This window comes from Vulpes vulpes, chromosome 5, assembly GCF_048418805.1.
Source record: "Vulpes vulpes isolate BD-2025 chromosome 5, VulVul3, whole genome shotgun sequence".
In the NCBI taxonomy this organism is placed as follows: domain Eukaryota; kingdom Metazoa; phylum Chordata; class Mammalia; order Carnivora; family Canidae; genus Vulpes; species Vulpes vulpes.
The window spans coordinates 75,748,243-75,820,331 of record NC_132784.1 but is presented as its reverse complement, the minus strand read 5'-3'; the positions used below and the strand labels follow the sequence as shown (position 1 = coordinate 75,820,331).

The 72,089-nt window shown below is 37.9% G+C and overlaps 4 protein-coding genes and 1 long non-coding RNA gene across 6 annotated transcripts in view; 1 reads left to right on the top strand and 4 right to left on the bottom strand.

Annotated features, from left to right (window-relative positions):
• Window positions 1-17,804: 17,804 nt before the first annotated feature.
• On the bottom strand, window positions 17,805-18,737 carry LOC112912532 (olfactory receptor 4C16-like). Its single transcript, XM_025989217.2, has one exon. The coding sequence runs from the start codon at window positions 18,735-18,737 to the stop codon at window positions 17,805-17,807; it is 933 nt and encodes a 310-aa protein (XP_025845002.2).
• An 18,751-nt stretch (window positions 18,738-37,488) lies between these two features.
• LOC140598909 (uncharacterized) lies at window positions 37,489-60,404 on the bottom strand. Its single transcript, XR_012001451.1, has 4 exons — window positions 60,306-60,404; window positions 50,023-50,253; window positions 48,465-48,546; window positions 37,489-37,645 (listed from the first exon to the last, which is right to left on the bottom strand). It is a non-coding gene; the product is annotated as an uncharacterized lncRNA (long non-coding RNA).
• Window positions 38,033-44,207, top strand: LOC112912533 (olfactory receptor 4C6-like). Of its 2 annotated transcripts, XM_072757348.1 has the most exons (2): window positions 38,033-38,942; window positions 44,173-44,207. In XM_072757348.1, exons 1-2 carry the CDS (start codon window positions 38,033-38,035, stop codon window positions 44,205-44,207), a joined length of 945 nt encoding a protein of 314 aa, XP_072613449.1. The 2 variants fall into 2 exon arrangements, with proteins under 2 accessions (XP_072613449.1, XP_025845003.2); XM_025989218.2 differs by lacking the exon at window positions 44,173-44,207 and having other exon boundaries at window positions 38,033-38,959.
• Window positions 46,248-47,183, bottom strand: LOC112912540 (olfactory receptor 4C11-like). Its single transcript, XM_025989224.2, has one exon. The coding sequence runs from the start codon at window positions 47,168-47,170 to the stop codon at window positions 46,256-46,258; it is 915 nt and encodes a 304-aa protein (XP_025845009.1). The 5' UTR covers window positions 47,171-47,183; the 3' UTR covers window positions 46,248-46,255.
• An 11,297-nt stretch (window positions 60,405-71,701) lies between the features above and the next one.
• LOC112912656 (olfactory receptor 4C11-like) overlaps window positions 71,702-72,089 on the bottom strand; it is a 915-nt gene continuing 527 nt past the window's right edge. Inside the window, exon 1 of the mRNA XM_025989309.2 lies at window positions 71,702-72,089. This exon is cut by the window's right edge and continues 527 nt beyond it. Within this exon, the coding sequence (XP_025845094.2) occupies window positions 71,702-72,089 (388 nt within the window).

Genomic DNA, 72,089 nt, shown 5'->3' with positions numbered 1-72,089 from the left:
AACACATAACGAATGAAATAGAGCAGAATAAAAAATAATTCAGTAAACTCAAATAACTTATCACTAATTACTACATTGTTTCCTCAAAGACTTTAGCATGTTTAGACATAGATGCTCTTCCTCAAGCATCATATGTCATCAATTGTCATTTTAAAATGTAAATATATTGGGCAGCCTGGGTGGCTCAGTGGTTTAATGATGCCTTCAACCCAGGGCATGATCCTGGAGACCCAGGATCGAGTCCCACGTCAGGCTTCCCTGCATGGAGCCTGCTTCTTCCTCTGCCTGTGTCTCTGCCTCTCTCTCTCTCTCATAAATAAAAAAAAATCTTTAAAAAATAAAAAATAAAAATAAAAATGTAAATATAACTATACTGACACAAAGGTACCCAATTTCCACACTCTTTCATGAGGAGATATTTGATATAAGGAAACAGGAAACACATTAATATCTGCATCTACCTTCGCACTAATATCTGTATGTCTTTTACACCTATATCTGGATTTGGTCTTTATATCAGTGCTAGCACATCTAGTTATACTCTTGCAATCCTAATAGGATTTAAAGAAATTTCAAGGTGATTTATCAAATCTCTAGCTCTTATTTTTGAGAACACAAGCTCATAATTTGCTCTTTTCATGGTTCCTTGTTTTGCTGAACTAACTTTATTTTTTTAAGATTTTATTTATTTATTTATTTATTTATTTATTTATTTATTTATGATAGACATAGAGAGAGAGAGAGGCAGAGACACAGGCAGAGGGAGAAGCAGGCTCCATGCACCGGGACCCCGACGTGGGACCCGATCACGGTGTTCCAGGATCTCGCCCTGGGCCAAAGGCCTGCGCTAAACCGCTGAGCCACCCAGGGATCCCCTGCTGAACTAACTTTAGCTCTTATTTTAGTTTTAACAGAAGGAAGCAGAAAATCTGCAACAGAGATTGATAAATAATCAAAATGTGCTACGTAAAATGTTAACAGCCTCTGATAGGTATGGACTTGTTTGGAATGTCACCATACTTAAAACTTCTGATTACCTAAAATTTTCATCTCTGCTGAAACATGTTCATGAAGAAAATCTACACCAGTCAGCACCCTAAAAGGGACAGTCAGGACATTGATGTTTGCTCTGCCTTACTACAACCTCTAAAAAGGCATTTAAAGGGGAGGAAAATACCCAACCCCTGATGTTCAGGATCATCTTGGTGTCCTTAGTCTCATAGAAAATATTTAATAGGGCACAAGACTGAATGGCTAATCTTCAGTTCCTAAAAAAAATTGGCGATTTTATTTTCAAAGGAGGCAGGTCATCCTGGTGGAAGAGAGTGCTGGAATTTGGCTGAATGCATTCCAGTATATGGTCCACTAAATTTAAATAATCTTAAGCAAGTTACAAAGCCTCTGAGCATTGTTTTTTTTTTTTTCAACTGCAAAACAGTGATAATAATAAGACCAACCACATAGGATTATTGGGAAAATCAGATTAAAATATTCCTATAAAACATTTAGGTATAGGGAACCCTGGGTGGCTTAGGGGTTTAGCACCTGCCGTCAGCCCAGGGCATGATCCTGGAGACCCGGAATCGAGTCTCACATTGGGCTCCCTGCGTAGAACCTGCTTCTTCCTCTGCCTGTGTCGCTGTCTCTCTGTGTGTAACTCTCATGAATAAATAAAATCTTAAAAAAAAAAATTAGGTGCAGATATGTGCATTTAATACATCATGAAAATTAGCTAAGTATTAACTCATTATAAACTCATTATAATTTACAAATGTCTAATATTCTATAAATGCTTCACCATTCATAGGACAAGGGGGGCTCTGGGAATAGTGAGTTTAACATGCCACTGAATATAAATTTCTACAGAAGTCATAAAGTATTTTGACAATTCACCACTATCGAAAATACCAGACTAATGACCAAGACTTGGGGTAGGTAATAGGATTTCCCCTTTCATAGATGGGAGAACTAAAACCAAAGTAAAAATTTATTCATGAAGACCTCCAATACCCTGCAAAATATAGTCTTTCTCTTACTGTTTAGAGTAAGTGAATCAAACACTTCAAACAAACAATTATTTCATGCCACTATTTTACTTAGGTCATTTTGTAGTTTTCTGCAGGTTTTTGAAATTTTAATATATATCTAATCTATCATTGTTAAATGAATAGTCGTCAATTACATAAATTAAACTTCTCTAACTGTGAACATTGAATTTTTCTTCCATACTATCCCTCTTCATTTCAAATACAGGGATTATTGTTCAGTAGAACAGACCTATGGCATAGTGAGGCAAGAAATAGAGGTTCTTGTCCTGATGTGCTACTTCCTGGACCGTGTGATTTAGGAAAAAGTTTCTCAGATTCTTTGGGTACCTATTTCTCCTTCAGAAAATTAGGAATTACACTTTTTGTGGATCCTTCCAGCTGCAAAGAACTAATTTTTTTAATCAAGTGATTTACTGACTCATTTACCAGCTTCTCAAAATTATCAATTAATTTTCAATCATTTTCCTACTATCTTTATGCACTTTATCATCTATTTTATTCAATTATTTGTTTTTTCTCAAACTTTTATGGTATTTTTTTTTATCATTGCTTTCCTATCTAAAGTAGAGTACACAACAGTTCACAATTTCTCTTAGCCTCCTGAGCTGGCAGCTAAACATTCTCAAGTTTGAAATCAGGATTTCAAAATAGTATTCCCACTTTTCATTTTTTATTACACAGACATTTTAAAGTTGTTTTGTCACCTATTAAAATGCTAAATTGTTACATGAATTAGAAGCCTAAAAGATTATAAAAGAAATCATTATCAAGGAGATATATTTCTATAATATGATTCATGCAAAAAATTACCTTAGAAAACAAGTGGATAAGGATAGATGATGATTCTATAGCTGCTCAGAGAGATAACACAGACTCAGGCATGCAAAAATAGAAAAGGTAAGAATAAAGAAAAGATAGAAAAGAAAAAACAATAAGAACTCACATTTTTAGTATCAGCCGATTCCAGTTAATATTTAAAGGAATATCATTGTCTTCTTGAACTCATGACAATAAATGAAAAAAAAATCTTCAAAATCAAAAGAATGAATAGATCTATTAGGACAAAAAAGTAATGAAAAAAGTCTCACACTTGGTAAGTAGTTTTCAAATTATATTTAAAATGTAATAAATCACTGAATTCTATTCATGTCAGTAATACTACATTATATGTTAACTAACTGGAATTTAAATAAAAACTTGAAACTACAAAATATATCTTAAAAACTAACTATCTATACTCAGAATAGGAAATGAGAAGTGTATCATAAAACTGGAAGGAAAATCACAATTGCGTTTCGGTCTTTCTTTCTTGCCTTTTTTCACTTTGGCGCAATAATGAGCAGAAAGGTCTATTTCCCTAAATGCTTGGAGTCTGGGGGCTGTTGGAGAAGCTGCAAGGGAACAGCCAGGAAGAGTATTTCAAGTCACTGCCAGCATGTGTGTGCCGTGTCATTGGCAATCCCTATAGGAATTCTTGGACAAGGCTAGTAAAAATAAACTCTGGTGATTTTAATTTGCTATTGCTTTTGTTTTTTCAAATGTGCTTTTTAAAATAGATTTGTTTTAGGGATCCCTGGGTGGCGCAGCGGTTTGGCGCCTGCCTTTGGCCCAGGGCGCGATCCTGGAGACCCGGGATCGAATCCCACGTCGGGCTCCCGGTGCATGGAGCCTGCTTCTCCCTCTGCCTGTGTCTCTGCCTCTCTCTCTATCTCTCTGTGACTATCATAAATAAATAAAAAAAAAAAAAAAATTTAAAAAAAAAAAAAAAAGAAAATAGATTTGTTTTAGATTGCTTCAAATATATGATACTAGGCAGCCCCGGTGGCGCAGCGGTTTAGTGCCGCCTACAGCCTAGGGTATGATCCTGGAGACCCAGGATCAAGTCCCACGTCAGTCTCTCTGCATGGTGCCTGCTTCTCCCTCTGCCTGTGTCTCTGCCTCTGTGTGTGTGTGTGTGTCTCTATGAATAAATATATTAAAAAATCTTTAAAATATATATATGATATTAAACATCAAGTGTAGGTTTTATGGTCAGTGACCAAAAAGTTTTTGAAATGTCTTATTACTTTCTACACAAGGAATAAACCCTAATGCATTTGTTATATTTATGAAGGGTCTTTCATTGCTTCCATTACCAAGGCTAATTATTTACTAATATTGAAGGTGTTGGGCTTTTGCTTAAAATACTTAAGGTCAAACTTAAATGTCCCCATTCCCACAAGGCTCATCTTCATTTTATCTCCTTTCTGAAACCTAATTCCATGCTCCAAGTCATCCCATTACATTCCCAATACCGGATTTCACCAGATTGTTTGAATCCCACTTCATAGATTGTCCAAGGGTTTTTGTTTTGTTTTGGGGGTTTTGTGTCTATTTTTTAAATATTGGTATTCTTCTCTCAACTTCTTAACAGACTAACTCAATGAAAATTAGGTCTATTGTTTCTCATTTAAATTTTAATGATGACCTGTGTAACAGAAGTCATTGGAAAGTCATTACAATGTGCCAGTAATTGTGCTAAGAACTTTAAAGGGAGTTTTAAAATGCAATGCACATAATGACCCCATGAGATGATATAATTAATATTTCCACAGAGACACAAAGAAAAAATTGACAAGACTAGGCAGCTAGTAACTACTACAGTAGAATTTGACCCTGGCTAAGATACTTTACTGATCCTACAATGACTGTGACAAGTACTATCACACTTCACACAGAGTAAGCATTTAAGAAGTATATCTAGATTTTTACTAAAATAATAATATAATGTACTAAATATTTCAAAATGACCCTTAAATTTTGAATTGTGGCTTTGGATACATTTTTTTCCCAGCCTATATATACATCCCATAGTAGAACCTCAAAAGCAACAAAATAAATTGCTAAGATATTTTTTATAGTTTTGATTAATTGATGATGGTGAAGTAACATAAAATTTAAAGGATTTGGTTTTCAGTTTTTATTGAATTACACTTATAGTTCTATTTCACTACCTAAGCAATTTAATTTTTGTGTTTTTGATGTCGGAAACACTGCAAGGAAGACTGATTATTTTTTGTGTGTGGGCATGCATGTGTGCATGTGAATGAAAACAGAGAGATGGCTGAAGGATGCACCATAACAACGGCATCAAAACCTAATTAGATATGCATCTTAAGTATTTAGAAGAAGAAGCAATTTTATATGACATACGTTTGCCAGATGTCCAGGATGATTTCATGTTTACCACCTCAGTCACTGAACCCAAAGGGTCTGAATTTGAATCCCAGGTGTACCTTTTACCAGCTTTGTGACTTTGAGTAAGACACTTAACGCACTGAAATTTAGATTCTTTACCTATAAGTACAATTATTTTGTACATCAGTAACACTTAGTCACTATTATTATTAGAATTAGGATTACTGCTATTATTTATTATTATTATTAGAAACTTTCTGATACAATTTACAAAGAAACTTGGAAATAGCTACAGGACAAAGCATTCAGATCACAATCTGTAGACAGAAGTCATTGACAATTAAGAACAAGATCAGACAATAGGTCACTGTGCAAAACTCTGTCATCCTGAAATGTCAGTTCCCCACTCCAGGCCCTCATCAATGGCATTGATATGTCCATTTATGTAGACAATTTTGTATAGCTGAGTTAATTGTATAAGATACGTGATGAAGATCATATATTTAGTTGGATTCAATGATTAAGTAAATATAAAATGTTACTTATACTTCCTCTAAGACTACTCCACACCTAAGGTAATGTCATATTTTCCTCATGGATAACATTTGGAATAGGATGCAAAGGTGGCATATTTAATAGAGATAAAGCTATCCTCATTTTAGAAACACTGAGTTGTACATTCTCCATTTTGGGGTTAAAGCCATAATTTTCAAAACTTCTTTAACACTGTGGTAGACATAATTCCAAAATGCCCCTCAGGATTTCCTGCCATAGCCCCTGGGACTGGAAATGTGATAATATATCATATGTTAAATGTTAAATGTAGGGGCACCTAGGTGGCTCAGGGGTTGAGCATCTGCCTTTGGCTCAGGGTGTGATCCCGTACTCCTGGAATCGAGTACTACATCGGGCTCCCTGCATCGAACTTGCTTCTCCCTCTGTCTATGTCTCTGCCTCTCTTTCTGTGTCTTTTATGAATAAATAATTAAATATTTTTTAAATGTTATATGTAGAATTACATGTCCAAAGGGATTTCTAAATGTAATTAAGATTACTGATATATGCTGACTTCTAGTTAAATGTTTGGAACGTATCTAATCCCACAATTGTTGAACACTACATCTGAGTCAAATGATGTACTGTATGTTGGCTAATAGAATTTAAATGAAAGAAAAGAAAGATAGAAAGAAAGAAAGAAAGAAAGAAAGAAAGAAAGAAAGAAAGAAAGAAGAAAGAAAGAAAGAAAGAAAGAAAGAAGAAAGAAAGAAGAAAGAAAGAAAGAAAGAAAGAGGAAAGAAAGAAAGAAGAAAGAGAAAGAAAGAAGAAAGAAAGAAAAGAAAGAAAGACAAAGAAAGAAAGAAAGAAAGAAAGAAAGAAAGAAAGAAAGAAAGAAAGAAAGAAATTTTTTTTCCTGACTGGTAACAGAAGAATAAGAAAGATTCAAAGTACAATTATAATAAAATTTCCCATTCCTAGCTTTGAAGACAAAGGAGCCACATGCAAAGACATCTGGGAGCTGAAAGTCAAACCTCTCTACCTGCCTTCCTGCTAATTGCCAGCTACAAAATTTCTGGAGACAAGAGACTCCATTTTGAAGCTCCATTTTCCTTTCTAATGCATGAATTCTTTAACTGGGCCAGAGCAGTGCTAATTTTTCAAGAAATTTCTCACAAAATCCAACAAAACAACTGTCATTAGGACCATAAAACTACTGATAAGAACTTTATGAGGACAGAAGAGTTAACTACTGCAAAGCAGGAATAGTTTTGCTTGACAGCATCAGTAGAATAATCAATTAGATGATAATCAAAAACAAATGCCTGGGTAGCTTAGTCAGTTAGGCATCAGACTCTTGATTTCTGCTCAGTCATGATCTCAAGGTCCTGAGATCCAGCCCTGCATTGGGTGTGGAGAATACTTAGGACTCCCTCTCTCTTCCTCTGATTGCCCCATTTCCAAACTCTGTCTCTTAAAAAAGAAAAAAGAAAAGATGGTAATCAACAGTGGCTTCATCTGTCAGTACCAAATTAAATTTTCTTCTCTTTTTCTTAATCTAAATCATCTGATTATACCTTTCTTCTTTCTCATAAAAAAACCCTTGCTTTCCCCACATGAGCAGGACACTTTTCTTGTTTACTCCAAAATTTGTGTGCCCCGAATTGCAATTCTGAGACCCCAAAGAAAGGCCTGTGTTCTTTTTCAGTTTCTCCTCCTTTTCTCAAGTGAAACAATTAGGTGAGCACTTTGACAAAACAAGGTTTATTATTCACAAGTCACAAAACGTACATGACACACCTGGGGCCACCCAGGTGGCCACAGTTAGAGACAGGGAGAGACAGAAAGAGCTTGCCATTCTGAGGTCTGCCTTTATTGAGGTCAAGAGTTGGGTACTGGGCAGCCTGATGGCTCAGGGGTTTAGCGCTGCTTTTGGTGCAGGGCATGATCCTACTAATGAATTTAAAACATAAGAGTGGGATTAAAGTATAGGAAGAAAAACAAAGGGTCACTCAAATAGTCCGTTATAGGTCAGCCAGAGCTTTCCAGAAAGGGGACTTCATGAGTGGGGCAGGCTGGCTCCTCATCTAGTTGTGTAGTTGGCATTGTGTTCACTACACAGGAGATGTCTTTGAAATGGATGTCTCAACCATCAGAACTTAATGTTAGTACATTACATTGGAATCAAAAGTCAATTGTCAGACACACTATTCCTAAATAAGGTCACGTTCTATAGTACTAAGGACTATTCTTTTCTTGGAGGACACAATTCAACTCCTTTTTTTTTTTTTTCTGGTTCTTTTTTTTTTTTTTAATTAATTTTTATTGGTGTTCAATTTACCAACATACAGAAAAACACCCAGTGCTCATCCCGTCAAGTGTCCACCTCAGTGCCCGTCACCCATTCCCCTCCAACACCCGCCCTCCTCCCCTTCCACCACCCCTAGTTCGTTTCCCCGAGTTAGGAGTCTTTATGTTCTGTCTCCCTTCCTGATATTTCCCAACATTTCTTCTCCCTTCCTTTATATTCCCTTTCACTATTATTCATATTCCCCAAATGAATGAGAACATACACTGTTTGTCCTTCTCCGATTGACTTATTTCACTCAGCATAATACCCTCCAGTTCCATCCACGTTGAAGCAAATGGTGGGTATTTGTCGTTTCTAATTGCTGAGTAATATTCCATTGTATACATAAACCACATCTTCTTTATCCATTCATCTTTTGATGGCCACCGAGGCTCCTTCCACAGTTTGGCTATTGTGGCCATTACTGATAGAAACATCGGGGTGCAGGTGTCCCGACGTTTCATTGCATCTGAATCTTTGGGGTAAATCCCCAGCAGTGCAATTGCTGGGTCGTAGGGCAGGTCTATTTTTAACTCTTTGAGGAACCTCCACACAGTTTTCCAGAGTGCCTGCACCAGTTCACATTCCCACCAACAGTGTAAGAGGGTTCCCTTTTCTCCGCATCCTCTCCAACATTTGTTGTTTCCTGCCTTGTTCATTTTCGCCATTCTCACTGGTGTGAGGTGGTATCTCATTGTGGTTTTGATTTGTATTTCCCTGATGGCAAGTGATGCAGAGCATTTTCTCATGTGCTTGTTGGCCATGTTTATGTCTTCCTCTGTGAGATTTCTCTTCATGTCTTTTGCCCATTTCATGATTGGATTGTTTGTTTCTTTGGTGTTGAGTTTAATAAGTTCTTTATAGATTTTGGAAACTAGCCCTTTATCTGATATGTCATTTGCAAATATCTTCTCCCATTCTGTAGGTTGTCTTTGAGTTTTTTTGACTGTATCCTTTGCTGTGCAAAAGCTTCTTATCTTGATGAAGTCCCAATAGTTCATTTTTGCTTTTGTTTCTTTTGCCTTTGTGGATGTATCTTGCAAGAAATTACTGTGGCCAAGTTCAAAAAGGGTGTTGCCTGTGTTCTCCTCTAGGATTTTGATGGAATCTTGTCTCACATTTAGATCTCTCATCCATTTTGAGTTTATCTTTGTGTATGGTGAAAGAGAGTGGTCCAGTTTCATTCTTCTGCATGTGGATGTCCAATTTTCCCAGCACCATTTATTGAAGAGACTGTCTTTCTTCCATTGGATAGTCTTTCCTCCTTTATCAAATATTAGATGACCGTACATTTCAGGGTCCACTTCTGGGTTCTCTATTCTGTCCCATTGATCTATGTGTCTGTTTTTGTGCCAGTACCACACTGTCTTGATGACCACAGCTTTGTAGTACAACCTGAAATCTGGCATTGTGATGCCCCCAGCTATGGTTTTCTTTTTTAAAATTCCCCTGGCTATTCGGGGTCTTTTCTGATTCCACACCAATCTTAAAATAATTTGTTCTAACTCTCTGAAGAAAGTCCATGGTATTTTGATAGGGATTGCATTAAACGTATAAATTGCCCTGGGTAACATTGACATTTTTACAATATTAATTCTGCCAATCCATGAGCATGGAATATTTTACCATCTCTTTGTGTCTTCCTTAATTTCTTTCAGAAGTGTTCTATAGTTTTTAGGGTATAGATCTTTTACCTCTTTGGTTAGGTTTATTCCTAGGTATCTTATGCTTTTGGGTGCAATTGTAAATGAGATTGACTCCTTAATTTCTCTTTCTTCAGTCTCATTGTTAGTGTATAGAAATGCCATTGATTTCTGGGCATTGATTTTGTATCCTGCCACACTACCAAATTGCTGTATGAGTTCTAGCAATCTTGGGGTGGAGGCTTTTGGGTTTTCCACGTAGAGTATCATGTCATCGGCGAAGAGGGAGAGTTTGACTTCTTTGCCAATTTCAATGCCTTTAATGTCTTTTTGTTGTTTGATTGCTGAGGCGAGGACTTCCAGAACTATGTTGAACAGCAGTGGTGAGAGTGGACATCCCTGTCTTGTTCCTGATCTTAGGGGAAAGGCTCCCAGTGCTTCCCCATTGAGAATGATATTTGCTGTGGGCTTTTCGTAGATGGCTTTTAAGATGTCGAGGAAAGTTCCCTCTATCCCAACACTCTGAAGGGTTTTGATCAGGAATGGATGCTGTATTTTGTCAAATGCTTTCTCTGCATCTACTGAGAGTATCATATGGTTCTTGGTTTTTCTCTTGCTGATATGATGAATCACATTGATGGTTTTACGAGTGTTGAACCAGCCTTCTGTCCCAGGGATAAATCCTACTTGGTCATGGTGAATAATTTTCTTAATGTGTTGTTGGATCCTATTGGCTAGTATCTTGTTGAGAATTTTTGCATCCATGTTCATCAGGGATATTGGTCTGTAATTCTCCTTTTTGGTGGGGTCTTTGTCTGGTTTCGGAATTAAGGTGATGCTGGCCTCGTAGAACGAATTTGGAAGTACTCCATCTCTTTCTATCTTTCCAAACAGCTTTAGTAGAATAGGTATGATTTCTTCTTTAAACGTTTGATAGAATTCCCCTGGGAAGCCATCTGGCCCTGGACTCTTGTGTCTTGGGAGGTTTTTGATGACTGCTTCAATTTCCTCCCTTGTATTGGCCTGTTCAGGTTTTCTATTTCTTCCTGCTCCAGTTTTGGTAGTTTGTGGCTTTCCAGGAATGCGTCCATTTCTTCTAGATGTCCTAATTTATTGGCGTACAGCTGTTCATAATATGTTTTTAAAATCGTTTGTATTTCCTTGGTGTTGGTAGTGATCTCTCCTTTCTCATTCATGATTTTATTAATTTGAGTCTCTCTCTCTTCTTTTTAATAAGGTTGGCTAATGGTTTATCTATCTTATTAATTCTTTCAAAGAACCAACTCCTGGTTCTGTTGATCTGTTCCACAGTTCTTTTGGTCTCGATATCATTTAGTTCTGCTGGAATTTTAATTAACTGTCTTCTTCTGCTGGGGGTGGGGTCTATTTGTTGCTTTTTCTCTAGTTCCTTTATGTGTAAGGTGAGCTTTTGAATTTGAGATCTTTCCAGTTTTTGAATGGATGCTTGTATTGCGATGTATTTCCCCCTCAGGACTGCTTTTGCTGCATCCCAAAGATTTTGAACGGTTGTATCTTCATTCTCATTAGTTTCCATGAATCTTTTTAATTCTTCCTTAATTTCCTGGTTGACCTTTTCACCTTTTAGCAGGATGGTCCTTAACCTCCACGTGTTTGTGGTCCTTCCGTACTTCTTGTTGTGATTAAGTTCTAATTTCAAGGCATTATGGTCTGAGAATATACAGGGGAGTATCCCGATCTTTTGGTATTGGTTCAGACCCGATTTGTGACCCAGTATGTGGTCTATTCTGGAGAAAGTTCCATGTGCACTTGAGAAGAATGTGTATTCAGTTGAGTTTGGATGTAAAGTTCTGTAGATATCTGTGAAATCCATCTGGTCCAGTGTATCATTTAAAGCCCTCGTTTCTTTGGAGATGTTGTGCTTAGAAGACCTATCCAGGGTAGAAAGAGCTAGATTGAAGTCACCAAGTATAAGTGTATTATTATGCAAGTATTTCTTGAGTTTGGTTATTAATTGGTTTAAATATTTGGCAGCTCCCACATTCGGGGCATATATATTGAGGATTGTTAAGTCCTCTTGTTGGATAGATCCTTTGAGTATGAGATAGTGTCCCTCTTCATCTCTCACTGTAGTCTTTGGGGTAAATTTTAATTTATCTGATATAAGGATGGCAACCCCTGCTTTCTTTTGAGGACTATTTGAATGGTAAATGGTTCTCCAACCTCTTATTTTCAGGTTGTAGGTGTCCTTCTGTCTAAAATGAGTCTCTTGTAGACAGCAAATAGATGGGTCCTGCTTTTTTATCCAGTCTGAAACCCTGCGCCTTTTGATGGGGTCATTAAGCCCGTTCACGTTCAGAGTTACTATTGATAGATATGAGTTTAGTGTCATCATATCTATTCAGTCCTTGTTTTTGTGGATTGTTCCACTGAACTTCTTCTTAAAGGGGAATTTTAAGAGTCCCCCTTAAAATTTCTTGCAGAGCTGGTTTGGAGGTTACATATTCTTTCAGTTGCTGCCTGTCTTGGAAGCTCTTTATCTCTCCTTCCATTTTGAATGAAAGCTTTGCTGGATAAAGTATTCTTGGTTGCATGTTCTTTTCATTTAGGACCCTGAATATATCCTGCCAGCCCTTTCTGGCCTGCCAGGTCTCTGTGGAGAGGTCTGCTGTTACCCTAATATTCCTCCCCATAAAAGTCAGGGACTTTTTTTCTCTTGCTGCTTTAAGGATCTTCTCCTTATCTTTGGAATTTGAAAGCTTCACTATTAAATGTCGAGGTGTTGAATGGTTTTTGTTGATTTTAGGGGGGGATCTCTCTATTTCCTGGATCTGAATGCCTGTTTCCCTTCCCAGATTCGGAAAGTTTTCAGCTAGGATTTGTTCAAATACATATTCTGGCCCTCTGGCCCTTTCGGCGCCCTCAGGAACCCCAATTAAACGTAGGTTTTTCTTCCTCAGGCTGTCATTTATTTCCCTTAATCTATCCTCATGGTCTTTTAATTGCTTGTCTCTTTTTTCCTCAGTTTCCCTCTTTGCCATCAACTTGTCTTCTATGTCACTCACTCGTTCTTCCACCTCGTTAACCCTCGTCGTTAGGACTTCTAGCTTGGATTGCATCTCATTTAATTGATTTTTAATTTCTGTCTGATTGGTTCTAAATTCTGCAGTCATGAAGTCTCTTGAGTCCTTTATGGTTTTTTCTAGAGCCACCAGTAGCTGTAAAATAGTGCTTCTGAATTGGCTTTCTGACAGTGAATTGTAATCCATATTTTGCAACTCTGTGGGAGAGAGGGCTGTTTCTGATTCTTTTTTTTGAGGTGAGGTTTTCCTTCTAGTCATTTTGCTCAGTGCAGAGTGGCCAAAAACAAGTTGTATTGGGAAAAGGAGAAAAAGAGAGAGAAGGAAAGAAAAGAGAAAAAGAAAAAAGAGAAAGAAAAAAAAGGGGAAAAGGAGAAGAAAAAGAGAAAGAAAAAGAAAGAAAGGAGAAAAAAAAGGGTGGGGTGGGGTGGGGTGGGGTGGGGGAAGCAATCCGAAATCAAGAAGAAAGAAAAAAAAGCACAAAACAAAACAAAAACAAAAACAAAAAAACAAAACACAAAAAACAAACAAACAAAAAAAACCACGGGGGAGTATCTTCCGATTCTGTATACTGTCAGTCCCTTGACTTCCCCTGGAACTGGTCCGTGTCGCTGGTCTTCTGGGGGAGGGGCCTGCTGTGCTGATTCTCAGGTGTTAGCACTTGGGGGAGCTGCTCTGCCCCTGCTTGGTGCAGGGCTCAGTGGGGGTGTTCAGCCGTGAGGCCCCCGGAGGAAGCCACAGTGGCGGGGGCAGCTCTGGGACCCTGGAGTCAGCCCCCGCAGTAGCTCCGGGGCTCTCCATCTATAGGGCCTGGGGGCTCCCGGGCGGGGCCGCTGATCTGCTCAGTTCCAGGCAGGAGCGTCCTCGCTGTCCTGGGCCCTCCCGGCCTCTGCCTGTCCCGGGGGAGGCCAGATCCTGGGCTGTGTCCCGGCGCCCTGTGCTCCGGGGCCTGCGCTGTTGGATTCGCGCTCCCGCCCCGCAGCCCCCTCCGCGGAGCCGCCGCCCGAGCCCCTCCGAGCTGTTCCCAGAGCCGCGCAGCCCCCTCCGCGCGGAGCTTCTTCCTCCGCCCGAGCCGCCGCCGCTGAGCTGTTCCCGGAGCCGCGCAGCCCCCTCCGCGGAGCCGCAGCCCGAGCCCCTCCGAGCTGCTCCGGGTCCCGCCGAGCGCTGCAGCCCTTAGGGAGCTCGGCGCATCTCCTGGGGCGCAGTTCCTCTGTTACTGTCCCAGGGAGCCCGAGGGCATCCCCGCCCTCCTGGGGATCCTGCTCCAATTCCCCGGGAGGCCTTTCCGCGGGGAAGGTCGGTGCAGCTCCTGCTCCTCCGGGACGGGGCTCTCCTGTCCTGGGGACACTCGCCCCGGCCTCAGCCCGGCTCCTCGGGGCCCCTCCCCCTTGGAGGCCTTTTGTTCCTTTATTTCTTTTTCCCCGTCTTCCTACCTTGATAGAAGCGCGAACTCTTCTCACTGTAGCGTTCCAGCTGGTCTCTCTTTAAATCTCAGGCCGAATTCGTAGATTTTCAGGATGATTGGATGGTTTTCTAGGTAATTTGTTGAGGACAGGTGACTTGGAGACCCTGCTCTTCTGCCATCTTGCCCCCCCCCCCCCCCCCCACAATTCAACTCCTAACATCAAATTTTAAATCCTAAGGAAGTGCCTGACGTCAAAAAAAAAAAATCTATCTTCAGACATATGCATTTTTTAAATGTAAAAAGTTTTTAAAAAATTATATACAACAGTAGGCAACATTATTTAAAGTCAGTAAATTTTTATTAAGGAAATCTCAATGAGATTGTTTTTCACTCCCCACCAAGGTTGCCTTAGTTCCTCCAAATTTTAAATCAAAATTTCTCTTCAACATAGCCCTTTTAAAAAGAACGTCTGCTTTTTAAAAAATGGAAATATCTTATGTAAATTTATGGTGTACAACATGTTGATTTGATACATTAATATATTGTAATATGAGTGTCATGAAAAAATAAGAACTTGCAAGTTGCATTGAGAACTGTGTAGCATCAGTAAATGGAAGTTATTCCATTCTTCAATAGAGGTGGAGAAGTGTTTAAAAGCATTTGTAATAAAGATGTTTCTGGGGCCCCTGGGTGGTTCAGTTGGTTAAGCGTCTGTCTTCAGCTCAGATCATGATCCCAGGGTGCTGGGATTGAGCCCCATGTCAGGCTCTCTGCTCAGTGGAGAGTCTGCTTCTCCCTCTACCACTCCCCCTGCTTGTGTGCTCTCTATCAAATAAATAGAAATATTTTTAAAAATTTAATAAAGAAGATTCTAAGAATGCTAAAAAGCAAAAATCAAAAATAATATATACATGCATACATATGTACCCTATAGTCAATCCTCAGTTGTCATGTCAAGCTGTGATTCTCTTAGTTGGGCTTATTTTATCTCCATTTGAATATGGACACACTGATGACTTCCTGATAGCATATTTTTCTACCTAGAAACTTTGGGATCTAATTTCTTTAAGCAATTTACTATAGGACTCTCTGAGTATGAATTGAGTTTAAATCATATTCACTCCTAAGCTAGCACATCCAAGAATAAAACAGAATTTGAGGACATGCTAATACCTAAGATTAAAATAAAAAGCACTATTAGGTCTTTCATACTTTTGGTAGCTCTTTCTTATAGTTCTATTCAAAAGATCTAATAGTTCTGTGGGTAAAATGAACAACATAGTTATTTGATGAGGCATCTCCAGTGATGTAGGTCTGCAGAAAAAGCCATTTGGTATAGACCTCAACTCTAAACTTCTATTCTACTACACTGTAATAACACCCGCCCCCCCAATAGGAAGTGTTCCCCTAGGTCACACTTGTACGTAGTGGCCATAGCTTCCTGATTCTCTTATGTATGACATATCCTCCTAGAGCAAGACTGGACTTTCCTGCTTGGCCTTCCTTGTGACTTGTACCTAGTTACATGTTTGGAAGCAAAGAAGGGTATAGGAGGAAGCTCATGAGAAAACCAAATATCATTGTCTGACTTGTTCAAAGGAGGTAATCACAAGGTGTCTAAGAAAGGGAAGACTGTTATTGTCCTCTTTCAAGGGAGAGGGAGCTACTTATGACAACCAAGAAGATGTAAGATCATCTGTGAGTTCAGAGTTCTCCCTCTTCCCTACACAAATGTGTCTCCTTTAGATATCAGAGTCCTACTCTGTATCAAAATTCTGACTTCAGAAAGAAAATCCTGGTGAAGTTGCATGTTCTATCACCTTTGCAGTTCCACTATCTTTATTAAAAAATTCTGAACTGGAATTAGATCATAATCTCTGTTGGCAAGAGACATGGTGACAGCAGCCTTGGGAACTCCATATTGGAAGCATGTCCAGAAGACATGTTGGATAGTGTTTCTGGGGAGGTACCTAAACTAGATCCAACATACTCCCCTTTTTCATATATGCCTTGTCTTGAAATTGAAGAGGACTTCAAATAAAACTCTGCCAACTGAGATTTACTAAAGTGCGACCATTGCAAGAGGAAAATCAGCAGCTATTATCAATGATAAACTGCTTGAGATGAATAAATCTGAATCTGAAAAAAAGTGATCTATATATGTCACTAGTGTCATTGTGGAATTCACAGTATTTCGTTCCCAAGCAGTGCAGAGAAATAGATGATCTTTTTTTTCCAAGCTAAATTCTTTTTTTCTTTTAAATTTTTATTTTAGGTAGACTCCACACCAAACATGGGGCTTGAACTCAGCTCTGAGATCAAGAGTCACATGCTCTACCAACTGAGCCAGTCAGGTGCTCCTCAAGCTAAGAAGTTCTGAGGTTCCTGGTACAAAAGTTAATACAGATTTCATAATTTTAACATAATTCAGTAATTTGTAAATAAAAATAAGTACAAAATAAAAATACTCATGTTAAATTTTCTATATGGATAAAAATACAAATAAGAAAACAAACTGAAATCAGAAAGATTCTTAGTGATCACGTATTTCAATACTGTAATGTTGATGGATGATAACAAGGGGTGATATCCCTCTTCACTGCATAAATGCAGTTTTTATCCAATAACTTTCTCAAGTTACCCTCTTTTCTAGATTATATTAAAACTCACTAAGATAATTCATATCTACAATTTAACTATTTCCGTTTCAAAGCCTAAAAAGAGTCCTCTGAGTTCTAACATTCTTAATTAGTTATTTTATTCAAATTCCCCATTTCAACCATTGGTTGCTGGTATGCTTTACTTCTAGCCCTCATGAATATATCTATTAATTTGGGCCATCTATGCTTCAATCATAATAACCCAATAGTATAAATTTTTTTAAAAACTTGTATGACCTAAGAAAAACTTAAAGCTTCCTTCAAGTTAGGAGTGATCAATGTAGAAGCAAAAAGTAGTTTTTACAAAAAGAATAATATGAGTACAACTCCAACTCTCAGAACCTTCCTAAGGTAAAAAGATTCCTTCATAAGGGTGATATTAACAATATGTTCTAGAAGGATATAAATAAATGAGAAGAATTTGATGTATAACTTCAAAAACAGAAGGGAGATTGCTTAGATTATAGAGTGTCCCGTAAAATATGAAGATTTTACAATTATTTGAATCTGGTGCTTTCTGCTCAATCACAAAAGAACATCCAAGTTGACAGTCCATGATCAAATATGATATGACTGAAGTGTCTAATACAAAGGAAGCCATTTGAAAGAGGAAAAGCCAGCCAGGCTGTGGATACAAGCATACAAAAGTGTAACTATAAAGAGAATATCAGAAGTCAACATGAAAAAGGGCAGGGAAAACACGAAATTAAAACCACAGTGATGCTAGGCAGGCAAGAAGAGACACAGTAGTGAACATCTAAGGCACTTGTCATGACATGGCTGTTTGTACCTGATGCTGTCTCTTCCTCTGCATGAAACTGACTCAACACTAACCAGTTTACATGTTCATTCTTGAAGAAATGAATTCTCAAGCCCCCAGATTATGCTAACACCACAATAAAAAGATAACATTCTCTGTGGACTTCTAGGCAAATCCAAACTGTGAAGAAAAATTTGAAACTCCTATTCATCTTTTGTCATCTGAAATCAACTTCTTCCTCCATAACTTCCTCATGGCATTTTTCACTTCTGCATTCCTAAGTGTGTAAATCAAAGGATTGATCAAAGGTGTTCCAAGTGTATAAAATACAGCTATCATCTTATCCATGGGAAAGGTGGTTGCAGGGCGTGTGTATATAAATATGCAAGGACCAAAGAACAAGATGACTACAATGATGTGGGAGATGCAGGTGGAGAGGGCTTTCCTCCTCCCTTCAGCACTGTGATTTCTCAGAGAATACAAGATGATAACATAGGAGCACATCAGCATGACAAAACTCAGTGTACAAATGGCCCCACTATTGGATACCAACAGTAGATTGATCACATAGGTATCTGCACAGGCAAGTTTCAACAAGGGCTGCAAGTCACAAAGATAGTGATCGATCACATTGGGACCACAGAAAGGTAAACTCAAGGCCAGAAAAATCTGAGCTAAAGAATGCACACAGGACCCTACCCAGGCAATAGCCACCAGCACAGCACAGACCTGTCGACTCATGATGGTTGTGTAGTGCAAGGGCTTACAGATGGCCACATAGCGGTCAGCAGCCATGAGGATAAGGATGAAGATCTCCAGGCAGCCAAAGAAGTGGAATGAAAAGACTTGTATCATGCACTCCCTGAAAGAGATTGTGGCCCTTTTCAAAAGTGCATCCACAATCATTCTAGGGGCTATGGAAGTACAGAAGCAGGTGTCAGACAAGGATAGGTGGAAAAGGAAGAAGTACATTGGACTCCCTAGTGTCTGGCTGGTCTTGATAGTAGTAATAATCAGAAAGTTACCCAGCAATGTCCCCAAATAGAAAAACAAAAAAGTGACAAACACTATTTTCTTTCTAACAGGATCCTGGGTCAATCCAAGCAGAATGAACTCAGTCACGTTATGATTCAGGTGCATGATTTCACGAATGAGTAGAAGGCTGAGTGTGAAGTTACTGATCTGTAAAAAATAAAGGAATTAATTCATGGTGTGATATGTGATTTTATGGAATATTTTAAGAAAAATAAATATTCCTCATCATGGATGTATTAGGGATACTTTGCTACAAGTTGCTTCAACCATTTGTCCCTCTGTTTATTTTATTTTTTTAAAGATGTTATTTATTTATTCATGAGAGACTCAGAGAAAAGGCAGAGACATGGGCAGAGGGAGAAGCAGGCTCCTTGCAGGGAGCCCGATGTGGGACTCGATTCCGGAGCAGGGGAATCACACGCTGAGCCAAAGGCAGATGCTCAACTGCTGAGCCACCCAGGCATTCCTGTTCCTCTATTTATAATGACCATTTCATAGGGTCATTACAAGTCTCAACAATTTTATGAAGATTATATTCTCTTAGGGCACTCTTCAGATACAATCTTGTAGCATTTAAATGATTCTGATTATTTTTGACAATTTAATGAATATAAAGCTAAAAGATATGACTCCATTTTATTATCAACTTCATTATTTCTTTATATTTAATAAACCTTTGGGCCTATGTTTTGATGGGGTATTACTTGGCATTTTGGTTATATTTAACTGCCCTTGGAGATTCATGATATAAACGCAAAATCACACCTCAATTTGCCCCATAAATATTGACTTCTTTATGCATATATTTATCACCATATATTTGTTATACATATTAAAGAGAATGTTTATTTTTATAAATGTATAATATGTCCATCTTCACTAAACACTTGCTCCCAGATATTACGGCTTGAAAAGAGGAACAGGAAATACTGATAACTTATTCTTTTTTAAGATTTTATTTACTTATTCACAAGATGAATAGAGACAGAGAGACAGAGACATAGGCAGAGGGAGAAGCAGGCTCCCTGCAGGGAGTCCAGTGGGGGCCTGGATCCCAGGACCCCGGGATCATGACCTGAGACAAACGCAAACACTCAACCACTGAGCTACCCAGTGCCCCTTATAACTTCTAAATAATATTCTATTACCTTCAAACATCTTTATGATATTTAGTATTTGACATAAACTAATGTAGATAAGTGAGTGAATGTTCTTTGATAGTTGATAATATCTCAAATATTGCATTTCTAATTTTCTCCTTCCCATTTCTGAAGAGCACTCCTTAGGAGACCCAAAATCCCTGAGGTTACATACAAATGAAAAGGAAATATTATTGCTCAATAGCTCATGTTTTCAGTAATCCAAATTTTAGTTTAAGCACTTTGACACTTTGATTCTGAGCTCATTTGGGGAAATATCACCAGGCAGTTCATGTAGGACTAAATCATGATTGTAATCCCCAATAGGGTTTTTATTTTCCAGGTACCAAAAAAATCCCACATGCTTGTAACACAGCAGATTCAGAAGAGGTGAGCAGGTACAGTTTTAGACAAGAGGAATAGTAAATAGTCAGAACTGACTTCATTCCAGGGCACCTGGGTGGCTCAGCGGTTGAGCATCTGCCTTTGGCTCAGGTTATGATCCTGGGGTCCCGGGATCCAGTCCTACACTGGGCTCCCTGCAGGGAGCCTGTTTCTCCCTCTGCCTATGTCCCTGCCTCTCTCTGTGTATCTCTCATGAGTAAATAAATAAAATCTTAAAAAAAAGAACTTCATTCCATTTGTTTTCTATCCTGGCAAAGTCAATGATTATTCAGCATTGAAATTTCACTTTTTTCCAATGAAGATTTCCTTTTTCAAATCTGAAAAAGAAACGATTACCACTGACTTCACTTCCAAAAACAAAATATTTTCTCCAGACCTTTCTTCTCAAAGATCTGTGTTGGGAGGGACACTACATGCAAATAAAAGTATAAACTCAAATGTGATATATTGAAATACAATTTGGAAGACTAACTTATTCCATTGTGTTCCTTCCCAAACTCCTCATACCTTCAATATCTGTCTTGAAAGTTGTGTCCATAGCACAGATAGACTAAACAGACAGAAAATTTCCCTTATATATACTTTCTCTCCCTCAGTAAAGTTTCTTCTCCCCAGCATACTTGAAATGTACCTTATCTTCCTCCAAAACAAAACCACTCTTGGGAAAGTGTCCAATGATGTTATTAACTTTAGAATTCCAGTTTGTTGTTGTTTTTTAAATCCTTTGAATTGTGCAATCTTTGGCAAAGATTTTAAACCACAAAAAAATGAGTCTTGGTGTCATAATCAGTACAATAAGCTCATTCTTACCTTATTCATTCAAAAGAGTGATCCACCGTAAAATATTCGTACTTGAAAAATATAGCACATGATTGTGACCACTTTTTTGAGTGTGTGGTTTTGGTTTCTATGTTATCAATCCCTTTAGACTGTCCATTTATAAAACAAAATTATTTACACATGTGGACATATATTTTTAAATAAATTAAGAAGCATAAATATATATGGTTTCATTAACATATTAATAACAGTGATTCCTCATCAAATACTTTACCATCAGCTTAATCAATAATATCCTTCCTACCAGGAATATCATTTCATTTCTACCTACTTCAATTGTCTCAAAACTTCAGGACCCAAATTCTAAGAACTCTCCTCTGGAGATCTTCAGTAATTGTTTTGTGATAAAAGAAATCGCCCCCCCCCCATTCTCCAATGACATCCTTTACAGCTTTTCTTATAATATTACATACAATGCTTAAAGTCAATTACATGAGTGCTTTCTTTAATTTCTTTTCTGGAATAAGAATCTTTGAAAACTATTTATTCTCAGGATTTTATTCTCCATAGATCCAACCCGAATGCCTTGTACCATGTAGATACTTAGCATTTTTAAATTACGTTTTCTCAATTACCTCTTAACATATAATATTTATCTGATTGTTTTATTAATATTCTGATTATAAAACACATACACATCATTAGGCTACTGTGGCCTTCTAACTGTTGTCTATAGCAGACAGACAAACATGCTCCCAATTTATAAATCCAGGAAGTAAGCTGAGATCAATTTTCAACAATGTAGTAAACATGGAATAGATGTTGTATTCTGAAGAGCACCACACAGCCATGTCAGATTGTGAGACTCTGACATCCATAAAAAATGATCATCTTAAACATTAACATTTTTATATGAATCCTTAATTCACAAAGAATGCAAGGAAAGCCTTGATATTTTTCATATCTTTCTGAAACTGAGGCATGTTTTTGCCCATGTCTTTGTGGATGACCATATGTCCATTTTTTCCAAAGACACGTCTACATCTTTCATTTGGTTCTCCAAGGAATCTGATACAAAAGTGAGGTGCAATGATCTGTATGCAAACAGCACTAGTAAAATATCATATCTTCTAATAAGTACTGTACCTACCTAGACTTTTCAAACAAGTTTAGCCAACTTTTGAATGGTTCAATTTGTCAGCAGAGTAATGAACAAATTGCATGTTGCATTTGGAGATAACAAAGAGGAGCTGAAAGAAAAACACAGAAAAAAAGTGGAGGATAGATGAAGGTGGAATAAAAAGTGTCAAGTGGATCATTCTGACCTAAAAATCTGTTTTACTGCAACAGCCATGGTGAGAACCACTGCTTTCCTTAAGGGCTTTCTTCAACTAGCCAACCTTCCTTAATTCGGTTACACTACATTTCTATCTTTGAGAGAATCCCTACACTCATATCTATGCAAAATCCACAATTCTCTGTGGGGAGGTTAATAGACTGTCCCCAGATTCTTTACCCTTAAAAGCCCAAATTGAAGAAGGATTAAAAAAGAAACCCCCCAACATATATGATGCATTACCTTTCATTTTCATAATACTGCATTGTCTCCACATTGCCATATTTCCTCTGAACTTTTCATAAGAAGTAGTTATTCAGCTCTCGGACTAAATCTCAGATGTGTGTCAACTGCAAATTAAATTCTTATGATATTATTTTGGAAACATGTAAAGAACAGTAATTCCATATTGGAGTTAGTTGCACAAGTTTCTATTTACTTTTTAGATTTATTTATTTATTTGTTTATTTTAGAAAGAAAGAGAAAGCAGAGGAGGGGAGAGGCAGAGGGAGAGAAAGAAAGAGAATCTCAAACAAACTCCCCCCTGAGCATGGAGCCCAAAGTGGGGCTTGATTCCAGGACCCTGACATCACAACCTGAGCTGAAATCAAAGGTCAGCTGCTCAACGGACTGAGCCACCCAATCACTTCACGACTTTCTATTTAAAACTGTCACTTAGAGATGGGATAGCTGGTATTCTCCAAAAGCTGTCAATGTCACTGCCTCAATTGACCTTTTCTCTAATTTCTCACCAGCCATAAGCTCTTCGAACTTTTAATGTCCAGACTGAGGACTTATCCTCCCCCGCTCACTTATGGGAAAAACATTTGTGAACTTTTCTACATTCAACCACCTCAAGGAACTATAACAAACCTTAGGACATGAAACTCATCCTCCTATTCCCACACAACAATGGGAAGCCACACAAAGGCTTTCATATGTCTGGTACTCACAAAATACTTGCTGAGTTCAAAGATTACTTTATTCCCAAACTTACATTTCATTTTATTTCTTTACTCTATTAACAGTAAATTTTTGAAAAAAAATATTCTTTTTTATCTGTTCCCTTCTCAGAGGAAGTAGAAGAAATAGTCGCAAGATATACGGAAATATATTTTTTAAATTTGTTGGATTATTCTATAATGATGCCTCAAGTACAAAGATGTAAGCAATCTGTCACTTACCTGTCAGAACACTACATGTAAGTTAGTGCCAAATAGTTCCAACCCTTTTTGAAAGCAGCCTTCCCATAGATCGCCAGAAAAAAAATGCCCATTCTGCATCCCAGAGAGAATATTTTAAGACACAATGATACAAAATATTACCACCCTAGAGAATATGATTCCCTGAAGTTTTCCCTTCTTTGTTAATCAGAAACATCTCAGATGTTGTAATATATTTAACTTTTGATTCATCCATTTAGCCCATAGTAGAATAAGTTAGCCCTCCTCACACTCAGGAACCAAATACACATAAGAGTTTGGTGATATTGGGTGCCTCAGGCTGACCAAAGATACAGAGAAAAAAAAAAGGAAAATAAAAATGAATAGTGCTAGACAACAGGAAGAAGAAAAATCTATCCTTGGCAAAAGAGAATCTGAGCCACCAAGAAATTACTCTGATCCCACTCAATGTCCTAAGTTGCCCTCGTGCTCTTTAGGAAACAAACTTCTCTATATCTAATAATTTATTCAAAAGTACAATCTAGGGAAGTCAGTATGGTGTCCTAAAACTAGAGGTTATGTTCTGTGTGCTATAGCCAACCCCCGCCAAAGAACCAAAGATCTGGAGCAAGTGATTTGAGTATTAGTATGTATACCGAAAAATATCTCATATTTTTTCAAATACATTTCCATTTGTTTTGCTAACTAATATTAGTACAAAGATACTTGTTAAGGAACTCATTTTATTGAAATAATTTTATTTCACCAAATATTTATTAAATGTCTTTTATATGCTACCTTTTATCTTTTTATATAAGTTATATCTTTTCATTTACATAACTATTTCATGAAGTAGGTGTTAACAATGATATTTCACATGAAAAATACTTAAAATTCACAGAAGTTAAGCAGCTTGTCAGGATGCACATGTATTAAGTTCGGCGTGGAGATCTGTATCAATAATTCTCTTTTTTTCATCGTTTTTCCTCAGTATACATATTTTCCTGACAGTAGCCTAAGTTGAAAACCAGGAAGTACTAGAAAATGATGATGAAGGAAATTTCTAATGGCTAGTATTGGTATCTCAGGTTGAGGAGTTAAGGATTAATAGTAAAGCAGTAAGATTAGTTTGAACATAGGTAGGTAGCCATATCATATATGAGTGAAAATTTTCAGTAAGCACTTGGATTTTTCTTAAGTATAAATTTCAAGATAGGAATGTAAAACTAGATTTTGATATTACTGCTTGTAAATGATAAATTAAATCAAGAAATTGGGTAAGGTCACCATGCCCCACCAAAAAAAATAGGTAGGTAGTATGGAGAAGTGAGGCAACAATAAAATATAAGGTTACATCAACATTTAAAAGAATGCCTGAAAACTCTTAGGAAGCATGTTCAAAGATCATGAGTAAAATCACAAGAGGACGATGACTTGGAATCCAAAGGAAGAGACTTTCAGCATGAATTTTCTGCATAAGAAGGCCACCTAAGCACTAATGCCTAAAATTCAGATGTATACAAATTCTGATTGAAACGCTCAGTCTTAGAAAATTAAAAAAGGAAAATGTTGCATGAGAACCAGAAACCAAGAATTCTGACTTTATTCCTCAAGTTCTTTGTAAGTTCCATAACTTTAAATACTCATTGAGGGTGTGGATTACCACTATCTTATTTTTTACCATATCTACTAGCAAGCATTTACAAACAGCAGTTCATATTGTGCATTAAATTACCTGTTGGTTACTAAGTGAATGATTGAATTAAATAAGTAAACCAAATTGAAAAAAAGAATTTGAGTGATAATTTATAATTACTTCTGAAAAATTACCCACATGATGGTAGATGAAATAAGTTGAAGAGATTCTTTCTGAACTACTCTAAAACTACTAATTTAGAAAGACAGCAGATAGAAATGACGTCAGGTCTTGGGAAACAACTAGGAGTCCCTTCATTGATGTGCCTCAGTAGCATTTAGGATCAATAGCACTGAGACATTGGATCCCACTGATGATCAAAAAGGGCCTTGAAAATGTCAGGTTATCTTCATCATAGAGTGTGATATTTTTCATAAAGTGGTGTAGAATGTAGCATCAATAAGGAGGACCTTTGATGGACATTTGCTGTTTTGAAGAAACATATCTAACACTTCAGCAGATACACCTTTCCTGCCTCACAAAGATGCTAAAGATGAACTATAAAATCTGTCTTAATGAGCCCTGATTGATTTTGTCTGAAAGTTATGAGTAGTGTTATGCCCCAAAGGTGAGAATATGACACCTATACTGATCAGAAAGCATTTCCCCCACTTGCAATTATTAAGTCAGGGATCTATTAGCAAATGAGATATAAACTTAAAACTTCTGTTTGGACTCTTGAAGAAAATCATTATTTTTTTCCTAATAGAGTTTTCAGAGTAGAGACCTGGAACTCTTAATATAAGTGGAAAGACCCTGACCTGAAATGGAGCTAATACAAAAGGAAGAGGAGCCACCAGGCAAGCAGAAGAAACTCATTCTTATCATAAAATTTTAACTGTAGAATTCACTCATTTCCAACTATTTTACCATCTTTTACTTTATTCATTTTCTATTATTCTTTTACATTTATTTAAATAATATAATACTTGCAAACTTAACTCTATCCCAAGAACTAAAATATTACCAATAATTAAATGCATTTTAGCCCCTTCCTTATCTTGTTTGCTGCTTCACCCAAAGGAAATCAACATTCTGAATTTTGAATGGATAATTACCTTCCTTCCTAAAAATAAAATATCTTTTATCATATAAACACTTGTTCGGTTTCTCCTAGTTTTGAATTTTAAAGCATGTAGCAGACTATATGCAGACTTCTGGGAATTGCTACTATTTTTTCATTCAACATTATATATGTTACCAAGTTTTATATTGGCTTTTGAATATAGTTGTAAATTCATTTTTGCCTAACCTAACATTCTCTATCGTATGATTATTTCAAAATGTGTTTACCCATTATCCTGTCAAAGAATATTTGACTACTATGAACAATAACTGTGAACATTTATAAACATGTCTCCTATGAGTGTAACTGGTAGTTTGCAGGATGAGGAAATATTCAGCTTTACAAGACAATATCATACATTTCCACAAGCGGTCCAGGAAATGCAGTTGACCTATGTGCCAAAAAATATTCTAGTCTCTTTATAAACAGATCTAATACCTCCACTTGATGAGCAAAGAATTAAGTTTTAAAATGTTCTATTTTGCTGTTGTTTTAATTAAAAACATGGATAAACTTGTAATCCACAAAACAATTGGGTCTATAGGTTTTACCGTCAATTTAAAAATGTGAATTGTTCACAAGGTAATGGGGTACATAGTAGCTATATTTGTGGTGAACACAGCATAATGTATAAAATTGTCAAATCACTAAGTTGGACACCTGAAATTAACATTGTGTGTCAACTCACCCAAAGTTTTAAAATGCCAATACTGAGCTACTTTATGTGTGTCATATTTAGAATAAAATTTTGGAGCACTAAAATAGACTGATGTCCTGTGAATGGAAGAGAGTTTCTTTGAAGCAGAAAATTTCCCCTTACTTACTAAATATTATTAAAATAGGTGATCTAGAAAGTTATATTTGAGGTATATGAATGCATTTCCATTAACAAGAAGCATATGTATGAAAATATTTTCATCCATTCCTACAGCCTATATTAATTTAAGATGACTCACAGAGGTTAGGAGAAGCATGGTAATGAATCAGAGAATTGCATGTTATCATAAAGTTCTTTGTTACCTAGAATATAGCCTAGGCTCAAAAGCCTAGTCAAGTAGAGTAAGATCTTCTGTTTGAAAAATGATAATGAAATGTACCATATTTACTGTCTCATTGATAGGGTACAGAGTTCTATAAATTAATGAATGTCCAGAACCTAAGTGGACCTGGTACCTTCTAACAGACCACCTGCAGGTACTTTATTTAGCCTGTAAAGAATTTCTTAAAAGTGAAAAATTCAAAACTATAGCTTAATTAAAGTAGATTTACTTTCAGCCTATTTCATAATTTAAAAACCCAATTTGAAGATGTAGTGGAGGGAGATGAATAGGTGAAGCCCAGAGGATCTTTAGGGCAGTAGAACTATCCACACATACTATGATGATGGATACAGGTCATTATTATCCATTTGCCCAAACCTACAGAATGCACAAGAGTGAACCCTAAGGTAAACTACGGACCATGGGTGATTATGATGTGTCAATGTCAATTCAATTACAACAAACACATGATTCTGGTAAGGGGATGTGGATAATGAGGAGGCTGTTCTTATGGGGCAGGCACACATGAGAAATTTCTGTGCCTTCCTTTTTAAATTTTGCTATGAATGTAAATGTGCTCTAAAAAATAGTCTTTAATAAAATGATTTACTAGCTGCCATATAGACTTTTATACACATCCACCAGTTCTTTTTTTTCCATGAGGTGTAATTGATTGGGGTCATGATCTATCCTGAGGTTATGACAGTATGTATTCCTTAGGTTAGCCTTACTAACAGATCCCTTGGAACTCCAGCCCCTGCCTTTGGCTCATGACACAGGAAAGGAAAAATGGATTCCCTGAGGTATACAGCAAACTGTGGTCAATATCTCCTTCCAACATGGTCTCTGGGTCTCCAAGGCTGATGCAATGCTTTAATTATCAGAATGATTTGTGCCAAAACCACTTCCACACTAACAGGCACTTTTGTTTATCAACTCCCCAGTGACAACTTCTTCTAGCAGCCAATGGTTTCTTGGCAAGAAGCTTTGCAGCCAAATCTTACTATTGAACTGCTGAAAAGACTCCTACTAGCAGGCCCCAATTCCCCCAACATAATAAAAGATTCTCTGAAGACATATCATCAGCCACCTTGAATGGTGTTTCTGTCTCCAATGCTCTGCCCAGTCATGAACTGCAACTGAGGCCTCCTGTCTTTCTCCCTATTCGTGAGCTCATGCCAACTCCCTGCATTTACATGGAACATCTTCCTAAAATCACTCTTCTCCTGCTTCTTGTCACTCAGAACGTGGGCACAATGCCATTTGCACATTCAAGACTTGTATGATCCATTGAAGTGTCCACTGTTTACACACATGGCACCTAAGTGTACCCTGATAATGTGTAGACCATTGTTTCTCAAAATTGCAGAAGACTTTTAAATAGGGATGCTCTGAAGCTCAGCTTCAGCCTTGGTATTCAGCCAAAATAATTTATTCGTTTAGATTTCAGCATTTGAAGGGACGAAGAGACAAAGGCTTGCATCAGTGCCATTTCTGATTGTCTCTGCCCTTTAGTGATATGACTGCATAGGTTACTGCTGTCTTCAATCTACATAATGGTACCACTACAGATTAGTCATGGCATTCATATTCACTGCTGGTATGCAAATATTTACTCTCAAATGTTAATGAACATTTAAGTGGGACTTGGAGAAAATACCTCATCTGTTTTTTTTTTTTTTCACTTCAGTTTTCTTTCAGATGTGAAATATTTTGGATGTGATCGGATAATCATTCTTTTAATATTAATAATTAGAGTACTCATGTCTTTCCCAAAATGTGAGCACACTCATGGAAGCCACAGCTGCAACTGATAGCAAATCATTTCATGAATAGGCACAAATAGAATCACAAAGCAAATTAAATTACACAAGTTCTTCTTCCATTTTTTTAACCTAAATCCTCATTAATAAAGGAATTCCATTTTTTATTCTTGCCTCAAATTTATTAGCAAAATTATCTAATAGGGCTAGCACAGTCTGGTAATATTCAAATTATAATACTCAATTATGAAATGTTTAGTCTCTTAAAGAATGAAATTTATGTTTTAAAAATATTTTTACTTTTTTCTTTGGCTTGGATATTGGTAGAGAATGATGACCATTGAAAAGGGTCTTGATGAATTCCTCCAATGAGATATTGAAGAAAGTTTCCTGAATAGGGCAGAAAGGAGGAAAAGAAAGAAATGTTAAGATAAAGAATATTGAGTCAAGTTAGAAACACAATCTTTGAAAGGAAGGAAAATCTGCGTTTCATGAAACCATCTGGGAATGGTAAATGCTCTAAATACCACTTCTGGTACCCACAAAGATCTCCAAATCATCTCTCAGGATGGCTTCCCAGCAGGGCATGCTACAACAAAAACTGACCCATTGGTCCCAACTACTAAAAGAAAACTGGAGAACTAACAATTGCTAAGATTTTTATTCTTGCTGTGTTTTGATAAATTTGGAGCATAAAAGGTATAATAAATAAATTCTCAAACACATTGGATCATGGGAAGCTGAGCTCTTCTGAGAACATAAGACAGGATTTTCTCAATCACTCATATCTTTCCACAAACACTCCTAAGATTGGAAAAGGTTTCCCAAATATAAAGCATAGGTCCTTCTTTTCCTTGTAATTTTAAGAAAAGTATCATTTTTACTATTTTTTTTCTTCTCAATCCTTAAATTCCCTTATTCAATTTTATTAGGAAACACACTTAATGTTACTCTTATTAGGAGTCTTAATCAGCTTAATCTTATTAGGAAAGCCTCTCACTTCCAACTGCCCTTGCATCATTATTAGAAAAGCCTTCTCTACCACAGAGCTGCAGCACACTTTTGCCATAATTTTCTTTACTACACCAACAAGTATCTTCTATTTAAATTTTTAACTATTTTTATTTTCCATGGCATAAAGAATATTTTTCCAGACACACACTTGTCTTAGCAATCTTTTTAATCACTTATTTGTTCCCGGTAATTTAAATATCACATTAACCTTATTCCAAAAGCTTATGCCTATTATGTTCTATTTCAAAGATTCGTGTTCAGCTTCAGCAATTAGTCTATTCCAATGTTCTTACCACACATTTGTAATTATTTGTAGCTGGGTGCTATATTTAATTTGAGAGACGTTTCCCCCAATTTTTTGTTCAAATTACCCACCTGTGTTTTGCATATTTATTTTTCAAGAGGAACCTGTTTGTCTAGTTAAAAATATATATGATTAGTGGTTTTACTAGAAAGCTCTTTAACGTGTAGGTTAACTCGTGGAGAGTTGAGATCTTTAGGATGTTGTGCATCTTTAGGACATTAGGCAGAATTAGAGAAAGCAATCTCTGGCACACACACAGGACCTGAAATAGTTTGGGTTTCCCAACCATTAAACTAGAAAACTTCATAATTCATAGAGCACCAGGTATAGTATTCAAAAATTCATTGCTTCAATAGGGAAGAAACATTAATCATAAACTAAACACTGTTCTAGTCTTATTTAACAAAGTTCAAAAACACTCATATAAATACAAAATATCCAGCAACCAAGGTTAAAGTCATAATGTCTAAGATGCAATAAAAAATTACAAAGCACTTAAAGAGGCAGGAATACATCATCCATAATATGACAGGAAAAACGATCCAACTCTCCCACACAGAAACATACACACACACACACACACACACACACACACACACACACACACAAACTGACAATGATTATTATAGAATTAATAAATGAGTGCATTAAAATTATTATTATCACTGCGTTAAATATTTTAAAGAAAATAGAGAAAAGATTGCATATGGTAAGTAGAGACATGGAAAACACAAAAAAGACCCAAGTTAAAATTCCAGTGATTAATAATAGAATAACTGATATGAGAATAACAGATTAACAGATCGGGCACTGCAGCAAAAAAGGTTAGTAAACTTGAAGACGTAACCATAGAAACTATCAAATAGAAACTATCAAAGTGAAAAAAAGGAAAAGGGGACTGAAAAACAAATACACAGAGCATCCATGAGCTAAGAAAGAACTTCTCAGCAGAAACATGGTAAATCAGTGGAGCAGAAGAAAATAGAGCAACATCATTAAAATACTCAAACAAAAATTGTCCACCTAGAATCCAATCCTCACTAAAAACATCTTTAACAACAAAGCTGAGGTAAAGACTTTCAAGATGCGCAAAATTCAAGAAATTCATCAGCACTTAGCCATCACTACAATGAGAGTTAAGGAAATTCTAGTGGACAGTTAAATCCGACCAATTGGGAATCCAGATTTGAAAAATGTGAAGACCAACAGAAGTGGTAAATGTACATGCAAATACAAATAATAAGATATCTGTATCAGCAAAAGCCCAAACAACTCATTTTTTCACTCTAGAATGTGAGTTTTGTCACAAATAAGAAAATTTCCATTTTCTTGGAATGAAGTTTATACTTTCTCATCCAGGTAGCACATGTTAAAAACCTAAATTTAAATGTCCCCTTGATATAGCCACAACTTGCTTTCTAAATCCTCTGAACGTTAAGAGGCGTCCCATAAAATGGCCCCAAGTCAGGCTAAAAAGCTGAATGTGGTACAGTTATTAAACCCTTATGGGGCTGTGAGAAATGTCAGAAATGTATCAAAAATGTTCTCAACTTCAAAAAAGAACCAGGATATTTTAAAGAGGGTTATATATTGTAATAATTCTGCTTTGTCAGGTATCTATGAACTTAGATAACCTCCTGGCCTGAGATTGGAAAAAGTCATCCAAAGAGCAGAAGCATAATGAGCCAGCCCTTTAGTCCTGGAAGTGTATGCTCTAGTGGGACATGAAACAGTGTAAGCGACTTTAATAATCTATCCCATGAAAACTGATTTGAACAACATTTATAATAATAGATATGATGAAATGGAAGGCTCTTGCTGATTATAGGAAGTTAGCAACACATATCTGGGATAAAATCGGCAATTGATGACACTCTCCAGATTGCAGCAGGGTAGGAATACCAGAGTTGACATCTGGCTTGCTGCCAGCTTTGAGGTGTTTTAAAATCTGTCTGAAGAAGAGGCCAAATAGACCATTTCCAGGACTAAATGATCTTAACTAGTTAACTCTTAACTAAAGCACATCAGTGCTCATATCTTTCAGGGAAAAATAGACAAGATTCTAAACCTTGAGGAAAAAGGAAAGGCTAATTACTCAAAAAAATTGACATTTTTTTAAGGGGGACAACTTGTCCCACCCGTGGACAGATAAGCTAAGCCAATGTTATGATAAGTCTCAGGTAAAGAACTGCTTTCCAGGACAACTTCCTAAACAGGTAAAGGAAAAAGCTACATATCACCCTGTTCAGATGAGGGCAACCTGGTTTGACGGTAATTTCTGTGGCTTCTACAACCCTTTGGTTAATTTGACTCTTACGCAAGAGTTCCACAAGGTGGCGCCCAAGTCAGGGAGTAGGTTTAACTTCGGGCTCCAAATTTCACCTAATCCTAAGGGATTTGCACTTTGTCCACTCAGTTTCCTATTTACGGTGGTTTCTTGATTTTCTTTCTACTTTGCAGGTCACCTTTCATTCTCCTGTTGATTCTGCTTTTTCTCTGACTTCTAAGGTTGTAGGTCCTAGGTCCTCTTTTCCTCTGTCAATACACACTGCTTCAATAAATGTACCCAATCCCATGGCTCTAAATGTCACCTAGCTGCTCACTATTCACACTTACATCTGCAATCCAGATCAGGCTTCCTAATTCCACACCTGTATATCTAACCGCCTGTCCAAATCTCTACTTTGTTGCCTAATAAAATCTCAAATTCAAAAGGTAAAAAAAAAAAAAAAAAAAATGAACTCCTGATTCCGCAGCCACTCACTGTTCCCCACCTTCCCATCATCATCATGCTCCTCTCTCAGAGTCTTTGTCTTCTCAAGTGATGGCAAGTCCATTCCAGCAAATTCTCGTGTCAAGCTCTTTAAATCACTCTTGCGCTTTTCTCTTCATACCTTACATCCAATCTGATACAGAATTCTGCTAGTTCAGTGTTTTGTGTACTAAAATATACTTCTATTTGGTGTGTAAGTTCTTATAGGTAATTTTTGTTAATTAAACTTCAATTACACCTTCAGTCATTAGAAAACAATTTGACTTGTAGGCCACCTGCGTGGCTCAGTCAGGTAAGCATCTGGGTATTTCAGCTCAGGTCATTATCTCCGGGTCATTGGATCCAGCCTCATATCCTAGGAGATGAGCATGGAGCTTCCTTAAGATGCTTTCTCTTTCCTTCTCCCTCTGCTTCTCCTCATCCCCCACTCTCTTTCTCTTTCTTTCTCTCTCTCTTTCCCTCCCAAAATTTGAAAAAAAATAGTACTTTGACTTACTAGTAGGAAAATTATCGCAAAGTTGTCATCACACTTCATCACCTGTAACTTTTAGCAATAATGTCCCTCCATGAAAATGCAAAATACACACCAGAGAAACATGTAAAGATTCTCTGAATATGATAGTTTATGTTAAATTTTCAATATAGCTTTCTTTTCCCAAAAACATTCTGCATCCTTCAATCTTCCTCCCTCTTTGAATCTGCTGAAGATCTGTTAACTCTAGAGCTCAACATTCCCACTGCTGGGCTACTGCAGTTCTAAGGACTGCCTTGCTTATTCAGTTTTGAACAACTACACTTGCTTCCAAAAAGGCTAATTCCTGGAGAATATTACACACAATACTCAACTACTAAAAATGACAAAAATTGCCATTTTTGCTGAAATTTAGAAGTAGTGGAAATTTGAATAATAATAAAAGACTCCTGGCTGCTTTTTGTCATCTGATAGCCAGGTCCTGCCTGGAAGGCTGAAATATACTCAAGGACAAGGGTCAGGAAAAATACTGAAAAAAAATACCATTTTATCCAGGACATAGTATTTAAGTAATATCAAAACTAATCAATTGGAGTCTGATTGAAAGGCACCAAGAACTCAGTGAGGGAGGTGCTAAAATGGTTATGAATGAGGCCCCAAAATTAAAAATTGGTAACAGTACATTGGGAAATAATCGGACCAAGGAGGTAATGTAAGTCAGGTTGACTTCTCATGGTAGAGAATCTTGACAGGATAGAAATTCTTTTAAAGAACCAAGTCTTGCTTTCCACTTATGTAGTGGAATTGCTCAAGGATACCAATTGCCATTGACTAACTTCTTGAGATTTAAAAAGTGATTACCCCAAAGGGAGAGAAAAATGCCTGTTGAGAAGCATAGGGCTCTGTTGGATGATAACACCTGTGGCCACTCTGGAACTCTGATACAGATCACCGTGCAGGAACAAATGATTAGATAGTTCTTACTGATCTAGACTTCTGCTGTGGAGCAGCATGTTGGTCTGGCCCATGTGAGGTTCTTGTCTCCCAGGGGACGCCCTATTATTATAGTGGATGGGTGCAAATTCACTAGGTCAGGGATTAGCACCTCCATCAGTGGAGGACCAGACTCAGGGGATAAAACTAGCATGATATAGTCTGTGGCATATCACCTGTGCTCAAACAGGCACTTTGGGCTCCTATAGCCCAGTCCATCGCCAAAAGGAGAGCATTAATTTCATAATGTAACTTCCAAGAAGGTGAATGAGAGCCTTTTCTATTCGATCTAAGAATACAATCAATTAGCACTTAAAAAGACACCTGAATAATTTGGTAAACAGTGGAGTTGGATATCTTATAGCAATCATCCTTAATTGGAGGGAATGTAAATCCCTTGGTAAACCAGAAGGGCTATTCCCTCCTCAGGATCATGAATACTTAAGTCTTTTCTGTTTTAAATCTCTCTCTGAGAGCAATAAAAATCCTAGTTCTCCAAATTTGATCAAGATGTAATACTTGGATGACTTTTTCCTTGTTTATGTTCCTTGTGGTGCTTGACCCCACAGTCAGAAAAACCAAGTTAGAAAAATTTCACCTGGTTCTTGGACTCTCTGAAGTTACTTCACATGACCAAATCTTGAGTTTGGTAAGATCTTGGGTGAAATGAACTTAGAGTCTGTATTTACATGACTTTCCTTTTTTTAATTTCCTTTTTGTTCTAAGTTCAATTTGCTAACATATAACACCCAGTGCTCATCTCATCAAGTCAAAGCAAATGGTAGGTATTCGTACAACTTTCCATTGTTGACCAAATGTAAAAACTCCATTCTACAAATCACCTCTATGATTTGGTTAATCACTCTATTATTTGGTTTAAGTATTTCATATGTAGATTTTAATTATTGCATAGAATTATGCCTTAATAATTATTTTTGAAATATAACATTAATTAAACTAACTACATTGAATAAGTCATCACATATCTATTACTTTTGAAGTATGTCAATAATTTACGCTTGATACCTGTTTGCTTCTCTACTCATGAATAGGGAACCCTGAGTTCTAACCTGAGTTTGATTATTTTGCTTGATGTAATTTTGTGTGCTTTTGAGGACATTTTTCAAAACTAAATGAATGTTATACGCAACTGATGAATTATTGAAAAGTACCTCTGAAACAAATTTATAAAAAAGAAAACTAAATGAATCTCTACTTAGAAATGAGAATTGGTAAATAAAATGAGTAGATTTCTAAAAAGTGCCCAAAGGCAACAAGGGATGGATAATGTATCTACAAAGATTGACTAGGAAATTCCTTGATGAACTCTTTACCAATTTAACTTCTCACTTTCCTTCCTTCAGTCTCTATCATCTATCTCCCTTTCTCCTTCCCTCTGCCTGCTTTTTCTCTGTCCCTTCTCTTATCCTGTGGGTATGCATCTGTGTTTCTCTTGTGCTAATTGTGCTACTGCAGAAATTGAGGATTTACAGACGCTGAGATCATTAAGCCAGCAAGTGACATGGCTGTGACTTAGTGGTAGGTTTGCTGCATCTGGATCCAGTGACATCCCCCTGCAAACAGAAAGGCAGCTGCAGAAAGAAATGCTAGAAATCTGACAGGAAGCGGAGGGGATGACAGTGGAATAAAGTGAGAAAAACAGAGAAATAAAGTTAAATAAGTAAGGGGCTTGCTGGTGACAGGATTGAATGTTAGGTCAAAAATTCAATTCCGCATTATATCAATAGGGAGCCACGCAAGCTCCTAGCCATAAGATAGATGGAGCATTAAATATTACTTAGAAAAATGAGATTCAGCTTTTTTACATGAAATGAATCACTTCTCTAAAAATCCCTACCCAGAGGCCTAAACAATCAATGCAATTGAGAAATGGATGCTTTGTTTGAAGAGGACTGAGTTGTTACTTCTCTAATGAGCCATCCTTGTACTGCAGATGAGGACCCTGGGACCAAGAGGTGCCAGCTATATGCCCCAGTAGCACACCACATTAGTGACACAGCCTGAATAAAGCCCGCTTCTCATTTCCTGACTCTGGAGTCAGGGTTCCTTGTAATTCACAATGGTCCTTACAAGCAAGATCTCAGTTCTTGGGTCATGAGGGAGAGGCAGAGGTTAAATGGTGGGAATAAAGGACATTTGCATGGTCTGCCCTGGAAGATCTGCATTTTATGTATGGGGTGGGATGGGAGTGAGGCTGCTGAATCATAAAAATGAATTCTCAGCCTTCCCAAGGTGGTATAGGCCACTATCAATTGAAGCTGTGCTCCAGAAAATTCCTAAGATAGGGCAGTCACCCTCTGCTTAAAAGTTCCAAGTACTAACACAAAGCATGTTTCCACAGTAGCATTTCTTCTGGGTTGCAATAGTAACTCTCTTGAAACATCACATCATCAGAAATCTCCTGCACTGGTGGAACAGAGAAGTTCACAGTTAGAGCTGTGTGATCAAAAGGCCAGTCCACAGCACACTAGTTATATATTCTTTTGGGAGGGGTATGCTTGATGTTTTTTAAACTTTATCATATCTAAATTCAATTAATTAACATATAATGTATTATTGGTTTCAGAGGTAGAGATCTGTGACTTATCAGTCTTATACAATACCTAGTGCTCATTACATCATGTGCCCTCCTTAATGTCCATCACTCAGTTACCCCATCCCCCCACTCCCTCCCTTATGGTGACGCTCAGTTTTTCTATGCTTAAGAGTCTCTTATGGTTTGTTTTCCTCTCTGATTTCATCTTGTTTTATTTTTTTCTCTCTTCCCCTGTGATCCTCTGTTTTGTTTCTTAAAATTCACATGAGTGAGATCATATAATTGTCTTTCTCTGATTGACTTATTTCACTTAGAATAACATCCTCTAGTTCAATCCACATCATTACAAAATGGAAAGATTTCATTTTTTATTGCTGAGTAGTAATCCATTGTATATAGATACCACATCTTCTTCATCCATTCATCTGGGGTATTTCCATAATTTGGATATTGTGGACATTGCTGCTCTCAACATTAGTTAGTTTCCTAAACTCGAAGTTCTGCTCCATCATCTGTAAAAAAAAAAAAAAAAAAAAAAAAAAAAAGAAGGCACTCATAGGATTATTCCAGCACTCAGAGTAGGGTAGGTGCTCAAAAAAGTTAGCTAATAATATTAATAAAGGAAGGAAAACTATATTTCACTTGGAAGAACAATTAAAAGAAACAGGAGAAATGTCCTGGGAGAAGCTAGCATTAATGAAGTGTCTACCTTTTAAACTCTTTATTTAATATATCATTAAGATCAAAATGCTTTAATGGTGAAGAAATGAATAAAAATGAATAACACAGTCTGTGAGGTCCTGGAAAGACATGAGGCCAAATAATCATTACTTAAATAGCACTTGTTGCTTTTTTAGGTTTTTCAGATCTCCACTGGAGCCCGTATCAGCACCTAATATATGGAGAATCCAAAAAATGTGACTGAATTCATTCTTTTGGGCATTACAGAGAACCCAGAGCTGCGGAAAATGCTCTCTGCTGTGTTTCTAATCATGTATGTGTCCACGGTTTTGGGAAACCTTTTAATTGTGGTAACTGTGATCACAAGTCAGAGTCTGAGATCACCTATGTATTTTTTCCTTACTTTCTTATCCCTTTTGGATGTTACCTACTCTTCTGTCATTGCCCCCAAGATGATTGTGGACTCCCTCTCCAAGAGCACTGTCATCTCCTTAGAAGGTTGCATGACCCAGCTCTTTGCAGAGCATTTCTTTGGTGGTGTGGGGATCATCCTTCTCATCATGATGGCCTATGACCGCTACGTGGCCATCTGTAAGCCCCTGCACTACTCGACCATCATGAGCCCTCGGATGTGCTGCCTGCTGCTGGGAGGGGCCTGGGTGGGGGGATTTATCCATGCAGCAATACAGCTTCTCTTCATGTATCAAATACCCTTCTGTGGCCCCAATGTCATTGATCATTTTATATGCGATTTGTTTCCCTTGTTGAAACTGGCCTGCATGGACACCCACACCCTGGGTCTCCTAGTCATCCTCAACAGTGGGGTGATGTGTATGACCATCTTCCTTATTCTCATTGCCTCCTACGTGGTCATCCTCTGCTCTCTGAAGTCTTGCAGCTCTGAAGGGCGGCGCAAAGCCCTCTCCACCTGTGGCTCCCACCTCACCGTGGTTGTCTTGTTCTTTGTGCCATGCATTTTCCTGTACGTGCGGCCTGTGGCCACCTACCCCATTGACAAGGCAATGGCTGTGTCTGATTCCATCATCACACCCATGTTAAATCCCTTGATCTACACCCTGAGGAATTCAGAGGTGAAAAATGCCATGAGGAAACTGGGGAAACAAAGGAGTTTTGTTGGCAAGTGATGGTCATGCTAAGACATCATGTTTCCCATTAAGGGAGATTCTTTCTGAAAGGTGAGAGAAATAAGCTGTTCATTGCCACTAACAGCAGAGAGAGTTTTGAAAAATATAAACCTGGTTGGGGCCTCTCGGTGGCTCAGTCAGTTAAATACCTGCCTTTTGCTCAGGTCATGATCCTAGGGTCCTTGCTCAGTGATTCTCCCTCTCCTTTTCCCTCTGGGGAGAAGGGTTCGTGCTTGTTCTCATTGTCTCTTTCAAATATAGAAGTAGAATCTTTTAAAAGTGTATATCTGTTTGGGGCACCTAATTGACACAGTCTGTTAAGCATCTGACTCTTGATGTAGGTTCAGATCACAATCTCAGTGTCCTGGGATTAAGACCCTCATCAGGCTTCAGGCTCAGGGGAGAGTCTGCTTGAGAGTCTCTCACCTTCTGCTTCTGCCCCTCCTCCTTTCACTCTCTCTCACTTGCATATTCTCTCTGTCTCTCTTTCAAATAAATAAATAAGTCTTTAAAAATATGTAAACCTGCCTTGTGATTTAGGATTTAAGGATTACGGACTTGTTAAAGGATCATAATACTTTACTGCTTTATACCCTTCCTTGGCTTCCCATTGCCTTTGGAAACATCTGGCCTTTGTGGCAAAATTCCCTGATTGATCTTTCTACTTCCTCTAAGTCTCCCACCCCATCTGGAGCACCTCACTTACTCCCTTACTGTGCATCAACAGGTGTTGGATATTTTCATCTGCCCCCAGAGCTCTTTGCGACTTTCTCACCTCAGTGCTTTTGCTTCGCTCTTTCTGAAAGCAAGTCCCATCTTCTTCAATTGGTTGCTTCCTCATAATCTATAGTCTTGGAAAAGAAATTAACTGGCCTTACCTCAGAGAGCTTCCCCCATGATTCTTTTAAAGACTTTTTCACTCTTTACAAAATTCCCTATGTCAAGATCTTCTTTATTTTCTTTATAAAAATAATTAAAAGTATGATTACTTTTGCATAATCATTTAAGTTTTGCTACTTGCCTTCTCTCTAATATACCAGACATCCTGACAGATAGACTTTTGTCTTATTTATGCTTGGCATCTGTTAGGTTTCCATAAAGATCTGTTGAATGATTATAGAATGCAAGAGACTTTTCCCCCCAAAAAAACTAGCCTAATTTGGATGGTGAGACGAAAAAAGGAGACGATCAAAAAATATCAAAAATAAACAAGCAGGAAAGATGCTATATTCTGTCCAATGTTTTTTTTTGTTGTTGTTGTTTTGCATCAATTGAGAGGATCATGTGGTTCTTGTCTTTTCTTTTATCAGTGTGATGTATCACACTGACTGATTTGCAGATGTTGAACCACCCTTGCAGCCCAGGAATAAATCCCACTTGGTCTTGGAGAATAATCCTTTTAATATACTGTTGGAACCTATGGCTAGTATCTTTGTGAGAGTTTTGACATTCATGCTCCAAAGGCAGGAATGAAGCAAAAGCAAAAATGAACTATTGTTACTTCATCAACACAACAAGCTTTTACACACCAAAGAAAATACTCAATAAAACTAAAAGGCAATCTGCAGAATGGGAGAAGAAATTTGTCAATGACAAATAAGGGGCTAGTATCCAAGGTGTATAAAGAACTTTCAAAACCAACACCCAAAAGACAAACAATCATGATAAGAACTGGTCAGAAGACATGAACAGACAATTCTCCAAAGAAGGCATACAAATAGCCAACAGATATATGAAAAAATGTTCAATGTCACTTAGCATCAGGGAAATACAAATAAAAACCACAATGAGATACCGTCATCTCCTATCAATCAGAACGACTAAACTTAATGTCAGGAAACAACAAATGTTGGCAAGGATACAGAGAAAGGAGAATTCTCTCAAAGTGACGGGCACTGAGGTGGACACTTGACGGGATGAGCACTGGGTGTTTTTTTGTATGTTGGTAAATTGAACACCAATAAAAATTAATAAAAAAAAAAAAGAAAGAAAGAAAGCTCATGCAGCCACTCTGGAAAGCAGTACAGAGGTTCCTCCAGAAGTTAAAAATAGAGCTATCTGGTGACCTAGCAACTGCACTAATATTTACCCCAAAGGAAAAATGTAGTGTTCCAAAGGAGTGCCTGTAACCCAATGTTTATAGCAATAATGTCCACAATTGCCAAACTGTGGAAAGAGCCAGACGTCCACCCACAGATGAATGAATAAAGGAGATCTGATATATATATATATATATATATATATATATATATATATATATATAATGGAATATTACTCAGGTATCAAAAAATGAAATATCATTTACATTGATGTGGATAGAACTGGAGGATATTATACTGAATGAAATAAGTTAATCAGAGAAAGACAATTATCATATGGTTTCACTCATATGAGGAATATAGAACTAGCACAGAGGATCACAGGGGAAGGAAGAGAAAACAGAATGGGAAGAATTCAGAGAGGGAGGCAAACCACGAGAGACTCTTACCTACGAGAAAGAAACTGAAGGTTACTGGAGAGGAAGTGGATGGGAAGATGGGGTAATTGGATGACAGGAATTAAGAAGGGCATGTGATATGATGAGCACTAGGTTTTATAGGTAACTGATGAATTACTGAATTCTACAGCTGAAAATAATGCACTGTTTCTGGGCTAGTTAAATTTAAATAAAACAAACAAACAGAAGACACAGAGTGAAAATGAGAATGGAATCAGTAGAAATAGAGGGCTCTGGTTATTTTATGGAGGGTACCTCATAATATGCAGACAGAGAAGGATTCTATCAGCAGTTGACATTTCAGCTTATTTTAAATTCTTTTGAGATTTTTGGAGGCAACGTGCTAAAACATATCAATCAATATGTTTAATGATGATGAGCACCAATAAATAACAAAAATGATCAGGTTTGGAAACAGCCATGTGAGGATTAGTGAGCTGAAAATTCTAGAAAAAGAGACTAATGCAGAACTACTGTGATTTTTGTCAAGGAACCATGAAAGACCAGGAGCATAATGGTCCAGATAGAGAGTGGCAAGAAGCAAGAAATACACACCTGTGTACCTCAGATTATGTAGTGCCGAGACCACTAAATCTCCCTGAAGCTGCAAAGAAGATAAATGTTGTTATTATCTTTTAAAAATGACCCAGACTCAAAAATTCTTCAGGAATGTTGACTGACTCTCACTTTTGTGCTATAGAGGAGTTGGGGAAGAGGTGTGAAAAGCACTTGATAAAGGGCAAAGAACTAATGTTATATTAGCTTTAGGTTTTTGATTCTTACTCTCTTTTTTAAAAGATTTTATTTAAAAAAAAATAAAATAAAAAGATTTTATTTATTCATGCGAGAAACAAAGAGAGAGGCAGAGCCATAGCCAGATGGAGAGGCAGGCTCTCCGTGGGGAATCTGACCCGGGATCCGAGCATCATGACCCAAGTCAAAGGCAGATGCTCAACCACTGAGCCACCCAGGTACCCCCGATTCTAATGAGAGCTCTAATGAGAGCTTTTTATGACTGTGCCGTCCTATAATTGAGGGTCAACTACCAGTTTGTTCACATCTCTTCATAGATTATTAAATTAGTCTCAGGAAACAGTATGCCTCCATTGATCTTAAATACATTTTAGCAGATAAGGCCTGGAAATATTTTACATATTCTGCTCTCCAACACAATCCTTAGTTTGTGCTGATTACTGCTACCAGAATTTTCTAATAATCTTATTATATTGTTTTTAAAAAGACTAATTCCAGGAGGCCAACATGGGATTTGATAACATTTTTTTCTGAATTATAATTAAAGCACAGGAAGCTAAAACTAAATGAGTTTAACGTGAAAAAGGTATGTTCCAGAAACTTAAAGAAAATATCACAGTTAATTCTAAGAGAGATCCATTAAATTCAGGAATAAGGCCACCTTTTAAAGCTGCCATTATTATATAATTTATTGAGTTTTAATGCCCAGTTCTCAACCTCATATACTTATTTGAATCAGGAAGATAATAAAAATTGAATAAAGCCAAACTATGCAAAAACATTTAAGAAAGAGTTTAAGACCTTTGCTCCCCGTAGAAAAGGAGCAAATCTTGACCCCTTTAAAAGTCTGCCAGGACTAAACTCTGGTGTGTCGTTGCCTAATGAGGGACACATATCCAAATTGGTCCCAAACTCAACTTTTCAAGAGAAATCAGGTATTCATATTTAATATGTATTTTAATGATTTGAATATACTGATGACCGATTACACTTATAAAATCTTTTATGCTAAACAATAATCTTTGGATTAAACAAATTTACAGTTTTTCAGGTAAATTCGGTCTAGCAGCATGTCACTTTGGAAATTTTGTATCAACCAATGAAATAAGAGGAAAAGGAAATATAGCAGTCAGAACCAAACACAAGTCATTGTTGGCTGATGTATGCATCTAGTTTGCCAAACCAAGACAATCAACTGAGAGATTAGTGTTTATAAAAAGAGCTTACTCAAAAATCAGCATAATAATACTTCTAAATGTAAGTATAATAGACAAATATAAAACGAAATAAATCTACTTCACAATAACAATAAAATTAAGAGATGCAACAGAAATGTGAACAGTCTTCGTGAAGAACACTAAGCCTCATCACAAAAGACATGTTAAAACTGAATCAGGTGAATTATGCAATTTGAGATGGAAGTAAATCACAATTTAAAGTTGTTAATTTTTCCCAATTAATTGACATACTGAGTGAATTTTTAAACAAAATCTCTGGAGGAGATATGCCTGGAAATGGAGAGAATTATTCTAAACTCCACATGGTTGAATATATAGAAGAAAAGACACAAAGATTTTGGAGAGGATGAGGAGAAGAACCAAGTACAAATATATCATAAAGCTATAGTAATTTTTCAATTCGAGTATGCCCACAGAATAAACAAATATATTAAGAGGACAGAGTATCAGGCAAAGAAATTCAACCGTATATATATTTGGTAATTTAATACAGGATTAGGTTGAAAGTATTAACATGAAAATAAATTATATTAAGAGAAATGACTATCAATTTGGGGAAAAAAGTTAAAACGTATGTCAAAAACTCAATAAAAAGCATTCTCACCAGGAGTCGATGTGTATGGGAGACATTAAAAACAAAGGGGGAAAGGATGCAGAAAAAGATAAAAAAAACATTTTAAATCTAGTTACAGCAGGAATGGGGACATGGGAGATGGGATGCAGAGAAAGTGCACTCGTTTCTTTTATTCATAACTCATAATTACTTTTAATAATTTAAAAACAAACCCGATTCAAAGAAAATGTAGTGTTTTAAATTTCTGGACGTAATGCAGTCACTGAACTTCCCCTTTGCTGAAAGGCTAGAAGCTGCACAAAATACTGGAAACATCATATTCAGTTTTGGATAACTGGCAACATACTCCTGGGACCCCTTACAAAAAGGAGACAGATCAGGTGAGTACTAGGACAGACTCAGGCTGACCAAGAGACCTCCAACCCCTTGCAGAGGTGAGGAGAACTGCAAATGGCTCCCCTCACCCTTGACATCACAAAATGGTTTTCTAAGAGCTCTCTTGGATCTTTAATGAATTAATTTTCTCTTTTTTCCCCCTGAAAACTCAAGGATTGATTTTCAGACTTCCTTTCCTTTCTCCCCTTCCAATGCTTGGTGTGATTCCTTGTCCCCTTTCCTCATGACTACTTCCTCATGTCAATCCCCACCCAATTCACTTTGAAATATTCCTCATTGGCAGATACGGTTTAATTATACCAATTTGTTCATGAAATTGTATCTTTCTGTGAGTGCAAACAAATATTTCTCTAATGTACTCATTTGTTACCTGATTAATGTCCTCTTTGGGACTTAAATAACTAGTCCACCACCACTTCCTATATAAGAATACTAAGCATCTTTGGTGAGACATGATAATATTGGCTGAAACTTCTCACATACTTATGAAATTCATTGTATTCTTTTCTCATTAGCTTATATCAATTAAAGTAATACTTCCTGGTGCCAATTTGATGGGAATTATAAACTCAGGTACTGAACGAGCATCACATGACAGTGCTTGATTATAGATTATGATGCGGTGGTGGTGGTGGCAGGGGTGTATTATACATATCAGTTGGGTGATCTTCAAAGGTGAAAATATGTATTTTAAAACATTCTCATATAAAAACAAAAGACCATAATTGAAAAGCACTAAAAGGGCCTTTCCAATCCTGGGTTCACCCAAAGAATCTGGATTTTAATGTTTGGACACTAAGGAAACACCACCTGTCAACGAAAAAAGTACTTTTTCCTAACACCTGAAAAAAAACATGGCAGTCAAGGAAGTTAACCTAGACTAATTCAGTGATATAACGATCCTGGGAAACTTTATTTTTTCCCTGTGTGTTCATATATCTGGAATTAATTCTCAAAATATAAGACAAGTTCCCACTTTCCTTTTCCCGTTTCTTGCTCTTCAACATGCGTTGTTCTTTAGCCTCCTTCTGCAATTCAGCCTCCCTTCTGTTTATTGCCTTCTTCATATTTCTGCTGCCAATCCCCCTCCCTGCCTCTTCCCTCTCCCTTGTGAAGAGCAATGGGAAATTACCTTGCCTGTGGTAGCTGACTGGCTGATACCACCCATCACAGACAAGTATTAGACTTTCCTTCTTTCACCACTCACAGAACTTTGAGAAGTTCTCCAGACACAGTACAGGTTTTCAAAGAGATATCAAGCTTTTCTTGGAGGTTGAAGATCCCTCCGTGTGGATTCCCCAGTGAGGCAACGTCAGGCACAGATTCCAGAGCAGAATTCTCTTAGAAAGCCATCTCCAGATCCCAGGTCGTCAAGACAGTCACCTACACTCTCTAAGTTCCAGTTCCATATGGGTTAGTGCTTATGACCACATTCATAAAAACTAGAATACAATTTAAGGAAAGAATTGGTGTGTGTTCACACACACAATCATTCCGTCACTAATCAGTACATTTTTTTTTTCTGAAGACAAATTGGTCCAGGAAACTAAATTATCATGTGAATATGACCAAATGTCAATGCCACTCAACTAAGGGCCAGGGTAAGTTGCTCAAAATGGTTTTGGACTATATAAGTAACCTTATTCTAAGCAATCCGTTCAGAATAAGGAGTCTATATATTTATTAATATGAATATAAATTAAAAAATAGTATGATTAAAATTATTTAAGTGGTTTTTCATCCCAAAAGGAATATTTTATCTTTTCTGTTCATGAAGCAAAACCAAGGTGCTAAGGAAGTATACATTAGGATCCCTGAATATCACGTATCAACATAAATCATACTTTGCTACACCATAACTTTATCATGGCATTTTTCACTTCTGCATTCCTCAGTGTATAGATCAGAGGGTTGAGCAAGGGTGCCCCAATGGTATAAAACACAGCCACCACCTTGTCTACTGGAAATGTGGTTGCTGGGCGTGTATATATGAATATACATGGGCCAAAAAATAGGACAACCACAATAAAATGGGAGGTGCAGGTTGAAAGGGCTTTTCGCCTTCCTTCTGCACTGTAGTTTCTCAGAGAGTACAAGATGATAACATAGGAGATAAGCAGGATTATGAAACTCACCGTGCATATGGCTCCACTGTTAGAAACAACTAGCAAATTTATTACATAAGTGTCCATGCAAGCAAGTTTCAACAAGGGCTGCAAGTCACAGAAATAGTGATCAATCACATTGGAGCCACAGAAAGGCAATCTCAAAGCCAGCAAAATTTGTGCCGAAGAGTGGATACAGGATCCCACCCAACCCAGAATCACCAGCACACTGCAGACATGCCTGTTCATGATGGTTGTGTAACGCAAGGGCTTACAAATGGCTACATAGCGATCAAAAGCCATGAGGATCAGCACGAAGATATCCATGCATCCAAAGAAGTGGGCTGAAAAGACCTGAGTCATGCACTCCTTGTAGGAAATGGTCTTCCTCTGAGAAATGGCATCCACAATCAATCTTGGGGCAATGGTTGTAGAGAGGCAAGCATCAGTAAAGGACAGGTAAAATAGGAAGAAGTACATGGGACTCCCAAGGGTGCTGCTTCTTTTAATAGTCACTACAATGAAAAAGTTTCCCAACAGTGTGGCAAGGTAAAGCATCAAGAAGACCCCAAATATTGCTTTCTGTTTTCTTGGATCCTGTGTCAAGCCAAACAGAATGAATTCATTCACAGTGCTATTCATCACCATTTTGTTGGTTGCAAGTAAGGTGACCTTGATAAGACCCTAATCTGCAAAGGGAAGAAGAAGTGACATTATGGAGAGATCAGTAGGTTGAACTCTGTATTCCTTATCTGCTCCATGTTACTACAACTTCCTTTAATATCCTATGAATCTTTGTGAATCTCCAGAAGTCCAAGCCTCTCCAAGATCAATCTATTGATTCAGAAACTAACCCGATTGGATCAAATCTTTGCATTTGGAGAATAACAAGTCAATATCCTTCAAAATTTTTGAATTCTACAAAGATTGAAAATGGTAGAAATTGTACTTTCCTTGGGCAAATGAATTACCTGCCTTAAAATTTAGCCTTAATCTGAAAAACTGAAATCTGTGTAAACTAGAGATTTCCCACATGAAATCTCTAGTTTAGACAGATTCTGAAGTCATAGTGGAAAAACATGGAAAAGCAAGTTTTCCTTCCAGCCAAAGGCCATAAAACCAGGATATGAAATTGGAATATATTTCTGTGGTCAAATATAAAATTTGGAGACATACAAATATAGCCCAACTGGAATTTGAGCCTATTTATAATAAAGTGCCCACCTCCTAAGAAGTGAGAGTTGCACTGAAAACATTCATCTTTGTAACTGCTGCACTGAGAACCAGTGGAAAGCATGCAAGTACATTTGTTGTGGCCCCAACAAAACAAATCAGTGGTGGATTCCAGAATTGCTCACTCTCAGTTGTCTCTCTGAGAGTGGATGAAGAGGGGTGTGTAGCAAAATTACACACCTCTCCTCGGCTTTAATAGGATCATTTTGTCATTGTTCCTTATGCTTTTGTTGTTATTGTTAAGATTTATTTTTTTAGAATAGTGTTAGATTCATATCAAAACTGAGAGAAAGGCACAAAGAGTCCCTATATAGCTCTGCCCCCACAAAATATCACCCCTGCCATTGTCAACACTTCTGCCAGAATGGCACACTTGTCACAACTGATGAGCCAACCATAACCCATCATCAGCAACCAGAGGCGAGAGTTAATCCTAGGGTCCACTCTTCGTGTGGTACATTCTATGGATTTAAATAGATGCTAAGGACATGCATTCATCATTATAATATCATACAGAGCATTTTCACTACCCTAAAAGCAGAATCATTTAGATTCCCAAAATATAGAAAATAATAATTCTTTTCACATAGTGTCTAATATTCATTAAATTCTGAATAAAACCTCTTACATCATTTTGTTGGGAAAAATAGCAGATTGAATGAGATACCCATATGACTTTGCACTGTGAGAATTATTAGTTCATACATACCACAAAATCAAGCTGGTATTTCACAAAGATCAGTACTACAAATGGCCAATCCCAGTATTCATTAAGTGGACACTCCATGTTTCTAAACAGAAAGAAAGGACACAATTTCAGATATTCCCTCTTGTCCTCATCCTCTATCCTCTACTTCTTTTTATTGCTTTGCTATATCTTGAAAAGGACAGTCTAAAAATATGATGAATCATGAAAATGATAAAATGGTTACTATGGCTTTCTAATGCATTGGCTGAAATACTCACCATGACTTTGAAAGCCCTCAAACACTGCCATAACCTTGCCGACCACTTTCCTCTCCTGCTTCTGGGCATGTGTGCTCCAACCACACCTGATATTACTATCCTTCATAAATATACCCACATACCATCTCATTCACTAAATTTTCAGGATTTCTTAGTGACAACGACCTTCCTTTCACTGTGCACACAGTACCCAGTTCAGATGCCATCTTCTCAGAAAACCTTCTTGCTAACGACTTTTCAATGGTAAAAACTGTGTGCGTGTGTGTCTGTGTGTTTGTGTGTAGTGAATCAATCCTTAATTATAGCCTTCTTCATTTTTGTTTTAATACCTTTGTTCATTTGATTTTATGTTCCATAAAGCAAGCTCATTTTGTTCTATTTTGGGTAATTCAGGATAGGCTGGCAGGCAATTTACTGGAGAGCAGTCAAAAAGAAACCAGTACCAGAACGCTAGTCTTTGTGCTCCATGGCAACCTCTCCTTCTTGGACACTCCGCTCACTACTGCCATGAGAAGCATCAGACCCCAGCCACTCAAGTAGAGCCAGCATAAAGCCAGAAACCATACATAGGTAAGGAACAAAACCATGGACACATCCAGTGCATGTCCTGACTAGCAAATGGATGGAAAATCCTGATGAGTCAGAAAAAAAAAAGAGACCAGCTTTTACAGTTATACTTAAATGTAAATACACAGTGCAAGGCTGAGCAAAGATATTGCTAGGGACAAAGGAGCACTTCATCCTAGGATTTCACTAGAGTTTTCTTCTCATTCCTCCACTCTGGAGAACATCTCTCACTCCAACACCAGAAAGAAAATGTAATTCTTAGGTATCAGTGGGTTTGGGCAGCCAACATTACAGTCATTAATAGCAGAACAAGGGGTATCATAGTGCCATAGAATCGTGGTAACAACACTTTCTATGAATACTGATTGCCGTGGTCAGTATACATCCTTTCCTTTTCCTGACCTTAAGCTTTGCAAGTAAGAAATCCACCTGTGTAGGATACTATACCTCTACACCCTTCAATGTACCCTTAATTCGATAAGAATTGGTCCTGAGACAGTGCTGCCTCAAGGACAGTGAAAGGCAGAAACCCTGACACATCAGAATAAGCTTCTTGGCACGTCATGCTTCTCAAAGATTGAAAGAATTACATAATGGCAACTATCAGAGACTTTAGTCCTGAAGGGCATCAAGAGAAAGAATGAAGTTTACTAAAAAAAAAAAAAAAAAAAAAACAACAACAACAACAACAACAACAAAAAAAAACAGTAGTTTACTTGGGTTTTTAAACTTACCATATTTCTTGTACAGAAGGAGATGAGACCCAATAGAGAGCCCATAGTTTTTTCTCGGGCAAATCTGATTTATCTTGAAGATGAATCATGTGCAGTGTTTGCAACTATTCGAAGTAATCTGTACTTCGAATAGATCTACTCAGCTTTCCATTGCAGGTTGTATGTGGAGAGAAGATACACCACAGGTAGCCAATCTTTCCTAGAGGCTTGGGTTAGAGTCTTCAATGAGGTCTGTAATATCAGCAGAAAATTTCTTATTTCTACTGTTAGAACTTTCTAGAATATAAAGGAATTATTCCCACAATCCTATGATAGAAAAATCTCTAAAGGCAGCTCTATGTCCAAAAACAATTCCTTGGCAGAGTGTATGGATTAAACATTTCTTCCTCCTCCAATAGATATATAGAGATTTCACAGAAGTTCACAAATACCCAGCCTTTGGAGGAATAAGGGCTGTGCCCTTCCCACTCAACCCCAGAGGATATGCTCTACAAACTACTTAGCTCAGTCACTCCTGGATCAATGCAAACCATGGTGCCAAGTAATCCCAGACAAGCTATCATCTGACAGATCCTGTCCACAGAGTCCACCTCTCCTCCTAAACTCCCAAAGGGACCCATCTCATTTCAGTTACCAACTGCTCCGCTGGTGTCCCTGGTCTAAGGAGAAAGTATGCCTTTCAAGTCACACTGAAGTACAGACTAATAAAAGTTCCCAAACACTTTTCTCTTTAAGTGAAATCTTTGCTAACAGCACACGAACCTCTGAGCCCAGGTTCCTTTTCCAACACATGTGATATGATTGAGTTTTATTTTCATAATATACGTCTCTATGACTTTGAGCAAGTTTCTTATACCATAGATATAATAATGATACCGTAGATATAATAATGATACCATAGATATAATAATGATACCATAGATATAATAATTATTTTCAATCTTAATAATACTGGTAAAATATAATTACGGTGAAAACTACTAATTACGATTTGTATAATTTCTATAATACTTTGAAGTTATTCAGTCAAATGTAAAGAAAAGATAGGAAAAGTGAAAATGAAAATGCTTTCACTCATTTTTTTTTGTTTTTAAAGTAACTTAAGGAGGAATGCCTTCTTGCTTCAGTGGTTGAGCATCTCCTCTGGCTCAGGACGTGATCCCAGGGTGCCAGATTGTCTCCCACATCTGGCTCCCTGTAAGGAGCCTTCTTCTCCTTCTTCCTGTACCTCTGCCTTTTTCACTATGTGTCTCTAATGAATAAATAAATAAAATATTAAAAAAATAAAGCCACGTAAGTTATAATTTACGTACAAAACATGCACATATTTTTGATTGAACAATTCTATACATTATCGGTGCTCAACATGACAGGTGTTCTCTCAATTACATTCACCCTTTATCCTAACTGCCTACCTTCCTTCTGGTAACCACCATTTTATTCTCCATATTTAAGAATCTGAGGTTTTTTGTTTGTGACCTTTATTCTTTTGTCTTTTGTTCATTTGTCTTCTTTCTGAAATCTACATAGATAGTAGTGAATTCATATGGTATTATATGTCTTAGTCTGTCTTAATTTCACTTAGGTTTAGACTGACTCAATCCATTCATGTTGTTACAAAAATATATTTGGATAAATAATAGTGGAATTACTGGATCATATGGCAATTCTATTTTTCATTTTTGAGGAACCTCCATCCTGATTTCTACAGTGGCCGCACCAGTTTATATTCCCACCAGAGGGTATGAGGGTACATTCTATTCCACGTCCTTGGCAACACTCTTTATTTCTTGTTTGTTTTTTTTTTTTTTTATTTTAGCCATTCTGACTGGTGTGAAGTGACATCCCACTGTGATTTTGATTTGCATTTCCCTGATGATAAGTGACGTTGAACATCTTTTCACGTATTGACTTGTTATTTCTCTGTCTTCTTAGAAAAATGTCTATTCAGGTCCTCTGTCCATTTTTCAAGTAAGATTTTTAGTCTTTGTGGTGGTGAGTTATGTACATTCTTTACATCTTTTAGATATTAACACCTTAATATTTTCATCTGTCTCCATGAATATTTTCATTTCCTGTTTGATTATTTGGTTGACCTATTTATTGTTTAGGAGTAAGATTCTTGGCTTCATGTGGATTTCTTCTTGTGAGTACTTCTACTTTTATACGACTGTGGCCAAAAAAAAAGGTGTACACTATGATTTCAGTCTTTTTTAATTTGTTAAGTCTTGTTTGTTTTGTAGCCTAAATGAGATCTATTCAAGATAAAAGGATATCTATTCAAGTCCCCTGTAAACTTGAAAAGAATGTCTTCTGCTGCATTGGGATATAATGTTCTGAATATCTTAGGCCCATTTGGTCAAATATGTCATTCAAAGCCACTCTTTTCTAGTTGATTTTTTCTCTGGATGATCTATTGGTGGAGCTGAGGTGTAAGAATTCCCTACTGTTATTGAGTTACTGCCAATTTCTTCTTTTGTGCCTGTTAGTAGTTGTTTAATTCATTTAGGTGAAAACATGTGTGGTCCCAGTAATTACAATGGTTATATCCTTTTGTTGAACTCACTTCAGAACTAAGACACCCAGAGGTGGAAAGAGTCGGGATGGAAAAACATTTACCATGCAAATAGAAGCAAAAGGAAAGCTAAGGCAGAAATACTAATATCAGACAAAATAGGTGAGTCATGTATCGTCTCTTCTCTGATCAAAGTTCTCCAATGGTGCTCCACTTCACTTCATCAAAAGGGAAGTTATGTAATGCAAACTACAAGGCTCTATGTGATCTAGACCCAACAATCCCTCTTTGATCTCACCTAGTACTCTCTAGGATCCCATCTCATTAGTCTCATACTCTCCAAGACATTACTCTAGTGTATATCCATATGGCTGACTCCTTCACCGTCTTCAAGTATTTATTCCAACGTGATGTCTGCCATGAAGACTTCTCTGACCACCTATTTAAAGCTGCAGAATGGGGGGGAGGGGCAAGATGGGGGAAGAGTAGGGTCCCCAAGTCACCTGTCCTCAACAAATTACCTAGAAAACCTTCCAATCATCCTGAAAATCTACGAATTCAGCCTGAGATTTAAAGAGAGACCAGCTGGAACGCTACAGAGAGAAGAGTTCGCGCTTCTATCAAGGTAGGAAGACGGGGAAAAAGAAATAAAGACACAAAAGGCCTCCAAGGGGGAGGGGCCCGCGAGGAGCCGGGCTGAGGCCGGGGCGAGTGTCCCCAGGACAGGAGAGCCCCGTCCCGGAGGAGCAGGAGCTGCACCAACCTTCCCGGGCGGAAAGGGGCTCACAGGAAGTTAGAGCAGGACCCAGGAGGGCAGGGATGCCCTCGGGCTCCCTGGGACACTAACAGGCACCTGCGCCCCGGGAGAGTGCGCCGAGCTCCCTAAGGGCTGCAGCGCTTGGCGGGACCCGGAGCAGCTCGGAGGGGCTCGGGCGGCGGCTCCGGGGAGGGGGCTGCGGGGCGGGAGCGCGAATCCAACAGCGCAGGCCCCGGAGCACAGGGCGCCGGGACACAGCCCAGGATCTGGCCTCCCCCGGGACAGGCAGAGGCCGGGAGGGCCCAGGACAGCGAGGACGCTCCTGCCTGGAACTGAGCAGATCAGCGGCCCCGCCCGGGAGCCCCCAGGCCCTGCAGACGGAGAGCCCCGGAGCTACTGCGGGGGCTGACTCCAGGGTCCCAGAGCTGCCCCCGCCACTGTGGCTTCCTCCCGGGGCCTCACGGGGTGAACAACCCCCACAGAGCCCTGCACCAGGCAGGGGCAGAGCAGCTCCCCCAAGTGCTAACACCTGAGAATCAGCACAGCAGGCCCCTCCCCCAGAAGACCAGCGAGAGGGACCAGTTCCAAGGGAAGTCAAGGGACTTACAGTATACAGAATCGGAAGATACTCCCCCTTGTTTTTTTTGTTTTTTTGTTTTTGTTTTTGTTTTTTGATTTTGTTTTTGTTTTGTTTTGTGCTTTTTTTTCTTTCTTTCTTCTTGATTTCGGATTGCTTCCCCCACCCCACCCCACCCTTTTTTTTCTTTTTTCTCCTTTCTTTTTCTTTCTCTTTTTCTTCTCTTCCCCCCCCCCTTTTTTTCTTCTTTCTCTTTTTTCTTTTTCTCTTTTCTTTCCTTCTCTCTCTTTTTCTCCTTTTCCCAATACAACTTGTTTTTGGCCACTCTGCACTGAGCAAAATGACTAGAAGGAAAACCTCACCTCAAAAAAAAAAGAATCAGAAACAGCCCTCTCCCACAGAGTTACAAAATCTGGATTACAATTCAATGTCAGAAAGCCAATTCAGAAGCACTATTATACAGCTACTGGTGGCTCTAGAAAAAACCATAAAGGACTCAAGAGACTTCATGACTGCAGAATTTAGATCCAATCAGACAGAAATTAAAAATCAATTAAATGAGATGCAATCCAAGCTAGAAGTCCTAACGACGAGGCTTAACGAGGTGGAAGAACGAGTGAGTGACATAGAAGACAAGTTGATGGCAAAGAGGGAAACTGAGGAAAAAAGAGACAAGCAATTAAAAGACCATGAGGATAGATTAAGGGAAATAAATGACAGCTTGAGGAAGAAAAACCTACATTTAATTGGGGTTCCCGAGGGTGCCGAAAGGGCCAGAGGGCCAGAATATGTATTTGAACAAATCCTAGCTGAAAACTTTCCGAATCTGGGAAGGGAAACAGGCATTCAGATCCAGGAAATAGAGAGATCCCCCCCTAAAATCAACAAAAACCGTTCAACACCTCGACATTTAATAGTGAAGCTTGCAAATTCCAAAGATAAGGAGAAGATCCTTAAAGCAGCAAGAGAAAAAAAGTCCCTGACTTTTATGGGGAGGAATATTAGGGTAACAGCAGACCTCTCCACAGAGACCTGGCAGGCCAGAAAGGGCTGGCAGGATATATTCAGGGTCCTAAATGAAAAGAACATGCAACCAAGAATACTTTATCCAGCAAAGCTTTCATTCAAAATGGAAGGAGAGATAAAGAGCTTCCAAGACAGGCAGCAACGGAAAGAATATGTAACCTCCAAACCAGCTCTGCAAGAAACTTTAAGGGGGACTCTTAAAATTCCCCTTTAAGAAGAAGTTCAGTGGAACAATCCACAAAAACAAGGACTGAATAGATATGATGACACTAAACTCATATCTCTCAATAGTAACTCTGAACCTGAACGGCTTAATGGCCCCATCAAAAGGCGCAGGGTTTCAGACTGGATAAAAAAGCAAGACCCATCTATTTGCTGTCTACAAGAGACTCATTTTAGACAGAAGGACACCTACAACCTGAAAATAAAAGGTTGGAGAACAATTTACCATTCAAATGGTCCTCAAAAGAAAGCAGGGGTTGCCATCGTTATATCAGATAAATTAAAATTTACCCCGAAGACTATAGTGAGAGATGAAGAGGGACACTATCTCATACTCAAAGGATCTATCCAACAAGAGGACTTAACAATCCTCAATATATATGCCCCGAATGTGGGAGCTGCCAAATATTTAAACCAATTAATAACAAAACTGAAGAAATACTTGCATAATAATACACTTATACTTGGTGACATCAATCTAGCTCTCTCTATACTATATAGGTCTACTAAACACAACATATCCAAAGAAACGAGAGCTTTAATTGATACACTGGACCAGATGGATTTCACAGATATCTACAGAACTTTACATCCAAACTCAACTGAATACACATTCTTCTCAAGTGCACATGGAACTTTCTCCAGAATAGACCACATACTGGGTCACAAATCGGGTCTGAACCGATACCAAAAGATCGGGATAGTCCCCTGTATATTCTCAGACCATAATGCCTTGAAATTAGAACTTAATCACAACACGAAGTTTGGAAAGACCACAAACACGTGGAGGTTAAGGACCATCCTGCTAAAAAATGAAAAGGTCAACCAGGAAATTAAGGAAGAATTTAAAAGAATCATGGAAACTAATGAGAATGAAGATACAACCGTTCAAAATCTTTGGGATGCAGCAAAAGCAGTCCTGAGGGGGAAATACATCGCAATACAAGCATCCATTCAAAAACTGGAAAGAACTCAAATTCAAAAGCTCACCTTACATATAAAGGAACTAGAGAAAAAGCAACAAATAGACCCTACCCCCAGCAGAAGAAGACAGTTAATTAAAATTTGAGCAGAACTAAATGATATCGAGACCAAAAGAACTGTGGAACAGATCAACAGAACCAAGAGTTGGTTCTTGGAAAGAATTAATAAGATAGATAAACCATTAGCCAACCTTATTAAAAAGAAGAGAGAGAAGACTCAAATTAATAAAATCATGAATGAGAAAGGAGAGATCACTACCAACACCAAGGAAATACAAACGATTTTAAAAACATATTATGAACAGCTGTACGCCAATAAATTAGGAAATCTAGAAGAAATGGATGCATTCCTGGAAAGCCACAAACTACCAAAACTGGAGCAGGAAGAAATAGAAAACCTGAACAGGCCAATACCAGGGAGGAAATTGAAGCAGTCATCAAAAACCTCCCAAGACACAAGAGTCCAGGGCCAGATGGCTTCCCAGGGGAATTCTGTCAAACGTTTAAAGAGGAAATCATACCTATTCTATTAAAGCTGTTTAGAAAGATAGAAATAGATGGAGTACTTCCAAATTCGTTCTATGAGGCCAGCATCACCTTAATTCCGAAACCAGATAAAAACCCCACGAAAAAGGAGAATTATAGACCAATATCCTTGATGAACATGGATGCAAAAATTCTCGACAAGATACTAGCTAATAAGATTCAACAACACATTGAGAAAATTATTCACCATGACCAAGTAGGATTTATCCCCGGGACGCAAGGCTGGCTCAACACTCGTAAAACCATCAATGTGATTCACCATATCAGCAAGAGAAAAACCAAGAACCATATGATACTCTCATTAGATGCAGAGAAAGCATTTGACAAAATACAGCATCCATTCCTGATCAAAACCCTTCAGAGTGTTGGGATAGAGGGAACTTTCCTCGACATCTTAAAAGCCATTTACGAAAAGCCCACAGCAAATATCATTCTCAATGGGGAAGCACTGGGAGCCTTTCCCCTAAGATCAGGAACAAGACAGGGATGTCCACTCTCACCACTGCTGTTCAACATAGTTCTGGAAGTCCTCGCCTCAGCAATCAGACAACAAAAAGACATTAAAGGCATTGAAATTGGCAAAGAAGAAGTCAAACTCTCACTCTTCGCCGATGACATGATACTCTACACAGAAAACCCAAAAGCCTCCACCCCAAGATTGCTAGAATTCATACAGGAACTTGGTAGCATGGCAGGATACAAAATCAATTCCCAGAAATCAATGGAATTTCTATACACTAACAATGAGACTGAAGAAAGAGAAATTAAGGAGTCAATCCCATTTACAATTGCACCGAAAAGCATAAGATACCTAGGAATAAACCTAACCAAAGAGGTAAAAGATCTATACCCTAAAATCTATAGAACACTTCTGAAAGAAATTGAGGAAGACACAAAGAGATGGAAAAATATTCCATGCTCAAGGATTGGCAGAATTAATATTGTAAAAATGTCAATGTTACCTAGGGCAATTTACACGTTTAATGCAATCCCTATCAAAATACCATGGACTTTATTCAGAGAGTTAGAACAAATTATTTTAAGATTTGTGTGGAATCAGAAAAGACCCTGAATAGCCAGGGGAATTTTTTTTTAAATTAATTTTTATTGGTGTTCAATTTACCAACATACAGAAAAACACTCAGTGCTCATCCCGTCAAGTGTCCACCTCAGGGCCGGTCACCCATTCCCCTCCAACACCCGCCCTCCTCCCCCCTTCCACCACCCCTAGTTCGTTTCCCCAAGTTAGGAGTCTTTATGTTCTGTCTCCCTTCCTGATATTTCCCAACATTTCTTCTCCCTTCCTTTATATTCCCTTTCACTATTATGTATATTCCCCAAATGAATGAGAACATACACTGCTTGTCCTTCTCCGATTGACTTATTTCACTCAGCATAATACCCTCCAGTTCCATCCACGTTGAAGCAAATGGTGGGTATTAAAAAAGAAAACCATAGCTGAGGGCATCACAATGCCAGATTTCAGGTTGTACTACAACGCTGTGGTCATCAAGACAGTGTGGTACTGGCACAAAAACAGACACATAGAACAATGGAACAGAATAGAGAACCCAGAAGTGGACCCTGAAATGTATGGTCATCTAATTTTCGATAAAGGAGGAAAGACTATCCATTGGAAGAAAGACAGTCTCTTCAATAAATGGTGCTGGGAAAATTGGACATCCACATGCAGAAGAATGAAACTGGACCACTGTCTTTCACCATACACAAAGATAAACTCAAAATGGATGAGAGATCTAAATGTGAGACAAGATTCCATCAAAATCCTAGAGAAGAACACAGGAAACACCCTTTTTGGACTTGGCCACAGGAACTTCTTGCAAGATACATCGACAAAGGCAAAAGAAACAAAAGCAAAAAAACTATTGGGACTTCATCAAGATAAGAAGCTTTTGCACAGCAAAGGATACAGTCAACAAAACTAAAAGACAACCTACAGAATGGGAGAAGATATTTTCAAATGACATATCAGATAAAGGGCTAGTTTCCAAAATCTATAAAGAACTTATTAAACTCAACACCAAAGAAACAAACAATCCAATCATGAAATGGGCAAAAGACATGAAGAGAAATCTCACAGAGGAAGACATGGACGTGGCCAACATGCACATGAGAAAATGCTCTGCATCACTTGCCATCAGGTAAATACAAATCAAAACCACAATGAGATACCACCTCACACGAGTGAGAATGGGGAAAATTAACAAGGCAAGAAACAACAAATGTTGGAGAGGATGCGGAGAAAAGGGAACCAACCCTCTTACACTGTTGGTGGGAATGTGAACTGGTGCAGCCACTCTGGAAAACTGTGTGGAGGTTCCTCAAAGAGTTAAAAATAGACCTGCCCTACGACCCAGCAATTGCACTGTTGGGGATTTACCCCAAAGATACAGATGTAATGAAACGTCGGGACACCTGCACCCCGATGTTTCTATCAGCAATGGCCACAATAGCCAAACTGTGGAAGGAGCCTCGGTGTCCATCGAAAGATGAATGGATAAAGAAGATGTGGTTTATGTATACAATGGAATATTCCTCAGCAATTAGAAATGACAAATACCCACCATTTGCTTCAACGTAGATGGAACTGGAGGGTATTATGCTGAGTGAAATAAGTCAATCGGAGAAGGACAAACAGTGTATGTTCTCATTCATTTGGGGAATATAAATAATAGTGAAAGGGAATATAAAGGAAGGGAAAAGAAATGTTGGGAAATATCAGGAAGGGAGACAGAACATAAAGACTCCTAACTCGGGGAAACGAACTAGGGGTGGTGGAAGGGGAGGACGGCGGGTGTTGGAGGGGAATGGGTGACGGGCACTGAGGTGGACACTTGACGGGATGAGCACTGGGTGTTTTTCTGTATGTTGGTAAATTGAACACCAATAAAAATTAATTAAAAAAAAATAAAGCTGCAGAATGGGGAGAGACTTAACATCGCAGAGGAGTAGGGGACCTTCATCTTCTCTCATCTCTGGAAATCAGCCGGATACCTAACAAGTCATTACCGAACAACTGCAAAATCAACTGGCGATCTGAGAAAAAGTTACGACAATTCTACAAATAGAAAAACAACCACTTTTTGCAATGGAGGGTGTATAGAGAAATGAATATGAGGCCATCTATCAGAGGATAAACCATGGGCATTGAAGCCTCCATTATCCATGTACCAGAAAATGGTGTAAGCAGTGGAGTGCAAAATTGGGACTTTTACAAGTTTGCCTGAAGGGTGGTCAGGAGGTGAAGAAAGACAGAATCCTGGGTTTGACAGCATGGTCTTAGGATTCCTGGCATCACAAAAAGAATGGGGGTACCAGAGTGCAGCAGAGTGTTCCCAGGCACTGGGGCAGAGTACCTTATTGCAAACAGTCAGCCCAAGACCAACATTCAACTCAGTCTTGCCATTAACAGGGATTGTCAGCAAGGTGAGGTGACTGCTCTCTGCGGAGGGGCCCAGAAAGTGACAGAAACACTGAGATGCCCCCACTTCTCCAGGAGGTGTATTATTGCTGAGTGCCACAGAAGTCTTTAAAACTTGGATTCTTGAAACAAGATCACGTGCACTGGGTCACAGGCTGGTTTAGCACTGAATGTGAACTGAAACCAGGGGGATAAGAGTGATAGACTGCTTTTACCTGAGCACTCACTGAAGAATAAGGTACAGGAACTTTCAGCGTGAGGGCTGGAGATGGCTGTGCAGCTCTAATTTTCCTTCTCATCCCTTATAATGGTACAGAAAGCTGTAAGGCAACAAAAGTCACATAGAGAAATCTGGAGCTGTATATTTAGCCTGGCTCCCTGCAAAGGGTAGAGCAATAAAATCCACGACAAGAAACCTGAGAGTCACTGCACCAGGCACCTCGCCCAGAAGATCTGCAGGGATATCTTCTAAGACCAAGGTTACCATTGATACAGAACTGCCAAACCCCAGCACTAGGGGAAAATAGTATATAGAATTTAAGGTTTTTTCTCATGTTTCTTCACTCTTTCACATTAATCTTTTTGTTTGCTTTTCAAATAATTTCTTATTTTATCAACTCTTTTAAAGTCTCTTTAATTTTCATTTTATAGTTCTATTTTAACCGGTCATTGAATCTAGTTAATTGTTTTGATTATATATAAGTTTGCCTTTCTTTACAATTTTGAGATCTAGTTTCTTCAAAGGAGCCGACCAAAATACACCCAGGATCTAGTGTTGAGCTCCGTCTGTTCAGCATTTGGTTTTATTCTCTCTCTTTCTTTAATTATTTTTCTTTTTTTTTTTAAGATTTTATTTTATTTAGTCATGAGAGATACAGAGTCAGGGAGAGAGAGGCGGAGGGAGAAGGAGGCTCCACGCAGGGAGCCCGATGTGGGACTAGATCCCGGGTCACCAGAATCAAGCCCCGGGCTGCAGGCGGAGCAAAACCACTGTGCCACCGGGGCTGCCCATCTTTAATTATTTTTCTGTTGTTTCTGATTTGTTTCGTGTATATTTCTCTGGAATCACTGTTGCCATTTTAGTATTTTGTTCTCTTCATGTTCTTCTCTGGTCAGAATGACAATACAGAAGAACTCACTTCAAAAAAGAATACAGAAGGCAGTATTCACTGCCAAGGACCTAATCAGTAGAGATAGAAGCAACATGTTGGAACTAGATTCAGAATAAAAATTATAAAGATACTACCTGGGCTGAAAAAAGCGTAGAAGACACTAGAGAGTACCTTTCTGGCAAAATAAAAGAACTAAAAATCTAAGGAGGTCAAAACTAAAAAGGCTATTCCTGAGATGCAATAAAAAATGGAGGCTCTAATTGCTGGGAAAAATGAGACGGAAGAGAGGATCAGTGATATAGAAAACAAATTGAGAAGAATAAGAAAACTGAAGTTAAAAAAAAAAGAGATAAACAACTACGGGATCATAAGGGAAAATTTGAGAGATAAGTGATAACATAAGATGAAACAATATTAGCATAATTGGGGTCCCAAAAGAAGAGGAAAAAGTAAGAGAGAAAGTGGGGAAGAAGGTATATAAAAGCATATTATAGCTGAAAATTCTTCTAATCTGAGGAAGGAGACAGGCATTCAGATTCAGAAGGAACAAAGGATCCCCCTCAAAATCAATACAAAAGTAGGCTAACACCTCAACATATAACAGTGGAGCTTGCAAATTTCAGAGACGGAGAGAAAATTCTGAAAGCAGCTCAGGACAAGAGGTCCTGAATCTATGAGGGTAGGAAAATAAGAGTCCCAGCTGTCTTATCCACAGAGATCTAGAAGGCTGGAAAGAACTGGCATGATATATTCAGGGTGCTAAGTGAAAACAGTATGCAGACAAGGATACTATATCCAGCAAGGCTGTCATTCAGAATAGGAGAGATAAAGAGATCCAGGAAAAAGAGAAACTAAAAGAACTTGTGGTCACTAAACCAGCCCACCAAGAAATATTAAAGAGGATCCTGGAAGTGAAAAGAGAGCCCAAAAGTAACATAAACCAGAAATGAACAGAGATAATATACAGAAATAGTGATTTTACAGATCAAACAATGACAATGGATTCGTATCGCTCAATGTTCACTCTAAATATGAATGGCCTAAATACTAGAACCAAAGTCATAGGTTCAATTTGGATTAAAAAAAGAGCATGACACTATGATGTGTCGTCTACAATCAGCACAATTTAGACCGAAAGACACTTCCAGATTAAAAGCAAGGAGGAAGAGAACCATCTATCATGCTAGCGGACATTAAAAAAAAAAGTTTAGGTGGCAATCTTTATATCAGACACATTAGTTTCTTTTTTTTTTTTTTAACACATTAGTTTCTAACCTGAAGACTGTCATAAGAGATGAGGAAAGACAATGTATCATAATTAAGTGGTCCATCAAACAAGAAGAACTAATAACTGCAAATATTTAGCCTCTAATAGAGGAGCAGCCAAATATATAAAGCAAATAACAACAGAATTAAGAAACACTTTGACAATAATACAGTAATAGTAGGGATCTTTAACACAACATTCACAAAAATGCACAGATCATCAAAGCAGAATTTCACTAAGGAAACAAGGGCTTTGAATGACACACTGGACCAGACAGACATTACAGACATATTCAGAGCATGCCTTCCTAAAGCAAAAGACTACATATTCTTCTTGAGTGAACATGGATCATTTTCCATTATCGATCACAGCTGAATCAAAAATCAGGTCTCAAATGAATTCAAAAGATTGGGATTATTCCCTGCAATTTTTCTGACTATAATGATTGGAATTTTGAACTCAATCATGACAGGAAATTTAGGAGAGACAAAATCCATTTGGGTTAAAGCATCCTACTAAAGAATGAATGGGTCAAACAAGAAACTAAAAAAGAATCTTTAAAAATTCATGAAATGAAATAAAAGGAAAACACAACAGTTCAGATGAAGCAAAGGCAGTCTTAATAGAGAAGTATACAGTGATACAAGCTGTTCTCAACACAGGAAAAGTCTCAACTACACAACTTAACCTTACACCTAAAGGAGCTAAATGTCACAAGAGAAGAGAAATAATAAAGATTATAGCAGAAATTGATGAAACACAAACTAAAAGAACAGTAGACTAGAACAACAAAACTAGGAGCTGGTTACTTGGAAAGAATTAATAAGATCAATAAACCACTAGACTGACATATCAAAAACAAAAGATCAAGGACCTGAATAAATAAAACCATAAATGAAAGAGGTGAGATCACTACCAACACCAAGGAAATACAAACAATTTCATAGATTGCTATGTGCAATTATATGCCAACCAATTAGGCAATCTAGAAGAAATGGAAGCATTCCTGGAAACACATGACCTACCAAAACTGAAGCAAGAAGAAATAGAAAGCCTGAACAGAATCAATACCAGCAAAGAAATTGAAGCAATAATAAAAGATCACCTAACAAACTACAACTCAAGACCAGGTGACTTCCTAGGGGAATTCTACCAAACACTTAGGGAAGAATTAATACCTACTTTTGGAAGCTATATCAAAAAATAGAAATGGAAGGAATATTTCCGAACTTATTCTATAAGACCAGCATTACCTTGATCCCAAAACCAGACAAAGACTCCACCAAAAGGAAAAATACAGAACAAAATCCACAATAAACAAGGATGCAAAAATTCTCAGGAGACAGCCATTAGGATCCAAAAGCACATTAAAAGGATTAATCACCAAACCAAGTGAGATTTCTTTCTGGGCTTCAAGGGTGGTTCAACATCTACAAATCAATCAGAGTGACACATCACATTAATAAAAGAAAGGATGACAACCATAGGATCCTCTCAGTTGATGCAGAAAAAGCATTTGACAAAATACAGCATCCTTTCCTGATTAAAACTCTCCAGAGTGTAGGGATACAGGGAACTTATCTCAATATCAAAGAAGCTCTATATATACATAAAAAAAAAACCAACCCACAGAGAATATCATTCTCAATCAATTGTCAGGAACACAGCAGGGATACCGACTCACCACTGCTGTTCAAAATAGTACGAGACATTTTAACCTCAGCAAGGTGACAAAAAAGAGAAACAGAGGAATAAAAGGCATCCAAATCAGCAAAGAAGTCATCAAACTCTCACTCTTTACAGATGACATGATACTATATGTGGAAAATCCAAAAGACTCCACTCAAATATTGCTAGATCTCATATAAGTATTCAGCAAAGTGGCAGCATATGAAATCATTGCTCAGAAATAAGTTGCCTTTCTATACAGTAACAGTAAGACTGAAGAAAGGGACATTAAGGGATTGGATTGGGAGACAGAACATAAAGACTCCTAACTCGGGGAAACGAACTAGGGGTGGTGGAAGGGGGGAGGAGGGCGGGTGTTGGAGGGGAATGGGTGACGGGCACTGAGGTGGACACTTGACGGGATGAGCACTGGGTGTTTTTCTGTATGTTGGTAAATTGAACACCAATAAAAATTAATTAAAAAAAAAAAAAAGGGATTAATCCTATTGACGATTGCACCAACAATCAAAAATACCTACGAACAAACCTAACCAAAGTGGTAAAAAAAGATCTGTACTCTGAAAACATAGAATACTTATGAAAGAAATTAAAGAAATTAAGGAAGACAGAATTTATTGGAAAAAAAATTCCATGCTCATGATTGGAAGAACAAATATTGTGAAAATGTCTATGCTACCCAGAGCAATCTACACATTCACACAATCTCTATCAAATTATAATCGGTAGTTTTCACTGAGCTGGAACTAATAATCCTAGATTTGTATGGAACCAGAAAAGACCCCAGGTAGCCTGAGGAAAGTTGCAAAAGAAAACCAAAACTGGTGGCATCACAATTCTGGACCTCAAGCTATATTACAAAGCTGTAAGCATCAGAGAATATGCTCCTGGCACAAAAGCAAACAAAGAGATCAATAGAATAGACGTCCCAGAAATGAACCCTCATCATTATGGTCCACTAATATTCAAATCTTCAACAAACCAGGGAGGAATATCCAATGGAAAATAGACAGTCTCTTCAACAAATGGTGTGGGATAATTGGACAGCCACATTGCAGAAAAATGGAACTGGATCATTTTCTTATACCTACACAAAAAGTAACACAAAAGTTGTTGATAGACATGTGAGACAAGAATCCATCAAAGTCCTAGGGGAGGGCACATGCTGAAACATCTTTCACCTCAGCCACAGCAACTTCTGCTAGACACAGCTCTACAGGCAAGGGAAAGAAAAGCAAAAATGAACTATCGGGACTTCATCAAAATATAAAGCTTTCACACAGCAAAGGATATAGTCAATGAAAGGAAAAGGCAACCTACAGAATAGGGAAGATATTTGCAAATGATGTATCAGGCTAGTATTCAAGATCTCTAAAGAACTTATTTAACTCAACACCCCAAAAACATTGCTGTCAGGAAATAAAAGAGTTGAACAGACATTTCTCAAAGTAGACCTACAAATGGCTAACAGACACATGAAAAATGCTCCACATGCCTTGACATCAGGGAAATACAACCCAAAACCACAATGAGATACCTTCTCACATCAGTCAAAATGGCTAAAATTGACAAGCCAGGAAACAAAAAAAAAATGTCGGTGAGGATGCAGAGAAAGAGGACCCTCTCACAATACTAGTGAGCATGCATGCTGATGCAGCCACTCTGGAAAACAGTATGGAGGTCCCCAAGAGGTTGAATATAGAGCTACCCTACAACCCAGCAATTGAACTACTAGCAATTTACTCCAAAGATACAGATATATGGAATCAAAGGACCACCTGCAGCACAGCAGGAATATGCAAGATAGACAGACTGTGGAAAGATCCCAATGTCCAACCACAGATGAATGCATAAAGATGTGGTGGTTAATACAATGGACTATTATGCAGCCATCAGAAGGATTAGCCTTACCATTGACATCAACATGGATGGAATCAGAGGATGTGATTCTGAGAAAAATAAGTCAATTAGAGGGAAAAAAATATCAAATGGTTTCACTCATGTGTGGAATTTAAGAAACAAAACAGAGGATTATGGAAAAGGGGAGGGAAATTGAAATAGGATGAAATCAGAGAGGGAGACATATTATGAGAGACTCTTAACTATGTGAAAGAAACTGAGGGTTGCTGGAGAGGAGATTGGTGGTGGAATGCGGTAACCAGATGACAGGCTTTAAGGAGGACACATGTGGTGATAAATACTGGGTATTATAGCAACTGATGAATTAATAAATTCTACATCTGAAAATAATGATATACTATATAAACGATAATTAAATTTAAATGAAGCAAACAAAAGACAGGTAGTTATCATTAGAACATAATCATTGGAAGCAGAGGGGTCCGGTTATTCTATGGAGGGTATCTCATCCTGGGAAGGAGGAGAAAGATTCTATTAGCAGGTAATGTTTCAACTGTGTTTGAATTTTCTTCAGATGTCCTGAGGGAAATTGCAGAAACATATCAATCAATATGTTTAATGATGATAAGAACCAATAAATAACAAAAAGGATCAGGTGGAAATAGCCATGTGAAAATTACTGGGGTGAAAATTCTAGAAGGGAGACTCTAATGCAGCACTCCTGGGGTATAATCAAGGAGCTGTGAAAGACCAGGAACATAATGGTCCAGGTAGAGAGTTGCAAGAAGCAAGAACAGAAATACACACATGGTCAGAGTGTAGTGCTGAGACCACTAACCGTTCCTCAAACCACAAAGAATATGAATGTTGTTATTGTCTCTTAAAAATGACACAGACTCCAAATTTTCAGGAGCACTGACTCACTTTTGTGCTATAAGGAGTTGGGGGAATAGTTGTGAAATGATTTTGCAGCTAGCTTCTATTTGTCCTTTAAGTTTTGATTGTAGAAGGAACTTTACAAATGCATTAGAAAACATTTCACCATAAAATACTTCTCTTAGCTTTATATTTTACAATTTCTATCATGTTCAATACAGAAGAAAAAGTCCATAACTGTTTGATGACCTTCATCTTACAAAAACCCTTTGGATGGTTTATTTTATTATGATCCCATAGTACAAACACTGGGAAGGACCTCAGAATGAGGTCCATGTCTTTTTATCTGTGAAATATATAAGGTTTTAGAACTTGATAAAGGTCAATCAAATAAATAATGTCATGCTAGATTTACTTTATGTTTCTCATTCTATTATTGAGAACTCATGAGACTGTGCCATCCTATAATTGGTAGTCAGGTAACAGCATGCCTCTATCTCTCAGTAAATACATTTTAGCAGACAAGGCCTGGAATTTTTTTACTTATTCTGCTTTCCAACACAATCCTAAGTTTGCTGATTTCAGTTGCCAGGATTTCCTGATAATCAACTTTGATTAATAAAACAAAAAGAACTATTTCTGAGATGCCAACATGGGATTTTCTAACATTTAGTCTGAATTATAATTAAACTACAGCAAACTAAAAGTAAAATGAGTCTTGTTAACTTGATCAAAGAATATGTTCCAGAAGTCTAAAGGAAATGTTACCTTTAATTTTAAGAGAGTTCCATTAAATTCAGGAACAAGATAAGGCCACCTTTTATAGCTGTCATTATCATGTACTGCACTGGCTTTTAATACCAGGTCCTTAACCCCATATACTAACAGAGATCAAAAGATTTAAATCATTGAATGAAGCTAAACTGTGCAAAGATATTTAAGAAGGATTTTAAGCCCTTTGCACACTGTAGAAATGAAACAAATCTTTTCCCCTTTAGAGTCTACCAGGACTAAGGTCTTGTGTGTGGTTGCCTAATGAGGGGAATATATCCAAATTTGTCCCTCACCCAGGTTTTCAAGAGAAATTAGGCATTCATATTTCATATGCATGTTAATTATTTGAATATACTGATGACCTATTATAAAATCTTATGTTAAACAAGTTTTGGATTAAACAAATTTGCAAATTTTCAGGTACATTCAGTCTAGCAGCCTGTCACTTTGGAAATTCTGTGTCAAACAATGAATGGAAAAGGAAATAAAGTAGTTGAAGCAACACAAAACAACACAAGTCATTATTGGCTGATGTGTTCATCTACTTCTCCAAACCAAGACAATCAGCTTGCAGATTAAACTACTTATTAAAAGAGCTTACTCAAAAACCAGCATAATAATACTTCCAAATGTAAATATAATAGACAATCATAAAATGGAATAAATCTCCACCAGAATAAAAATAAAATTATGAGATGTAACAGAAACATGAATAGTCTTCATCAAAGAACAATAAAACTAAACAAGAAATACAGCAACTGAATCAGGTAAATTATACCATTTGAAGTGAATGAACTGCCTCTTTAAAGTTTTTTATTTTTCCCAATTAATTGACACACTGAGTGAATTCCTAAACATAATTACTGAAGATGATTTGCATGGAAACTGAGTATAAGATTCTAAAGTACATATGGTTGGATGTATAGAAGAATCAAGGATTTTGGGGGGTAGAGGGAGAAGAACCAAGTGCAAATATATCACAAAGCTGTAGTATGATATCAAATTGGGTATTCCCACAGAATAAACAAATACGTTAGGAGAACAGAGTATCATGCAAACAAATTCAACAATATATATTTGGTAATTTAATATAGAATGAGGTTGAAAGTATCAACATGAAAATAAATTATAATAAGATAAATGATTATCAATTTGGAAAAAAACGTTAGAAAGTATGTCAAAAACTCAATAAGGACAGCCCCGGCAGCTCAGTGGATTAGCGCCGCCTTCAGCCCAGGGCCTGATCCTGGAGACCCAGGATGGAGTTCCACGTCGGGCTCCTTGCACAGAGCCCACTTCTCCCTCTGCCTGTGTCTCTGCCTATCTCTCTCTCTCTTTCTCTCCCTCTCTCTCTCTCTCTTTGTCTCTCATGAATGAATAAAATATTTTTTAAAAAGATAAAAATGCATTAGTTACAGCAAGAATCGGGACATGGGAGATGGAATGGAAGGAGAGTGCACTCGTTTCCTTTTTCATAGCTCATAATTATTTTTAATAATGTAAAAACAAACCCGATTCAAAGAAAATGTAGTGTTTTAAATTTCTGGACATAATGCAGTCACCGAACTTCCCCTTTGCTGAAAGTAGCTAGAAGCTGCACAAAATACTGGAAACATCGTTTTCACTATTGGATGACTGGCAACATACTCCTGGGACCCTTTAGGGAAAGGAGACAGATCAGGGGAGGGCTGGGACAGCCTCAGCCTAACCAAGAAGCCTCCAACCCCTTGTAGAGGTGAGGAGAACTGCAAATGGCTCCCCTCACCCTTGACATCACAAAACGGTTCTCTAAGAGCTCTCTTGGATCTTTAATGAATTCCTTTTCTTTTTTTTTCCCTCTTAACATTCAAGGATTGATTTTCAGACTTCCTTTCCTTTCTCCCCTTCCAATGCTTGGAGTGATTCCTTGTCCCCTTTCCTCATGACTACTTCCTCATGTCAATCCCCACCCAATTCACTTTGAAATCTTCCCCATTGGCAGATACGGTTTAATTATACCAATTTGTTCATGAAAATGTATCTTTTCTGTGAGTGCAAACAAATATTTCTCTAATGTCCTCATTCATTCTCTGATAAATGTCCTCATTGGGTCTTAAGTATTTAGTCTACCACCACTTCCTATGTAAGAATACTGGGCATCTTTGGTGGGACAGGATAACATTGTGCTTCCATTGGCAGAAACTTTTCACATACTTATGAAGCTCATGGTATTCTTTTCTCATTAGCTTATATTAATTAAAGTAATACTTCCTGGTGCCAATTTGTTGGGTCTTATAAACTCAGGTACTGAAAGAGCATCACATGGAAGTGCTTGATTATAGATTATGATGTGGTGGTGGTGGTGGCAGGTGTGTATTATACACATCAGTTGGGTTATCTTCAAAGGTGAAAATGTATATTTTAAAACATTCTCATATAAAAACAAAAGACAAAAATTGAAATGAACTAAAACAGACTTTTCAATCATGAGTTCTTCCAAATAATCTGAATTTTTATTTTTCAGACATATTAGGACAGAAAGAAAGCTTTTTTTTTTTTTCTGATACCCAAACAAACAAACTTGGCAGTCAAGGGAGGTAAGCTACATTAAGTCAAGATGTAGAGATACTGAGACTTCACTTTTTTTTTTCCTGCAAATGTGCATGCATCCAGAATTGATTCTCAGAATATAAGAAAGGCAAAGCTTCTGCTCTCCAACGTGAACAAAGTTCCCACTTTTCCTTGCCCTTTTCTTGCCTTTCACCTTGCCTCCCTTCTCCCCTTTATCCTCCCTTCTGTGTATTTCTTTCTGCATATTCCTGCTGTCAAACCCCCTCACTGTCTCTTCTTTCTCCCTTGTGAAGAGTAATGGGAAGGACCGGCCAAAGGGCAGCTGAGTGGCTGATACCACCCATCACTGCCAAGTATAAGATTCTCCTTCTCTCACCATTCAAAAAACTTTGAAAATTTTCCAGTCACAGTACAGGTTTTCACCAATATTTAAGCTTTTATTAGAGGTTGAGGGTCCCTCCATGTAGATTCCTCAGTGAGGCAAGCTCAAGTATAGATTCAAGAGCAGAATTTCTTAGAACACCTTCTCCAAATGCCAGGTTGTCAAGACAGCCACCTACATTAAGTTCCAGTTACATATGGATTAACACCTTGACCACATGCATTACGCTAGAATAAAACTTAGACAAAGAATTGGTGTGTGCTCACACACACAATCATTCTCTCGCTATTTAATGCTTTCCTTCTGAAGGCAAATTGATCCAGGAAGCTAAAATATCATGTTATTCACATATTCATCTTGACTATGACCAGATGTCAAAACCTTTTAACTAAGGTCTATGATAGGTTTTTCTTTTTCTTTTTCTTTTTCTTTTTCTTTTTCTTTTTCTTTTTCTTTTTCTTTTTCTTTTTCTTTTTTATTATTTATGACAGTCACACACACACACACACACACACACACACAGAGGCAGAGAGACAGGCAGAGGGAGAAGCAGGCTCCATGCACCGGGAGCCCACGTGGCACTCGATCCCGGGTCCCCAGGATCGCGCCCTGGGCCAAAGGCAGGCGCCAAACCGCGCCCCACCCAGGGATTCCAATGATAGGTTTTCAAGGTGGTTTGGACTTCAAGTAATCCTATTCTTTTTTTTTATTAGATTTTTTATTTATTCATGAGAGACAGAGAGAAGGCGAGGGGGCAGAGACCCAGGCAGTGAGAGAAGCAGGCTCCATGCAGGGAGCCCAATATGGGACTTGATCCCGGATCTCCAGGATCACACCCTGGGCAAAGGTGGGCGCTAAACTTCCAAGCCATCCAGAGATCCCCAAGTAATCTTATTCTAATGCAATCCTCTTAGAATAAGGAGTCTTTATATTTATTACTATTTATTAATATTAATACAATTAAATATACAAAAAAGCATGATTAAAAATACTAATTGGTTTTAATCCTGAAGGAAAAAATTTTTATCTTTCCTGTCCATGAAGGAAACCAAACTGTAAAGGAAATATACATTAGAATCCCTGAATATCATGTATCAGCAGAAGTCACACTTTGCTACACCATAACTTTTTCATGGCATTTTTCACTTCCGCATTCCTCAGTGTATAGATCAGAGGGTTCAGCAAGGGTGTCCCAATGGTATAAAACACAGCCACCACCTTGTCTACTGGAAATGTGGTTGCTGGGCGTGTATACATGAATATACATGGGCCAAAAAATAGGACAACCACAATAAAATGGGAGGTGCAGGTTGAAAGGGCTTTTCGCCTTCCTTCTGCACTGTAGTTTCTCAGAGAGTACAAGATGATAACATAGGAGATAAGCAGAATTATGAAACTCACCATGCATATGGCTCCACTGTTAGAAACAACTAGCAAATTTATTACAAAAGTGTCCATGCAAGCAAGTTTCAACAAGGGCTGCAAGTCACAG

Coding starts and splice junctions, on each gene's coding strand:
- LOC112912532 (XM_025989217.2), bottom strand. CDS start 18,737: ATGCACCTGAATCATAACGTGACTGAGTTCATTCTGCTTGGATTGACC.
- LOC112912533 (XM_072757348.1), top strand. CDS start 38,033: ATGGAGAATCCAAAAAATGTGACTGAATTCATTCTTTTGGGCATTACA. Junction 38,943..44,172: donor GAAACTGGGGAAACAAAGGA/GTTTTGTTGGCA, acceptor TGGGATGCAGAG/AAAGTGCACTCGTTTCTTTT.
- LOC112912540 (XM_025989224.2), bottom strand. CDS start 47,170: ATGGTGATGAATAGCACTGTGAATGAATTCATTCTGTTTGGCTTGACA.